The 72,089-nt window shown below is 42.1% G+C and overlaps 1 protein-coding gene and 2 pseudogenes across 1 annotated transcript; 2 read left to right on the top strand and 1 right to left on the bottom strand.

Moving 5' to 3' along the window:
* Positions 1 to 19,147: 19,147 nt before the first annotated feature.
* On the bottom strand, positions 19,148 to 24,101 carry LOC114080164 (olfactory receptor 13H1-like; annotated as a pseudogene).
* Positions 24,102 to 33,086: 8,985 nt separating this feature from the next.
* LOC114080139 (olfactory receptor 10V1-like) lies at positions 33,087 to 34,025 on the top strand. Its single transcript, XM_027921701.1, has one exon. It carries the CDS (start codon positions 33,087 to 33,089, stop codon positions 34,023 to 34,025), a length of 939 nt encoding a protein of 312 aa, XP_027777502.1.
* A 23,988-nt stretch (positions 34,026 to 58,013) lies between these two features.
* Positions 58,014 to 59,131, top strand: LOC139703198 (olfactory receptor 1N2-like; annotated as a pseudogene).
* The last annotated feature ends 12,958 nt before the right edge of the window (positions 59,132 to 72,089 follow it).

The raw sequence follows: 72,089 nt of genomic DNA, 5'->3' as shown, positions 1-72,089 counted from the left end.
GCTTTTCTTGATTCTGGGGAGGGTACACTGCCAAGACCCAACACTTGCAGCCTGATATGGAACCAGCTTTCCTCATCTGGTTTTAATACCACCCATGGGAATAATATGATTATCTTTTCACCCACCTTTAACCAGAAAGTTCCTTATAAGGTGCTCAGGAGCTTTCCTGGAGCCTTGATCCACAAGAGCAGGAGAGTAGAACCTGGAGGCAATAAGAGGAGGCCAGGAGCACTGTTAACAAGGATGAAAATAGAGAAGCTTCAGGGACTCCTAGTGCCTTGGGAGAAAAATTCCCATAAATGCTTGTTAATGAAAATGGTGTAATTGACCCTTTGGAAGGAGAAATGTTTCCATATTTTCTGATGTATTCCTCCGATCCCACTGGGAAAGTAGAGCTTCAAAATGAACTGTAACAGGCACTGGTTTAAAAAAAATAAAACACTAAACGGTCCCTTGGGGCAGCGCACTTCCACCATCCAACAAAGACAGAAAATGGTTGTCTTTCCTGTATACCCATTGCCTCAGTGATCACACTGAATAAAGAAGGAAAAGGGAGGCCGGTTGAATGAGTTTGCATCCTAATAGTTACACTATATTTTCTTTCTCACATTTTACCTCTAACCAGTGGTCCTCAAAGTGATGTCCACAGGCCAGCATTATAAGCATCATCAGCTAAATCTCTGGGAACAGTGAGCTTTGTGGCATTTTAATTGTCTTGTTCCTAACCCATTCTCCCAAGCTCTGCAATGGCCCTGAAAACTAGCAGCCTGATGTCATGGCAAAAACTAGAAATCTAGCCAGGCGTGGTGGCGTGGGCCTGTAATCCCAGCGGCTCAGGAGGCTGAGGCAGGAGGATTGTGAGTTCAAAGCCAGCCTAAGCAATGGTGAGGTGCTAGGCAACTCAATGAGACCCTGTCTGTAAATAAAATACTAAATAGGGCTGGAGATGTGGCTCAGTGGTTGAGTGCCCCTGAGTTCAATCCCCAGTATATAACAAAAAAAAATAGAAATCTAGGGACTGAGGTTGTGGCTCAGTGGTAGAGTGCTTACCTACCACATGTGAGGCCCTGGGTTTGACCATCAGCACCACATAAAAATAAATAAATAAAATAATGATATTGTGTCCAACTACAACTAAAAAGTAAATATGAAAAAAAAAATTGGGGGCTGGGGATGTGGCTCAAGCCGTAGCGCGCTCGTCTGGCATACGTGCGGCCCAGGTTCGATCCTCAGCACCACATACAAAGATGTTGTGTCCGCCGAAAACTAAAAAACAAAATATTAAAAAATTCTCTCTCACTCTCTCAAAAAAAATTTAAAAACTAGAAATCTAGCAACCACTGGAAGAAAAACTTCAGTTTGGAAATCCTTCAAATCCCCATTCTTTTTTTAAATTAACTTATTTATTTATTCATTTTACAGTAGAATGCATTTTGACACATTGTACACAAATGGAGCATAACTTCTCCTTCCTCTGGCTGTATGTAGTGCAGAGTCACTCCAGTAGTGTGATCATACGTGTATATAGGGTGATAATGTCTGTCTCTTTCTACAATCCTTCACAACCCCATAACCCCACCTATCCCCTGTGCACAATCCATAGTTCCTTCATTCTTCCATACCCCTCCACCCTGCCATGGATCAGCATCTACTTATCAGAGAAAACATTCAGCTTTTGTTTTGGGGGGATTTACTTATTTCACTTAGCATGATATTCTCTAGTGCCACCAACTAACTGCAAATGCCATAATTTCATTTTCTTTAAGGCTGAGTAATATTGCATTGTGCAGATGTACCACATTTTCTGTATCCATTAATCTCTTGAAGGGAATCTAGGTTGGTTCCATACTTTAGCTATTGTGAATTGAGCTGATATAAACATTGATGTGGCTGCATCACTATAGTATGCTGATTTTAAGTCCTTTGAGTATAAACTGAAGAGTGGGATAGCTGGGTCAAATGGTGGTTCCATTCCAAGTTTTCTGAGGAATATCCATACTGCTTTCCATAGGGGTTGCACCAATTTGCAGTCTCAACAGCAATGTATGAGTGAACCTTTTCCCCACATCTTCACCAACATTTATTATTACTTGTGTTCTTGATAATTGCCATCCTGACTGGAGTGAAATGGAATCATAGAGTAGTTTTGATTTGCATTTCTCTAATTCTAGAGATGATGAACATTTTTTCATATATTTGTTGATTGAATGTATATCTTCTTCTGAGAAGTGTCTGTTTGGCTCCTGAGCCCATTTATTGATTGGGTTGGGTTTTTGGTTGGGTTTTTTTTTTTTTTTTTTTGGTGTTAAGTTTTTTGAGTTCTTTATATATCCTGGAGTTTAGTGCTCTATTTGAGGTGCATGTGGTAAAGATTTTTTCCCATTCTATAAGCTCTCTCATCACATTGTTTGTTGTTTCCTTTGCTGAGAAGACTTTTAGTTTTAATTCATCCCATTTATTGATTCTTGATTTTATTTCTTGTGCTTTAGGAGTCTTATTAAGAAAGTTGGGGCCTAATCTGACATGATGGAGATTTGGGCCTACTTATTCTTCTAATAGGTGCAATGTCTCTGGTCTAATTCCTAGGTCTTTGATCCACTTTGAGTTGATTTTTGTGCAAGGTGAGAGATAGAGGTTCAATTTCATTCTGCAACATATGGATTTCCATTTTTTCCCAGCACCATTTGTTGAATAGGCTGTCTTTTCTACAATGTATGTTTTGGGCACCTTTGTCTAATAAGATAAGCATATTTATGCGGGTTTGTCTCTGTGTCTTCTATTTTGTACCATTGGTCTACATGTCTATTTTGGTGCCAATATCATGCCATTTTTGTAACTATTGCTCTGTATTATAGTTTAAGGTCTGGTATTGTGATGCTTCCTGCTTCACTCTTCTTACTAAGGACTGTCTTGGCTATTCTGGGTCTCTTATATTTCCAAATGAATTTCATGATTGCTTTTTCTAGTTCTATAAAGAACATCATTGGGATTTTTATAGGAATTTCATTAAATCTATGTATCAGTTTTGGTAGTATGGCCATCTTGACTATATTAATTCTGCCTAGCCAAAAGTTCAAAACCCCATTGTGAGATCATTGTCATTATTTGATTTTTCTGGTGGTTCCCTGGAAGACTCCACCTAATGCCAGACTTCATTTAACATAAGTTAGAGCTTACCCAGTACAAACAGTCCTTCCATAGGATGAGATGGGGGGAATCAAAAACAATCAGAGGCAATTGTTTCACATTGTGGGTTCCTGAAACAGTAGAAAACAATTGAGGCAAAGAATGGGCAACTCAAAAGGATTAAACACAGGGGTTCGGGCTCTAGCTCAGTTGGTAGAGTGCTCGCCTTACATGTACAAGGCCCTGGGTTCAATCCCCAGCACCACCACCAAAAAAAAAAAAAAGACTTAAAAAGAAAAGCTACAGAATGAGATGTCCATAAGGGGCTTTGAAAAGCTCGAACAGATTACTGAGAATCTAGAAAACCAAGGACATGCATAGACCTGAGAAAGCTTTGAGCTCTCAAAACTGGCTAAACTTGAAGCTCTACCCAAGCAGAAAGTGAAAACTAAGACTAAAGCAGAGGTATAAATTGCTTGGCTGAGTGGTAAACACACGCAGGGCTGATTTGCAAAGACTAGAAGATATACTTGTTCCAGAAATTGAAGTAAGGACTGGGGGTGTAGTTCAGGGGTACAGAACTTGCCTAGTATGCCTGAGGCTCTGGGTTCAAGTCCCAGGACTGCAGAAATTGAAGTAAATATTAGCTCAATCATTATCTTACCACTAAGCTAAACAGAGACTCCAGTTATCATATTTTTAAAATATTTTTAGTTGTAGATGGACACAATACCTTTATTTTATTTATTTATTTTTAAGTGGTGCTGAGGATCAAACCCAGTACCTCACATGTGGCAGGCAAGTGCTCTACCACCGAGCTTCCATTCAGCCTCTCCAGTAGCTATATTTAATAAAGAATTCGGACTACTTGATTGCTTGAGAAAACTCACAAAACAACCATCAATAATAACAAATCCTGTACCAGAGGTAGAATCATATTTCCAGGGTTACCCCATTATAATTTTTTAAATACCTAGTTTTCAGCAAAATACTGAGGCATGCAAAGATTTTTAAAAGTATGTAAAGGTAACTATAGAGGGGCTGGGGTTGTGGCTCAGCAGTAGAGCACTCACCTAGCACATGCGAGACACTGGGTTCAATCCTCAGCATCACATAAAAATAAATAAAATAAAGGTATTGGGTGTCCAACTACAACTAAACCAATTTTTTTTAAAAAGGTAACTACAGAAGTAAACATAAAAAACAATATAATTATATTTTTGTTTTTAACTCTTCTGATTGAAAAACCAATGCATAATAATTATTAAATTATTTGATGGACTTGTATAGATATGTAAAAGGCATAGGTTGGCATAATAAATTTTTTAATTGTGATCTGAGAAATACTTTAGATTCAAAGACACAATAGGTTGACAGTAAAGAAATGGAAAAAAAATAAATCGGGAAAAAGTAGCCAAAGAAAAATAAAGTGGATATATTAATATCAGACAAAATAAACTTTTAAAAAGTTGCTACTAGAGGCTGAAAAGAACAATTCATAATGATAAAATATTGAAAATATATATCTTCAATAAAACATTGTGTAAGTGTTTTGATGGCATTATTCATAATAGTAAAAAAAAAATTTCCATCAATGTGATGAATGGGTAACAAAGTGTGATATAGCCATACAATGGAATATAATATCATTTGCCATAAAAACAAAGTATGTTACATGCTACTAAATGAATGACCTTTAGAAACATATGCTAAGTTTAAAAAAGCCAGTCACATAAAGCAACAAATTTTGTGATACCATTCATATGTAATATCCAAAATACTCAAATTCACAGTACAGAAAACAGATTAGTGGGCTACACGGGCTGGAGGTGAGGAGATAGGGACACACTGGTAATGAATATGGCATTTCTTTGGGGGATGGTATAAATATTCTGGAACTAGATAGTGGTAATGTTGCATAACTCTGTGACTATACTAAAGATCCCTATATTGTGTAATTTATATGGTGAATTTTATGTTATGTAAATTATATTTATTTTTTAAACTTCAGGAGAAAAGTTCTATTGCTAAAAGGAAGAAGAAAAGAAGATGTACGGAAGATGACATGTTTGCCTATCCTGCCACTCTGGCTAATCAACTCTAGTTCCAAAACAGCTCCAGCTATTCTAGCTTTTCCAACAGTTCCAGTTATTACTATTTTCCCATCAGTAGTGGGCAAAGAGGGGTTAGGGGCAGATGAAGCAGACATAAAATAGAAACTAAGCATTTTCTTTTTTAGAAGATGCCGCAGTCTGGCTGGGCACAATCAGGAGCCACTTGTCAAAAGAAACTAACTTTATTTTTAGAACCACACACGCCAAACAAAACAGCCTCTCAGGAAAAACCCTCAGAGCCTCAACTGCCACCACCGGCTTTTTACAAGCCTCTCTCTCCCACACAAGCTTCTCTCCACCTCCCACAATCCTCCTGCTCTTGAGGCCGATTGGCTGGGTCACATGGGTGGAGCCAAAAAAGTCCCCCAATGAGCAGCTCCGTGGTCTGAAAGGGCAGGGAAACAGCCCAATGAGCATCACCGCAGAGGAGCCAATCAGCTAGATGTTGCTGGGGCCGCTGTGAGCCAATCATCAGCCGGCAGCTGGAAGTTTGCTGGCAGCTGGAAGTTTGCTGGGGCCCCTTCGGCTGTGGCTCTCAACATCTCCCCCTCTCTGTTTAAACAACAAGCATGTGGCTTAGGGACCGTGCCTGCCTTAGGTTGTCCAATAGTACATATGGTCCTTACCCATTAGGTTGGTACCATTGCAATTGGATCTTACCCGTCACTGACTACCGGTCCAGTATACAGCCACACCTGTGGAGAGGTCTTTGTACCAGCGGGGGGGTGAGGTTCTTTGCCTCACCTCTGTTGGCCCCCAAATTTTAGCTGGACGATCATGACAAGCAGAAGGGAGGAAGATACACAAAGCCAATTGACGGCTCCTTATGGAAAAATTGTACCACCAATGACATCATCAGCAAAAATACCCCAACACTACCACAAGTCGCTGCACCAACAGATAGTTCACAATGCATACAGGTGAGCTCACAATGTGTCCAGGCAAGTTCTGCAAGCAGTTCAGTGATGGCTATTGTAGAAGCTGTAGATTGGTTTTATCTTTGACTTCACCAGCACTGGGATAAAGATAGGAATTCTGGCAATAATGGCTAAAGAAAAAATTATGTAACATTCCAGAAGGCACTAAAAGAAAACAATTTTCTTAACAATTTACATTGTCTTCACCGGCACTGGGATGAAGATAGGAATTCTGGCAATAATGGCTAAAGAAAAAATTATGTAACATTACAGAAGGCACTAAAAGAAAACAATTTTCTTAACAATTTACATTGTCTTTAAGAGAATTATTAAATATAATGAAAAGGAAAGGTGAAAGTAAACAAACAGATCTGTTAACCTTCTTTTTTGTTTACATATTAAAACAATCCTCAACAGTTGTTTACCCAATTTAAATTAAACCATATAAATCACGTGAAAAAACAAAATATTTGGATCCATTTTATCATGAGCGCTCATCATATATGATATATGGACATACATACATTCAAACATATAACACAAAACACAAGTGTGCACACATAATATAATACATACAACACATAACATTATAGTAAAGGCCTTATAACTTTTTACAGGTGAAATCTCCATTGCAATGTTTAAAAACTCTATAGTCAAAAAATAGAACTGATCAACAAAACATTAACCTAGGTCTGTATGAGCTCAAAAAACAAAATAGAACTTCATGATATGGCAAAGGGCAATAATAAAATAGATATTGAAAAAAGCATCCTGGTTCTGTTGCAGATGTAAGAATAGCCAAACTGGAGTTTTGGATATCAGTTGTTATGGATTTGAGCCAAATCATCTTCTTTTTGGTCTGTAGAAATCGCTTTAGTTAATCTTTCTGGAATCCAAATCGGCTGCTGTTCTCCCTGTGGAAACACATAAACAGACCCCCGACTCCAGACAATCACTGGGTCAGGACCTCGGTTAATCTCTCTGGAATCCAAATCGGCTGCTGTTCTCCCTGTGGAAACACACAAACAGACCCTCGACTCCAGACAATTACTGGGTCAGGACCTTTCCATTGTCCTGTTAGAATATCCTTCCAAAGTACCTTGGGCTTATGCACATTTTTTGGACACATATGCCTTTCCGCAGCACTAAGTCCTGATGAATCCAAATTTAAAAAGTTTAGAGTAAAAAGGGTTATTTTAAGTTTATCTTTGGGGAATATATACCCCTTCCCAATTCCTTCTTTTTGCTTTAATAAGTACATTTTAATAGTTTGATGAGCTCTTTCAACTATGCCTTGTCCCTGTGGATTGTATGGGATTCCTGTTATATGAGTAATGCCAAATGTTGAGCAAAATTGTTTAAAAGAGGTAGAAGAATAACCAGGGGCATTATCTGTTTTTAACTGTTTTGGAACACCCACAGTGGCAAAATTTTGTAAGCAATGAGCTATAACATCTTTAGTTTTTTCTCCGGCATGAAGGGAGCCCATCAAAAATCCAGAAGAAGTATCAACTGTAACATGCAAATATTTTAATTTTCCAAATTCTGGCAAGTGTGTGACGTCCATCTGCCAAATATGGTTAGGTATCAATCCTCTAGGATTGACTCCAAGATTAACTTGTGGTAAAAAGGTCTTGTTTTTCTAATCTTTTTCCTTTCCTAAAACCTTGTCTAGTCATAATAGTGGGTGCATTTTGGTTGATGTTATTTGTTAATGTCAAACCTAATTGATCTAGGACATCTCGTCCCCATAAATTTACGGGAAGATGATCCAATACATATGGCTGTATAGTTCCTTCACATCCTTCAGGATCCTTCCAATCTAATACCATTGCACTTCTATGGGGATTAGTTGCCACTCCTAGGCCTCGAAGCGTTTGAGTGGCTTGTTGTAATGGCCAATGTTTTGGCCATTCTTGACGAGAGATGATGCTAAGGTCTGCACCTGTATCCAGTAGCCCATTAAATTCATGTCCTTGAATATTTAGTTTTAGCATGGGGCGAGAATCTAAATTTAAAGAAAGCATAGCCCAATCTACACCTGTGGAGCCTAATCCCTTGGAACCTCTTTCTACAGTACGACTGGAAAATTTATCATGTAGGCTGGGTATTATTAGTAACTGTGCTATTCTATCTCCTGGTGAAATTACTGATATACCCTTTGGAGAACTGGCTATAATTTTTATTTCACCTTCATAATCGGGATCAATTACCCCAGGACTTATCATAAGTCCTTTTAGAGTAGAAGAGCTGCGTCCCAAGGAACAAGAGACAGGTAAGTCAATACAAGAAAGTTTAGAGATGAAATAATTAGTTTATAAGAGGTTTGATCTAATCAGTGAATTAATACCCTTATAGAGATTAACTGAGTAATAACTGAAGGCCAGTAGTGTGTGGCTGGAGAAGGTGGGGCATTGAGGGTGTTACTTTGGGTATATATTTTGTATCTGACAAGTGGAGACTCTCTCCCCCCCTCCCTTTCCCTCTCTCCCTCTCCTGGTCTTTCCCTCTCCGTGGTGCCATCTCCCCAGCTGCTTTTCTTCTGCCATGATGTTCTGCCTCATTTTGAGTCCTGAAGAATGGAGCTGGCTGAATGTGGGCTGAGACCTCTGAAATCATGAACCTTCCAAATATATTCCAAGACAAGCATAAAGTAAAAGAATTCATGACTACTAAGCTTGCACTAGAGAAAATACTTAAAGAAATAATACATACAGAAGAAATCAAAATTAAACCCTAGAGTTCACAAATGGACAAATCTCATTTGAACAGTAGCTAAGCAAATAAAAAACAGAACCAAATCAAACATCAGAAATAAATCAAAATGGCAGAAATTAATAAATATCTCTCTATATAATAACACTGAGTGCAAACAGAATCAACTCTCCAATTAAAAGCCAGGGCTAAGGTTGTGGCTCAGGTGGTAGAGTGCTTGCCTATCATGCATGAGGCACTAGGTTCAATCCCCAGCACCACATAAAAATTGAACAAATAAAATAAAGATATTGTGTCCACCTACAACTAAAAAAAATTTTAAAAAAATAAGCCAACATAACAGGTTAAAACTCAAGACCCAACTTTATGTTGTTTGCAAGAGACTCGCCTTACAAGCAAAGACAGTCACACGTTGAAAATGAAAGGATGAAAATTTATATACCATGCAAATGGAGCCAAACAAATCAGTAATAACTACTCTCATATCTGACAAAGCAGACTTCAAGCTAAAATTAATCAGAAGAGACAGAAAAGATAATTTCATATTGGTAGAGGGAACAACCCAACAAGAAAATATAATGATAGTAAATATTTAAGCCCAAGATATTGGCTCACTAATTACATAAAACAGACATAACTCAAAGACTCAAATGTATCCTAGTACAATAATACTGGGTAATTTCAACACACCTCTGTCACCAATAGATAGGTCATCCAGACATAAATTCAGTAAAGATTCTTCAGACCTAAAAAATATTATAAATCAAATGAACTTAACAGGCATCTATGGAATATTTCATTCAACAACAGCCAAATAAACTTTCTTTTCATCTGCTCATGGAACCTTCTCCAAAATACATCATATTTCAGGCCAAAAAGCATCTCTTAACATATACAAAATATTGATATAATTCTGTGTACTTTATCTTATCATAATGGATGAAATTAGAAATCAACACCACAAAAGCCCTACAGAAACTATACAAACACATAGAGAATGAGCAATATACTTTTTAGTGATAAATGGGTGATAGAGGAAATCAAGGGATAAATTTTAAAATATCTTAGAATCAAATGAGAAGAATGATAGAACATACCAGATATGAAGATTATTCTAAGAGAAAACATTATTGATATGAATGCCTACATAATAAAATCAGAAAGATCCCAAATAAAAAACTTAATATATTAATCAGCATTAAAAGAGAATAAAATTATGGCATTTGTAGATAAATGGATGGAATTGGAGAATATCATGCTAAGCGAAGTAAGCCAACCCCAAAAAAACAAAGGCCAAATGTTCTCTCTGATAAGTGGATGCTGACCCATAATGGGGGGGGGGGTGCAGGGGGAAAACGGAGGAACTTTGGGCAAAGGTGAGGAAGGAGAGGAGAGGGGGCATGGGGTCAGGAAAGATGGTGGAATGAGATAGACTTCATATATATATATATATATATATATATATATATATATATATATATATATATATAACTGCACATATGGTGTGACACTACATTGTGTACAATCAGAGAAATGAAAAGTTGTGTTGCAATTGTATACAATGAATCAAAATGCATTCTGTTGTCTTATATACCTAATTAAAATAAACTGATTTAAAAAAAAACTAGTGATGCAACACAAGACCCTTGAGAAACAGAACAAACCAATTCCAAAACCAATAGAAGTAAGAAAATATTACTATCAGAGCTAAAAATCAATGAAATAGAGAATTTAAAAAGATGAATGAAATAAAGAGTTGGTTTCTTGAAAAGATGAAAAAGATTTATAAGTTCTTAACCAAAGTAACTAAAAGAAAAAGAAAGAAGACCCAAAATAATAAAATCAGAAATGTAAAAGGAGAAATCACCACAGACATCACAGAAATCCAGAGGATCATTGTGCCTTTTTTGAAAACTTATTGTCTAATAAGTTGAAAAGCCTAGAAGAACTTGATACATTTCTAGACACATAAAACCTGCCAAAACTTAATCAAGAAGTAGAAAATGTAAACAGATCAATAATCAGCAATGAAACAAAAGCAGTGATAGAAAGCCTTCCAATAAAGAAAAGTCCAAGATCAGATGGATTCTCAGATGAAATCTACCAGACTTTTAAAGAAGAACTATTGCCAATGTTCCTCAAATTATTCCATGAAATAGAAAGGAATGGAACACTTGGAAATTCATTTTTTGAAGCCAGTATCACCCTAATATCAATAAAGGAAAGAAAACTACACACCAATATCCCTGATGAATATAGATGCAAAAACCCTAGATAAGATATTAGCAAATTGTATTCAACAACATAATAAGAAGATTGTATATCATAACCAGTTGGTTTTATCCCTAGGATGCAAGTATGGTCTAACCTACACAAATCAATAAATGTAATTCATCACATAAAAAGAATTAAGGACAAAAATCACTTAGTTATCTCAATAGATGCAGAGAAAAACTTTAACAAAATCAACACTCATTTATGACAAAACACTGAAGAAACTAGGGATAAATACTCTTTATGATTAAAGATTATATATGAAAAACCCAAAGTCAACTTCATAGTAAATGGAGAAAAACTGAAAGCATTTCCTGTAAAATCTGGGACAAGACAAGGATGTCCATTGTCACCATTCCTATTTAATATAGTGCTAGAAATTCTATTCAGAGCAATTAGGCAAGAGAAGGAAATAAAAGGGATAAATAGGAAAGGAATAATTCAAATTATCACTGTTTACAAATGATATGATCCTATACTTAGAAGATCAAAAAAATTCCACCAAAACACTGCTAGAGCTAGTAAACAAATCTGGCAAAGGAGCATCTAACAAAATCAACATACAAAAATCAATATTTTCCTATATACCAACAATGAATCTGCTGAGGAAAAAATCAGGAAAACAATTCCATTCACAATAGCCTCAAAAAAATTCCCTAGGACTAAATCTAACCAAGGAGGTGAAAGACCTCTACAATGAAAACAGAACACTGAAGAAAGAAATTGAAGAAGACCTCAGAAGATGAAAAGACTTCCCATGTTCATGGACAGGCAGAATTAATATTGTTAAAATGGCCGTACTACCAAAAGCAATATACAGATTCAACACAAAGCCTATCCAAAGAACAATGACATTCTTCAGATAACTAGCAAAAAGGTCTCCTAAAATTCGTTTGGAAGAATAAAAGACCCAGAATAGCCAAAGCAATACTGAGCTAAGACAGCCATGCTGGAGGCATCACAATAACTGACTTTAAGTGATACTACAGAGCTATAGTAAGAACACTGCAGGGTACTGCCATAAAAACAGATACATAGACCAGTGGTACAGAACAGAAGACACAGAGACAAACCCACACAGAAACCGTCATCTGATCCTTGACAAAGGTGCCAAAAACATACACTGGAGAAAAGACAGCCTTTTAACAAATGGTGCTGGGAAAACTGGTTAGCCAGATGTTGAAGAATGAGACTAGACACTTACCTCTCACCCTGCATAAAAAAATCAACTCAAAGTGGATCACAGACCTAGGAATTAGACCACAAACTATGCAACTCCTTGAAGAAAATGTAGCGTCCACAGTCCAGCACAGGCAATGGCTTTCTCAACAGAACCCCCTATATCTCAGGAAATTATGCCAACAGTTAATAAATGGGCGACATCAAATTAAAAAGCTTCTGCACAGCAAAGGAAACAATTAGGGAAAAGAGAGAACCTACAGAATGGGAGTAAGTCTTTGCTAGCTACTCATCTGATAGCAAATTAATATCCAGAATATATAAAGAACTCAAAAAAACTTTATACCAAAAATCAAATAACCTAATTAATAAATGGAAGAATGAATTAAAGAGACATTTCTCAAAAGACAAAATACAAGTGGTCAATAAATATATGAAAAAAAATGTTCAACATCATTAGAAATTACGGAAATGCAAATTGAAACTACACTGAGATTTCATCTCACACCAGTCAGAATGGCAGCCATCGAGGATACAAATAATAATAAATCCTAGAAAGTATGTGGAGAAAAAGGAACCCCTTTACACTGTTGGTCGGATTGTAAGTTAGTACAACCACTATGGAAATCCATATGAATATTTCAAAAGACTAGGCATGGAACCACCATTGGACCCAGCTATGCTATTCCTTGTTATTTATCCTGAAGAATTAAAGTCATAATACTATAGTGATACATGCATATCCATGTTTATGTAGGCATAATTCACAATGGCCAAACTATAGAACCAGCATAGATGTCCATCAACAAATGAATGGATAAAAAATTTGGTATATATACACAATGGAGTTTTATTCAGCAATAAGGAAGAATTAAAATATGTCATTTGTAGGAAAATGGATGGAAGTAGAGACCATTATGTTAGGTGTTAAGTAAAATAATTCCAACTCAGAAGGTCAAGGTTCATGTATTTTCTCATATGTGAAAGCTAGAAAGGAGAAAGGAAAATAAAGGTAAAGGGGGAATCTCATGAAAATTGAAGGAAGATAAGTAGAGGAAAGATATCAGGGGGAGGGAGAAAAGGAGGGAGAGAAGATATACTGTGGAATGATATTATCCAAATTATATTGTTATACTGTGTGCATGTACAAATATGTAACAACAAATTCTACCTTTATGTACACCTATAATGCACCAATAAAAATATGGAAAACATTTAGAAAGAAGAAATGGGAAGTTGCATACCCTCAAATATCTCCCCTAAAATGTTTATTAATTACTCCAGGAGATGGAGTTTTATTTTCTTTCCTTTAAGGCTGAGCTAGATGTAGTTACTCCCTTCTAAGAGTTTATTGAAAGAGAAAATAGTAACTTTTTAATAGAGAAATTTGACAGTCAAATGATCAAAGATAACTTCACCAGTGATAGACTATGTTGATATTATGTTCCCCTGAAATATGATGAAAAGAGGATTTTTCCCTTTGTAACAGTCTTCCCAAAATTCCATAATCCAAATTTAGTCATGTGAAAAACATTTGACAAAGACAAATTAATGCCTGGTCAGTGCTCTTCAAAAGTGTCAAGAGGCTGAGGGTGTAGCTCAGTTATAGAGTACTTGTCTAGCATGTATGATGTCCTGGGTTCCATCCCCAACACCACAAGAAAAGCACCAAAGTCATGAAAGACCAGGCAAGAACAAGAAACTGACACAGAGAAGACTAAGGAGACATGTCCTTTTTGTTTGTTTTTAATAGTGCATCGCAGATATACATAACAGTGGGGTTGATTTTGACATAGTCAAACAAGCATGGAATATAATTTGCTCCATTTCAGTCCCTATAATTTCCTCTTTCCCTCCCCTCTTTCTCTCCCTGTTCCCTTTCCTCTACTCTATGGGCCTTTCTTCTATTTATATATTGTTTCTTAATTAGTGCTTTATAAATATACATAAAGGTGAAATTTGCAGTGGTATATTTATATATGTACATAGGATAGTTTGGTCAATTTCATTCCAGCATTTTTCCCTTTTCTTGTCCCTCCTCTCTCCCCCCTGTATCCCTTTCTCCTACTCCACTAACGTCCCTTCTATTTTCATGGATGAGTCCTTTATTTTGTTCTACTAATGCATATGAAAGAAAGCATTCCATACTTGACTGTCCAGCTTATTTCACATAGCATGATGTTCTCAAGTTCCATCCGTTTATCAGCAAATGCCATAATTTCATTCTTTTCATAGATGAGTAGAACTTCATTGTGTATATATACCATGTTTTCTTTATCATTCACCTGTTGATAGATACCTGCCCTGGTTTCACAGCTTAGCTATTGTGAGTTGTGCTGCTATAAACATAGATGGGGCTGTATCACTATACTATTCTGATTTTAGTTCTTTTGGATAAATATCAAGTAGTCAGATAGCTGGGTTGTATGGTTGCTCTATTCCTAATCTAAAAGCCTTTAACAAGCACTCATTCATGTTAAAAACACTGGAGAAACTAGGAATAGAAGGAACTTACCTCAACATTTTAAAGGCTATAAATGACAAACCCAAGGCCAAAGTCATACGGAATGGAGCAAAACTGAAGACAATGCCTCTAAAATCTCAAACAGGACAAGGATGTTCACTCTCACCATTCCAAATCAATATAGTTCTTGAAACTGTAGCCAGAGCAACAAGACAAGAGATGGAAATAAAAGGAATACAAATTGGAAAAGAAGTCAAATTATGTGTTTGCTGATGACATGAAGACCCAAAAAGTTCCACCAGAGGACTTGTAGAGCTGACAAAAAAATTCAGCAAAAATATCAAGATGTAAGATCAACATTTATAAATCAATAACTTTCCTATACTCCAACAGTGAATCTGCTGATAATGAAATCAGGAAAACTATTTCATTCACAATAACCTCAAAAAATACCTGGGAATTAATATAACCTAGAAGGTGAAAGACCTCTACAATGAAAACTATTAGAATACTGAAGAAAGAAATTGAAGAAGACCTCAGAAGATGGAAAAATCTTCTAAGTTTTTGGTTGGACAGAATTAATATCATGAAAATGGCCATGCTACCAAAAGCATTCTACAGATTCAATGCAATCCCCATCAAAATACCAATGATATTCTTCCCAGAATTAGAAAAGAAGTCCTAAAACTCACTTGGAAGAATAAAAGACCCAGAATAGCCAAAGCAATTCTAAGCTGAAACAGCAATGATGAAGGCATCACAATACATGACTTCAAATTATACTAGAGAGCTATAGTAAAAAAAAACTGCATGGTACTGACAACAAAATAGATATGAAGACCAACAGAAGGCACAGAGACAGACCTACATACTTAAAGTCATCTGATGCTTGACAAAGGAGCCAAAAATATAGTTGGAGAAAAGATAGACTTTTCAACAAATGATGCTGGGAAAACTGGATATCCACATGTATACAAGAATGAATCTCTCTCTCTCTCTCTCTCTCTCTCTCTCTCTATATATATATATATATATATATATATATATATTTTTTTTTTTCTCTCTCATCCTGTACAAAAGTAAACTTGAAGTGAATCTGATACTTGAGAAGACCAGAAATCTTGCAACTGCTAGAAGAAAGCATAGAGATAACACTCCAATAACAAGACCCTAAAGCTCAAGAAATAAAATCAATAATCAATAAGTGGGACAGCCATCAAATTAAAAAACTTCTGCACAGCAAAGAAATAATTAAGAGCATAAGAGAGACCCTGACAGAGAATGGGAGAAAACCTTTGCCAGCTTCTCCTGTGACAAGAAACTAATATCCAGAAATATAAAGAACTCAAAAAGATTAACACCAAAAAAAAAAAAACCTTAAACAATAAGTGGGAAAAAAACTAAACAGAAGAAGAAACATAATAACCAACAAGTATGTGAAAAAATGTTCAACATTCCTACCTATCAGGGAAATGCAAATCAAAACTGCATTAAGATTTCATCTCACTCCAGTTCAGTGTGGCAATTATTAAGAACATGAATAATAATTAATTCTGGAGAGGATGTGGGGGAAAAGGTATACTCATACATTGTTGATGGGATAGCAAATTAGTTCAACTGCTTTGGAAAGCAGGTTGGAGGTTCCTCAAAAAACTAAGAATGGAACCACCACACAACCCAGCTATCCCACTCCTCAGTATTTATCCAGAACTAAAATCAGCATAGTATACTGATGCAGCTACATCAGTGTTTATAGGAACACAACTCACAAAAGCCAAGTTTGGGAACCATCCTATGTGTCCATCAACAGATGAATGGATAAAGAGAGTGATATAGATAGATAGATAGATAGATAGATAGATAGATAGATAGATAGATAGATAGATAGATAGATATACAATGGAGGTTTACTCATCCATAAAAAGAATGAAATTTTCTCATTTGCCAGTAAATGGATGGATCTGGAGAACATCATGATAAGTAAAATAAACCAGACTCAGAAAGTCATGGATCAAATGTTTTCTCTCATATGGGGAAGCTAGAGCAAAATAAGGGGGGAAAGGAGATCAGATATCATAAAAATAGAGGGAAGGTCACTAGAGTCAAAAGGAGACAGGGGGAGGGAAAAGGGACAGAAAAGCAGAAGAAATGCAAAATAAATGTGATACAATTATGCCATGTATGTATAAATATACCACAGTTAATTCATATATATAATTCCTTTTTATGTATATTCATATATATGTATATATTTGTATTTATCCAATTAATAATAAATTAGTAGAAGTAAGACTAGTAGAGTAGAAGAAGGAGAATAGGGAGAAGGAGAAGGGAGAGAAGGGGAGGAACTGGAGCCTGAAATGGAGTAAATTATATCCCATGCATGTATGATTATGTAAAAACAAACCCAACTATCATGTACAATAATACAAGCAAAAAGTATATATGTAGGGACTGAAGTTGGGACTCAGTGGTAGAGCACTTGCCTAGCATGTGTGAGGTACTGGGTTTTATTCTCAGCACTGCATATAAATAAATGAATAAATAAAGATCCATCAACATATATTTATATTATTTATTTAAAAGTATATATATATATATATATATATATATATATATATATATATATATGTCTGTCAGTGGAACTGCAAATTAATAGAGCTTAATTTTTAAATTGAGTTAACTAGAGTGAGATTCAGATTGTGAATGATCTTGCTGGTGAACATCACAACAGACCATAGGATTGTGGAGTTGGTATGACCCCTCTCTACTTGGTAATTCATTTCTGGAAGATCAGCCTGAAGTTTACCTTTTCAGTTTTCTCCATGATCATATGAGCTTACTTAATATCACTCTCAATAAAACTTCTCTTTTCCCAAAGTAGCTAAAATACATATTTTTTTCCTCTGCAACTAAACGCAATCTTCACAGAAATTATGGTTCTTTACTTTCCTATTTTTCTTTAGTTACTTCACTACCATGATTGAAATGTGTTGTGTTACTCATGGTTTCTTCTGCAAAGTGGGTTTGGGTTACCAATTTTCAATTCTTCATGATTGCTTTTAAATTTTTATAGATGATTCTACATTCATTTGTGTTTTCCATAATTTTTTTCAAAACAAAATAGAAAATATAAGGTTTCTGGCCATAACCCCTGATATTTCTTTTGCTTCATTATTCTCATTCTCCTTGTCCTTTGTTCTCATCTAGGTATCTTTTTGAAACTGGCAACATGATTGCTGTAACCCTAGACTTTGAATCACAAGTCCTCAACCCCAAATCAATCTGACCATATTACCATATGTTCTCTCATTCTTGCTCATAAGAGGTTGACACAGTGAAAAATTTGAAGCCTCCAATCTAATGTGAATATTCCATGCTGCCCTCACTACACTCAGTTCTTTTTCTCTCCTGTGCCCAGGCAGTGTGAATAGATGGCCCACTTAGAAGCAGTTCCTTGTATTTGTATATTACATTCCCACTTACAAATCAAATACCCAGAAGTCTAACAGTATGTTTGCATGCTATAAGGGGATATTTATTGCCTAACAACAGAGTAGACAACTGAAAAGATTCACAATCATCCAGTGCCCATGCTATCCAGAGCCACCAGCTCTGTCCACATCCCAGAATGGTGGGATCGGCTACATACTTGGAGTTTTCATTTATGGACATATGCGTCTACCACAGGTAAAGCTACCAGCCTCTTTGCTCACACCCAAGCATGGCCTAACCCTCTGTAGTAGATTGCAATGTTTTTCCCAGTTCTGAGTGTGTGTGTGTGTGTCGTGTGTGTGTGTGTGTGTGTGTGTGTGTGTGTGTGTGTGTGGTTGGAAATAAACCAAGGGGTGCTCTGCCACTGAGCTACATCCTCAGCCCTTTTTATATATAGCAGTTTATACTTTATGTCACTGAATCCTTGTTCTTAGGCCAGGCATGGTGATACACACCTGTGATCTCAGTGTCTTAGGAAGCTGAGGCAGGAGGATTGCAGGTTTAAAGCCAGCCTCTACGACTTGGCAAGGCCCTGAGCAACTTAGTGAGACCCTGTATCTAAATAAAATATTTTAAAAAGGGATGGTGTTGCTCAGTGGTTCAGAACCCCTGGGTTCAATTCCAGGTAACAAAATTTTTTTAAAAAATAAAAATAAATCCTTGTTCTTGTGTGTTATTCAGATGCTTTGCAAGCCCTTTTTCATTTTGGAAGTGTCTCTCAAAGATTCAAAGTTGCTAGGACAGCTAAAGTCCTTGAGCTATACTATCACCGCTGGGTGATAGTCTAAAAAAGCTAAGATTGATATCTTGTTCCAACATGCCATTGTGTCCTTGAGGCATCAGGATGTGGCCCTACAAGTTACTGTCCTGAGAGCAGCTTTCACATCTTTATTTCTCAGAGTGCAAATTAAGGGATTTAGCATAGGGGTCACTACTGCATAAAATATAGAGACAATTTTATCTCCATCTTGGGACTTTTGGGTTTGGGGTCTCACATAAATATATATTAGTGTCCCAAAGTAGATGGTGACCACGATCAGGTGAGAACCACATGTGGAAAAGGCTTTAAGCCTGGCCTCCTGTGGTTGGATTCTTAAGACAGCCCTGAGGATACAAAAGTAAGAGATAAGAATAAAAATTAAAGGTACTGGCATTGAAATGACAGCACATGCCATCATCATAATCTCTAGGGAAATGGTATTAGAACAGAGCGGTTTAAAGATGGCTTGGACTTCACAGGAGAAGTAATTGACTGCATTATGCCCACAGAAACTGACAGGAAACAGCAAAATAGGTATAATAGTGATCAGGAGGACTCTTATCCAGGCAACCAAAGCCATTAAAATACACCCTCAAGGAGACATGACTAGCTTATACCTGAGTGGGTCTGAAATAGCCACAAATCGGTTGTAAGCCATAATGGCAAGAAGGGAAAAACTCAGCCAGTGCCAAGAAGGCTCGGATAGCAAGCTGGGCAAAACAAAAGCTGTAGGAGATGGTGGGGAAGTTCTGCAATGAGTTCACCATGATCAGAGGCACAGCACTGGTGGAGAACAGAAGATCCAGCACAGACAAGTTACCAAGGAAGAAATACATTGGGTTGTGCAGCTGAGAGTTGACTCCAACCAAGAAAATGATCATACTGTTTCCTGCCAAAGTTACTATGTAGAGAAACATCAGTGCCCAAAAGAGAACACTCTGGGATGTTGGGTGCCTGGACAGCCCCATGAGAATGAATTCAGTCACTTTGGTGTGGTTTCCAATTTCCTGGTAATTCATTTCCTCTATCCACAGCTATAGGAAGGGAGAAAAAGCATAGGAATCAATTCTTTGTAAACTACCAAATTGAATAAAGCACATCAACCCTTGACACAAGCTCATTTCTGAGATTTTCAGCCCTTAGGCCTCCAGCAGCTTTAGTAGACCACCCCCAATCCTCCATCAAAAAGAACACAGTATTTAAGGAAGAGAGACTGGAGGTTACAGCAAGTTTTGTGGCCAACAAGCGTCCCATGTGCTTCCACACCAAGTTAAATGAGACCTGATCACAGATAGAAAGGGACTGCCTCATCATTCAAGGACAGAAGGATAACAGTATAGTGGCACTGAGTCAAAAAGAGAGAAGGAGAAACAGACAGTTGGAAGGTCAGGATATTTAGGGGAGGGATCCTTTGCTCACCTTCCTTCAAAAAAAAAAAATTTGGAAAACTACTCACACACAGGCATTTTTAAGCTAGTATCTGAAATTTGTCATGTTTAAATACTTGAAAAGATATGATTTCCTCTTACTGTGAATATTCATAATTTAAAACTACACCTTCATGGATATTCCTTGGAAAGACTTTGTTTACCCTTAGCAGTATGCATACCTGGGTTTGAAGAGTGGGCACTAAGAACATATATTCTGTCAAGGGCCACTGAAAGGGCTTGTTCCATGGAGAGCTCCTGGTGAAAAGGCTGCTGCCATGTCCTTCATCCCAGAACAGGCTACTCATTTTGGAAGGTGGTCACTTCTTGTTGCCATTAGGGCCAATGTTAACTTCATGCACGTATGCTTGAGTGAAAATACTGACCCTCCTCTCCCAGAGACTCCATCTGGAGGTCTAAGAGAAGTGGCTTCTTTGCATTCAAAGAACCCTGCAACATTGAGATATTGTCAATACTATTCCCAAGGAAAAGGTACCAACAAGCTCTTCACCAAGAACTCCACGGGTTGCATGTATTTCCAAAAATGTCATTCTAGCACCTCCCTGCCAGGTGTAAGATGAAATCATCAACAAATTATATCTGTGAGATGGCCTGAGCAGGTGACTTAAACCAACTCAAACACTCAGTGACAGTGGGGAGAAATTCAGACCAAGAGTCCCTTCCTGCTCTTGGCACCAAACTTTATTTTATTAAGATTAATTCTCCTTTAGGATGAGCATGATGAGCTTTTTGTAAACAACTGTCAAATCGTGAGTGCTTGCCCAAATTCAATGATTCTTTGGACAACCACAAAGTGTTCACTTACCTAAAGTATTAACTTCCAGTTCTCCTGGAGGGTGGGAAGAACTGCGGTCTCTGTTCAGAAAATGGTTTCCTTTGGACAGAGGCCAACAGACCCATCATTGGTGATGTTAAGGACCTAAGACCTGTATACATCAATAGTTAATAAATTATTTCTAATTGCTTCTTCAGAGATAAGGTGCTTCTCTCCTATTTCTGTAAAAGCAAGCAGTGAGCTAGGAAATGAATATGTGGACAGAGATGGATATTTCTTTTTTCCCAAGGGTATGAGCTAAAATTCACTCTCTTTCCATAACTATCAATATTTCCCAACAACTTGATGCCCAGATTCTGAGTTCCTCATGGGACAGGCACAAGAGACATCTCTCTAGTCACAAGTTTGCCAAGGATATCAGAGGCTTAGGGGATACCAAGAAAGTCATCTAAATCTGAGTTAATCTGTAGCCCTCCCTTGCAACCCATTGCCTACAGTTCAGAGTTGCAGCAAAGCCAAAGTAAGTAATATGAAAGTCCAATCCTCTTGCTAGAGATAAACAAAAGCCAAGTGTAACTGGCACATCTCCTGCTAGACTCACACTCTAGAAAGAGAGAGACTTCCTAGTCACATGTCTCACAAAGTGGCTCTAGAAAGTAATCACAACAGTCCAATCTTGAGGAAACAGAAAAGAATCTTGGCAAGAAAGCCTCAGGAGAAACAATTAGAAGTTTATGCCAGCCATAATACTGAAGTTGTGAGTAGCCTCTGTGGGCAGCCACAGTAAATGTGGTCCCTGGTGAAGCAAACAAACTGACTCTTTGAGCCAAAGAATTATAACAAATAACAAGTTCATGCTGCAATGTCACAGCCCAATGCAAGGGCTTTCTCCACTCCTTGTCCAAAGTTATATCTTAGGAGTACTCTTTAGACTCCTTCAGGAACCAGTGATTCTTATCTAGACACCAATATCAAACACACTGCCATTATTTATTCTGCATATCTTCTATGTCAGGGTCTGTGCTGGCTGCTGGGAGGAAGGCAAAGTCAACAAGAGTTCACAGACTAATAAGAAACTAAACACAGACATATAAAGCAGACATTAAGAATTAAGCATTAAAGTAGGACATGGTAGTGCCTGTAATCTCAGCTCCTGAGGAGTCTGAGGTAGGAGGATCACAAATTTGAGGCTAGCCTGGCAACATAGTGAGACCTTGTCTCAAAAGAGAGACAGAGAGAATTAAGCCTTAATTAAGGCTTAGGATTAAGACACATGAAAGGAAAACTGGATGGGCTGGGGCTGTGGCTCAGTGGTAGAATGCTCGCCTAGCACGTGCGAGGCCCTGGGTTCGATCCTCAGCACCACATAAAAAAATAAAATAAAGATACTGTGTCCATCTACAACTAAAAAACATTTTAAAAAAAGGAAAACTGGAGGCAACACTTGACTGAGGGGTGCAATTGAGCTGCAGCCAGAAAGATCACCAGAGTTCCAACTTCAACCCCACCACTTCCTGGCTGTGTGATTTGGGGTGAACTATGATACTTAATCTGTCTCACCTTTACATTTTATCTCTTCGACATGGAATGAATAATAGTAATTACCCTATTTCATTGTTTATAGGAATAACTAAAAGAATATATGTATAACTAATCCACAAGTACATGTTATGGTTTCGATATGAGGTGTCCCCCAAAAGCTCATGAATGAGACAATGCAAGAAGGTTCAGAGGAGAAATGATTGGATGATGAGAGTCTCAACCCAATCAGTGAATTAATCCCCAATAGGGATTAACTGGGTGGTAACTGTACGTGCATAGGGTATGGCTGGAGGAGGTGGGTGTTGGGGTGTGGCTTTAGGGTACATATATTTCATACCTGGAGAGTGGAGTATCTCTTTCCTTCCTGATCGCCATGATATGAGCTGTTTCCCTGCCACACTCTTGTACCATAATGTCCTGCCTCACCTTGAGCCCTGAGGAATGGAGCCGGCTGTCTGTGGACTAAGAGCTCTGAAACCATGAGGAGCCCTCAAATAAATCTTTTCTCCTCTACAGTTGTGCTGGTCAGGTCCTTTAGTCATAGCAGTGAAAAAGCTGACTAAAACAGCACAAGCATCCATTCAAGAAAAAGCCCAACACTGACCCACTCCTATAAGGGAGCTATGGCAATTCATACAGGGTTAGTCTATCATTAGCAACAACATGCAGAGTATCAACAGTCTACACCAGTACAGTTTCTTTGTCTCTCCTTTAATGCAGTTATTTAGCCCTACCATGTTCCCCATAGATGTTTAATATAAGTAGGTGGAATAAATTCTGGGAAATGTGAACTAGATCTAGTTCACATTTCCCAGAATTTATTCCACCTGCTCATTCCAGAAGTGAGAGTTCAGAGGTTAGAGAAGAAACACAGAAAAACGAAGTAGAAGAAAGATGCTGTGTGTTTAGTGTTCAACTTTGAGTAACTCATTTCCTTACTCTTAGGCTGATTTTCCATATCATTTCCCTACCTTCTGGACCTAGGATGCAACCTGGCATCAGGGCATGGTGGCAATGAGGCAGCTTTTACTAGTGAGAAAACGGCATAAGAGAAGGTGGAGAAAGGAGCCAAATAGAACAAAATCTCCATTGAATACTCCTTCTAGATATTCCCAATATCTCCCAAGTTCTCTCATGGGCCAGCAGTGCATGTAGACCGCATCCAGCAGGTGCATCTATCTCTTAATGGGTATTTGAGACACAGAAAGAAATCTAGAGGATGTTTTATAGCAGGAGGGTTTCAAATGATCCCACACCTGGACTGTCACCTGTAATTGGGAGCTATTGGTCATGTTTGTCACTATTCCAATAGAACATGCAGAAGAAATTGTCTTCAGAGAAAAAGAAGAATGAAATGGATGCAGAGTGATGAAAGACACAAAAAAGTAGAGAGTTCTGATGGTGTCTGGGTCTGGAAGCCCAGCTATAGTTCTGTCATACACTATCCCCAATCTGGTAGTCATAGAAATTCTCATGGTTTCCTGGGCTATTTGGAATTGGTTTCTGCTACTTTTGACCAATAAAATCCTAACTAGTGCATCTGTTAACTCTTCCTTAGAGAACAAGGTATTGGGAGATAAAAGGACTACAGCAGACACCATTCATTCTAGTCTTTCAGGCAAAATTAAGAGAGTCAAAAAATAGAGTCTCTGGGTTCTACTTTGCCAGCTAAGAAATCTGGTTAAATGTGAACAGCCCAGGACACTGAAAGAAGAGAAGTACTTTTAAAGACCCCTATGAACTTGTCCTGGGAAGAACTTACCATGTCTCTTCCTTGCTGGCTATGATTCATTGAATTGTGTCCACCAAAAGATCTTTCCACACCCTAACTCCTAGAACCTGTGAATACAATTTTATTTGGAAACAGAATCTTTGCACATGTAATCAAATTAATATGAGATCATTATCATGGGCCCTAATCCAATATGACTGGTTGGACTATAAAAAGAGGAAAGTTAGAGATAGACTCATTCAGGGAGGCAGCCATGCAACAACAGAGATAAAGATTGGAATGATCTGTCTAACATCTAAAAGCCAAAGAACACCAAAGAATGACAGCAACCACCAGAACCTAGGAGAAACAAGGAAGGACTGTTTTTACTATAAGCCTATGGAGAGAGTATGGCCCTTCCAATTCCTCGTTTTGGGATTTTTTTTTTTTTCAGTGACCAAAATACCTGACCAGAAAACTTAGAGGAGGAAAAGTATTTTGGACTCACAGAGAATTGAGAGCACCACATAACATAGCTAGCAGAAAATCCTCAGAGTTTCTGGTAAGAAACAGCCGCTGTTTTCTAGTTTGCTGCTGAACCTACTTTCTCTATAACTTATATTTCACTTGTAGTTTTAGGAGAAGGCTAGGAAGAGGACTTAGATTCATACTATCAAGTCACTGTCTTGTCCAAAACTTGTAAGTACTTATTGTGCTATTGTACCAAAGTTAAAATGCCCTTATTAATTAGGATGATACACAAGTGCTATGTTTTATAGATTCAGATAAGGTAAGAGCAGTGGTGGTAACATTTTTTAATATTCATAACTCCTACGCCCCCCAAAAAAGAAAGAGAATAGAATAACAAAACCAAAAACCCAGGGCAATGTCCACCATACAACTAGATAACAAGGTATTCTCATGAATGCCAAAGGCTGGGATGGCTGGGACCAAGCCTGGCACAAGCCTCTGTAGAATCTTAGCATCGGAGGAAAGGAAGCAAGGAAGCACCTGGTGGATCTAGAACTCCAATACTGACCTACCTTAAGGCAATTCTAACTATGGTTGCCACAAATAAAAGATTAGAAATGAAAAGAACCTACTGATACGTAGCTAACATTTTTAAAACACAAAGAGACTGTAATTTGTAAGCTCAACTGAGAAAAAAATAATAACCAGATTGTTTCATCACATTTTAACCCAATACATAGAGATGGTTTTATTGAGGAGAACGTAGTGTCCAGGTCATGCAATTGCTATGGCTTCCTCACTCCCTCCAGGGGCAGCGGAGTTTTTCTCCAGAAAGCACAAGTATTAGCTAAGAGGGAAAAGGAATGATGAGATCCCCAATTGGGAAAACATTCTTGCATATTGGGCACTCCTATTTATAAACAATTTGGAAGTTGAGAATTTGGGGAAATCTGGAGGGTCAATAAATGGCACAACTCTTCCCTGCCAGAGTGAGTTCTCAGGCCACTGAGAAAAACCATAGTCATGCCAGCTCCACATTGGGAAAGGCTGGTTGGTGGATGCAGCCTGCTATGGGAACTAAATAGGTTTGTTAATTACCTACATGTCCCCTTGTCTGGGCTTGAAACAACCCATTGCAGGAAGATGTTGGGTCCACACTGCAAGTTCACGTCCCCAGTACTGTTACTTCTTCCAAGCTGGATGAAAAGGAAAGGAAAAAAAACAATCACCTGTATTCAGAACTTTTGAAAAATTAACCACTTGATCAAGAAATGTGGACCCACTGCATACTTCACTGCATGTCCATAGGGCATGTGTTGTACCTGTGGCCAAAAGTTTATTCATTTTTTCCTCCACATTTTTACTGGTGCATTAAAGTTTTACATAATGTGGAATTTGTTGTTACATATTAGTATATGCATACCATATAACAATATGATTTGATCAGTATCTCTCCCTAGCACCTCCACTCTTCTCATCCCCTAGTAAAAGTTTACACTTTATTCTATTTTCCAAACCCAAATTATTTCTAGCCACCATTGCCCAACATATCTCATGAGAGGTCCTGCAACAAGATCAAATGACAAGTATTGCATTCTGTAATAATAAAAATCCAGAGTTGGGGTTATGGCTCAGTGGTAGAGTGCTTGCTTGGCATGTGTGAGGCACTGGTTCGATTCTCAGCACTGCATATAACTAAATGAATAAAAATAAAGGTCCATACATCTAAAAATACATATGAATTTTTTTAAAAAATACAAAAGAAAAATCCAACCTACAAGATATCCCACAATTAATTTTCCTGGGGAAACAATAAACTTTAAGATTCTCCTCACAGAAAAGCAAAGCAGGAGGCATCACAATACCAGACCTCAAATTATAGTAAAGAGCTATAGTTAAAAAAAAAAAAAAAAAAAAGCATGCCATTGGCACCAAAATAGGTATGAAGACCAATGCAATAGAATAGAAGACATAGAGGGAATCACACATGAATATAGTTATCTGATACTAGACAAAGTTGGCAAAAATGTACCTTGGAGAAAAAAATAGCTTTTTTAACAAATGGTGCTGGAAATTTTTGAAATCCGTATGTTGTGGAATGAAATTTAACCCCTATCTTTTACCCTGTGCAACATTCAACTCAAAGTGGATCAAAGACCTAGGAATTACACCAGAAACCCTGCAACTTCTAGAAGAAAATGTAGGCCCAACACTGCAATATGTCAGCACATGAACCAATTTCCTCAATAAGACTCCTAAATCACAAGAAATAAAATTAAAAAATCAATGTGGGATGGCATCAAATTAAAAATCTTCTTCACAGCAAAGGAAACAAGACTGTGAAGAGGGAACCTACAGAATGAGAGAAAATATTTGCCATCTACATCTCAGATAGAGCATTAGTCTCCAGAATACATAAAGAACTCAAAAACAGGGGCTGGGGATGTGGCTCAAGCGGTAGCGCACTCGCCTGGCATGCGTGCGGCCCAGGTTCGATCCTCAGCACCACATACAAACAAAGATGTTGTGTCTGCCAAAAATAAATATTAAAAAAAAGAACTCAAAAACAACACCAAAAAAAATAACCCAATGAATAAATGAGCAAAGGAACTGAACAGGCACTTCACAGAAGAAATACAGTCAATAAATAAATATATTTATTTATATATCAATTAGAGAAATGCAAATTAAAACTACACTGAGATTCCATCTCACTCCAGTCAGGATGTCAATTATCAAGAACACAAGTAACAATAAATGTTGATGAGGATGTGGGGAAAGAGGCACACTCATACATTGTTGGTGGGACTGCAAATTGATGCAGCCAATATGGAAAGCAGTATGGAGATTCCTTGCAAAACTGGGAATGGAACCACCATTTGACCCAGTTATCCCAGTCCTCAGTACATACCCATAGGACTTAAAATCAGCATACTACAGTGACACAGTGACACAGTGTCACAGCCATATAAATGTTTATAGCAGCTCAATTTCCAATATCTCAACTATGCAACCAGCCCAGTGCTGTTCAACAGGTGAATGGAAAAAGAAAATGGTATATATACACAAGAAGAATAACACTATGGCATTTGCTGGTAAATAGATGGAGCTGAAAACTATCACGCTGTGAAACAAGCTAGGCCTAAAAAGTCAAAGGTCAAAATGTTTTCTCTGATATGCAGAAACTAATCCAAAATAAGGCGGGGAGGCAGTTAAAAAAAAAAGAGAGAAAGGGAAAAAGAGTGGGTAATTTCATCAAACTAGAGGAAAAATCAGTAAAATAGACAATGAGGGTTGAGGAGGAGGAGGAAAGAATGGGAAAGAAAACAACAGTGGAATGAATATGACCAAACTTTCATGGTGGGTCCCAGTCACACACAAAAATAGACTATCATGGATTAAAGACGGATCAGTGGAGTAGGTGGAGGGGAGCAGGGAGGAGGAAGTGCTGGTGACTGAATCAGAGTGAATTAGGTTCCATGCTTTTGTGATTATGTGAAGGTGTATCCTGGTGTTATATCATAACTAAAAAGAATTCAAAAATTCTTAAAATTTTATAAAAGATTCTCCTCACAAATTCAAGTTCAAAGACATTAGAGAAAAGCCTAAATTTTTTGAGTTAAAGTAGAAAGAAATTGAAGTCCTAATTCATTCTCTCAAATGTCCCCTCTTGTCAGACTCAAACAGAGGTTCTGAGTGGTTTGTGGAGCCAGAGATTTGCATTTTGAGCCACTATCCACAGGAATGGGTGCTATGCATTCAGTGCCAATTCACTGTTACTCATTATCACTGCTTCAGAATGTCTAGGAATTACTCCAAGACAGAAGCCCCAGTTAAATTAGGTCTCATTTGAGGCACTTTTCTTTTAAAGCGTTAAGTTTATATTTGATACCTCTTCCTTTCCATTCCCTGCTTCAGGCCTCATGGCAAGGTATCGATGATACTAGAGCTGCCTGCTACAAGAGCCCCATATTTCCATGAGCAGGCACTGTCAGCTTCCAAGTGCACATGGTTTTCTGCTGTTTGCCAGCTTAGCTCAGGAAGGATCAGTGACTTTGTAACCAGTCCACATTTCCCACGTATAGGGCAAGACCACATCATGGAGCTTTTCCCAAAGCCTGTTCTGTGGGTGCTTAGAACAATAAGGTTTCCATGGCCTTTGTTGCTATTAAAAGCAGTAGGCCTTTAGTTTTAGAAACTGTGACCAAGAGAAGAGAGAGATCAGAGAGGAGGATGGAAGAAGAGGAACGTGATAGAGCTAGGAAAGTGCCACATGCCCAACTTGGAGTGTTGGAAGCCCCTTGTTGGGTGGACGCAATGACAGAAAGTACCAGAATGATTCAAGGTAGATTTGTGTGATTGTAAGCTCAAACCGGGCTGTTTGGAATCTCTGTTTTGGGATATGTAAAGGGGCTAGGAAGGAAGCCACCTCACTGTTGCTGCCTAGAACCCAGCAGTGTTGCTGGCCCTCCAAGGAAGTAAAAGCTTCCAAGACATGAGAATGGCTTTGGCTGATTATTACACAGAAGATTAGGCAGCTTGGTAGTGTTACTCTTGAGGTTCCATAATTCATTCCCCATGTCACTCACTCAATGGAGTAAGCCACTTTGATGACCATGAGTTTGAAGACTACAATGGAGACCTTGAGATCCCCACCCATACCATCTCGTAGTTATGACACAAATGCACAGAATCTCAGCAGGGGGGAGGGTGGTACCTAAGAGGCCGCCAGTCTCAGGTTCCACTCCTCTAGCATGGCTTGATCACTGAATTGCACCCAAGCCAAACTCATAAGTTTTCTGCCTCTCAACTCAGCCTGGCAGCCTCTTCACACAGTGGTAACTGCATAATTGGAACTACAATTGTGGCAGATTTGACTTAAACAACATTGTCAAGACCTGCAGCATATGCAAGATTTACAAATAAAATAGTAGCCATTAGGGTTTAGGTTTGAATTCAGATGTGTGACCTAAGGAGACGGTACCCTCTGTGTCCTCACCTCTCCTAGGACTTCCTGAGTCCTGCTTTCACTGCTATTAAATGCAAGTTACAGACTGGGGCAACTCCTCTAAGGATACTTCCCATCCTAACAGTCATCAGCAATACTTCAGAGGGCTGTTCCCTGTGGTCCATACGGGCTGGAAAGCCACCATCTGGGCTCTGGGAAGCTGTGTTGCCAGGTTCTAGCCATTCAGTCATGCCACTACTCCCCTAAGGATGGGCTCTTCATCCTTCTTAGGATTGCCAACAGCAGCAAGATCTCTAGCAGGATTGTTCCCCAGGTTTCTACTTCAGGCATCAATCTGGCTCTCCAAGGTAACCCTAGGCCTCTTCTCTAGGACTATTCAGTGACATGAAAAAGGAGCAGAAAAGGACACCCTAGCAGCCTTCACAGTCTGGCCGCTGCTCTGTGCTCTATGCTGGGATATGCTTTATACCATGGAGTATAATAAGAAAAAATAGCAAACTGTTTCAATGTCAAAGTAGTAATGGTGATTAAATTATGATTACCTTCAGTATTTTTTATTTGATTTCATTTATATATTATTAATATATATGTGCTATTAATATTTTATTTTATCACAATAAATCAAATTGTAATGCATCCATCCTATGCAATGCAGCAGTTAAAAAGAATGAAGTAAATCACTATGTGCTTTTTGAGAACCTGTACCAGACATATTAATACATGGCTTATTCCAAGAATAAGAGCAGTGTGTATATTATGATCTCATTCATATTTTAATGTGTGAGTGTGCTGATTATATATGTTTATATGAGTGTGCCTGTTTGTGCATGTGTGAGTATGTGCAGGTGTGTGTCTTTACGTGTCTGTATACATATGATTGTGTGACTATGTGTACATATGTGTGTGGTGCATATGAGTCCATTAGTGTGCATTTCTTTGCGCAAGACAGATGGAAAGGAAATGCTGCTTACTGCTAAGAATGGTTCTCTCTGAAGAGTAGGGGAAAGGACTGAAGGAGCAGAAACTTTGACATTGATTTTCACTTCTTACTTGTGTTTGGATCATATGTAACTTTTACTAACATCTTTGTACTTTTCAGTATTTTTAAGGTTTAGGGTGCAATAAAACAAAGCAATCCCCACATCTCTGCAGCACACTGACATGCAAGAAAAGGGTGAAAGTGATGGGGTGTAGCAAAGCTAAAGCCAAGACAGACACAAAAAAAAAAACAAGAAGCATATTTTTCACTCATAGAGTTTTCAAGGGAGGATGAAGGGGGTCTTGAGAAGGTTGAGCATGTGCAGAGTGGGAAGCTGAGCTTGGTCACAGAAGGAGTGTGATCTCAGGCTGGGTTGGCCTCTATCAGGACAGAGGACTTCAGACAGGAACTTATTGTGGGTTTTAGGACAGGGCCAGCAAGTGGGGAGAGGACCAAGGGGTGGGTCACCAGGGAAAGGTTTTGTGACCATCTACTTTGAAGTGAAGAGTGGACACATTGTTCTCTAGGGATCTGTCCATCTCAAAGACTTCAAGTGCAACTGACTGGGAAACAAAAACCGCAACCACCATCTATACCAAGCAAAGCTATCATCAAAATTGGTTTTGTGGTTTCATTGGCCCCACACTGAGCCTCAGAGTTTCCAGTAGAAACACTGTGTCCTGAAGAAGTAAGCTCATTTAGGTGGCAACACCATCCCCACAGGGCCCTTAACCCTTATTAATTCTTGATTTGCTAAATCTCTAAAATCTTTAGAAACTTTTTTCTATTTATCTGTGAAAATGGATGCACAAGAATAAATTAGAGGCTGAAAATAAGGTTTCCTGTTTGTAACTTAGGTCTTTTCAAGGCAAGGAGGAAGTGAATGTCCCTGAAATCTGGGAAGCAAATCAACCAGAGGTATGTCACATTCCACTCCCCATTGTCCCTGACCTCTCTTGACTCTGTCCTGGTCATTCCTACCCTGCAACCCGGCCCAGCCCTTTGCTCTCTGTTCTTCTCTATGCCTGACCTGGAACTAATCGTGGAAGATGCAGAAATGAGCAACAAATATTAATTCAACATTTATTTATACTTCTAACAGGTGCTAGCCTCTATGTGAGAGGCAGAATAAGACCATTCTTGCCATCCTGAAGCTCACAAACTACTGAAGTGGACAGAAAAATAAAGAATTACAGAATTTTCTCAGCACAGTAGCACATGCCTATAATCCCAGCAGTTCAGGGTGCTGCAGCAAGAGGATCTTGGGTTCAAGGCAAGCCTCAGCAATTTAGCAAGGCCCTAAGTAACTTAGCGAGACCCCATCTGAAAATTAAAAGGGCTGGAGATGAAATTCAGTGGTTAAGTACCTCTGGGCTCAAACCCAATACAAAAAAAATTATAGAACTTAGTGATAAACAACATGATTGGGGAAGCCCAGAGTACTATGGGAACATAGGGAAGGGACCAACCCATCTGAGCAACTGAAGAGGCCAGGGAAGGTGTCTAGAAGGAGGTACCACATAAAACTAAGGCTTCCCTGCAATTGAGGAGCCCAAACAGTGGAAAGGTGGCAGTTACTGCAGGTTATGTGTCCTTCCTTTCTACTGTACTGTTCACAGCCTGTCAGCTGCAGGAATCTTGGGAGTTTGGTAGTGGTAGTAAGGATAATATAACTAATGCACAGAGTCAAAAGTGTGTAAGATGAACTAACCAAACCTTCCTTCCTACAGGAATTTCCTACAGCAATGTCAGTGACCCTGCAGGCCCAGTCTCCATTTCAACCTACTGATTTCATCAACCTTAGCCTCTCACTCCCACCGCACACAATTCTTCAAAATGTAGGACAGTTCGGATAGAAACAGTGTCATTTGGTCTATGAAAAATAACTTCATATTAGAATTCCCTCATCTTGGTTCATCTTTGTAATAACTCAGCAGGTGAACCAAAGTGACCTCATGTCAGCAGTTCTTCATTCTCCATGAAGAGTGGGCAGAACTGGAAAGCTAATAGAATGAAAGCAAAGGCTAAGCCTAAAAACGCTGGCTGCACTCCCATCTGTGGAAAGAGCTCCATAGCGTCCCACAGCTTGGAGAATTGCTAGCAAGCTGTTCTTTTCAGCCCAGGAATTCTATAAAGGAGAATATAGGATGGACACATTGCAGAAAAACCACACCTTAAGCTCTGAGTTTATTATCTTGGGCTTTGGGGACTTGGAAGAACTGAAAATCTTCTTTTTTGTACTCTTTCTAGCCATGCACCTCATCACCCTAGCAGGACACACAACTATTGTGCTCATCACCCTCATTAACACCTGTCTCCAGACCCCCATGTATTTCTTTCTCCGGAATCTGTCCACCATTGAAATTTGCTATATATTAGTCATTGTCCCCAACATGCTTGCCAATTTCCTGTCCAGGAACCAGCGGATTCCCTTCCTGGGCTGTGCCTTGCAAATGCACCTCTTCATCGCCCTGGGTGGAGCTGAGTGTTTCCTGCTGGCTGCTATGGCCTATGACCGCTTTGTGGCCATCTGCAACCCCCTGCGCTACACACTCATCATCACGAGGGCCCTCTGCCTGCAGATGCTGGTTCTTGCATGCATCAGTGGCTTTGCACTCTCACTCACCCTTACCACACTCATATTCCTCCTGCCCTTTTGTCAGTCCCATGAGATTAATCATTTCTTCTGTGACATTCCTGCCGTGCTATTCCTGGCCTGCTCTGACACACGAGCCAATGAGATTGCAGTCTTTCTTGTCTGCATGCTCATCCTGCTGATTCCCTTCTTGCTGATCCTGCTCTCCTATGGATTCATTATTGCTGCCATCCTCAGAATCCACTCTGCTGAAGGCAGGAGCAAAGCCTTCTCCACCTGTGCTGGCCACCTGTTGGTGTCTCTTCTACACTATGGTTGTGCAATATTCATTTACATTCGCCCCAAATCCTGCTACACCCCAGAACAAGACAAAATTGTGTCCTTAATCTACACCAATGTAACCCCCATGCTCTACCCTATGATCTATAGTCTGAGGAACAAGGAAGTAAAGGGTGCCCTGAAGAGACTCCTGGAGAGCCCCAACCGATGAAGCAATAGCCCATCAAGTAGAAGGGGATGATGTGGCCCACCAGGAATGACCTGACCTCTTTCAAGAATCCAGTCATCTCACTATGCACCTTGTGGACCCATGCCTCCCTATGAGGACTTCTCCATGGTTCTCACTGCCCCCTTTTCTGGGTGGTCAGAAACATGGAACAGATCCTAAGGTTTTCTGGGACATGGCAGTCCTGCAGTGTTTGTAGATGTTTTTTGCCCCCTCATGGGGGATTCCATTTGTCATCTGGAGCACTGTCAGAAATGTGGACACTGGCAAGCAGAAGGTCACTAGAGGACCCAAACAAAACTTCTTTGGCCACAGAGCCAGGAGGGATAGAAATAGAAGGAGTTCCCAGAACCAAATAAGGTAAAGTAAAGCAGAAAGGCAAAGCCAGCTCAGTCATAGAATTCCTGCACCACCAGAAAATAACCTAAACATTACCTGATATACAGCAGTGCAAACTGAAGCAGTGGCACTAGCATTAATAGTAGCCTATGATGTCACTTCTACTTCTTGGCCAACTGATGCCCCTTCGTCCTTCAAATCTCAATCAAAGACTTAGTTGTTCCCCAAAGCCCATGAAACCTGCTCCTTCCTGACCCACCCAGCATACCCAGCTGCCCCTCCCCTGTGACCTCATGTATATCATTTAATGCTGAAATGGCTTTTCTGCCTCCCTTACTGTTCCTAGAAGCCCCTTGAAAGTGAGAACTATGATTAATCTGTGTCATCCCAGTGTATGGCACATAATCAATACTCATTAAAGATCGTTGAACTTAACTATGCATCCCCATGAGTGATTCAGGGACAAAGGTCAGGTGTACTAATCCCAAGAAAGGGCTTGTTGTCTCCAATCCACCCCACAGATTGGACTAGATGCCTTGAATTCCTGTGTTTCCCTCCACTATAGTACTTAGCAGGAAATATTTCTTGAATAAATTAATGAGCACCTCGAGTATACCAGGTACTGGGTTTGATGATGGGTATACAAAGAATTTTAAGACAAGGTCTCTGTTCTCAAGGAGCTCACAAATTAATCTGAGTTACTAGGCACTAAAACAATTCATTTTAATACAATAATTACTTTTTATTTCTTCACAAAAAGGGATGAATCATCCATACCATCAAATCTAGGAACACCTACATGCTGTTAAAAGGGTCAAGAAACAGGGAGCCTAGGTCCTTGATGGGTCTTTCACTGAGCAAATAAAACACTACCAAGACACCTTCCTCTGGACTCTGTTCAATCAACAATATATTTCTTTATGGATTGAATGAAAAAGAATTCCCACATGAGGCATGAAACAGAAATCCTATAAACATCAACTGTAACTTCCTACTGTTTCCACCATCATGCCTAGGTGATGACCCTGCCCTCGGGGCCACAGCTCAGGACACAACTGGGCCCTTCCACATTGCCCGTCCTCCTTCAAGCTACACTCTCCCCTTCAGAGCAGGGCAATGCTGCAGCTTGGAATGGACAGGGTAGCAAAAGGGGCACTAGCATGAGGTGCTTTCAGAGAAATTTAATGACAATTTCAGGTTGCTCAAAGGAAGTTGAAGTGGTAGCTGAATTAAATCTGTGTGACTTTGGAGAGAGAAAAATAAAATGAGAGCAGAAAAAAGAAATATAAGAACAAGATAGACAGAGATGGAAATAGTTACTGTCTGAGCAAGTTTAGGTAGGTGTTCCTCCTTCTCTCACTTCAAGAAACATTAGGTCCCTCTGGTCACATCTGTAAATCCTCCCCTAATTTTAAAATAAACCAGTAAAATTTTGACAACTATTGAAGATTTATGAAGCGTAATTTTTTTTTCTCTTGGTGTTGGGGATTTAACCCTGGGGTAGGGGACATTTAACCACTGAACCACATCGCCAGCCCTTTGTTATATTTTATTTAGAGACAGGGTCTCGTTGAGTAACTTAGAGTCTTGCTAAGTTGCTGGGACTGGCTTTGAACTCACAATCCTCCTGCATCAGCTCCCAAGCCACTAGGATTACAGGTGTGTGCCACAATATCCACTAAGGATAGATGTTTTAATATTATTTTCTCTACTTTTGATTAGATATCGGATCTTCATTTTTAAAAATGTTTTAAAAGCTAAACACTATTGACTAGTCACTTTTTAAAATATTTTTTAACTTGTAAATGGACACAATGTTTTGTTTATTTATTTTTATGTGGTGCTGAGGATGAAATCCAGTGCCTCACATGTGTGAGGCAAACCCTCTACCACTGAGCCACAACCCAAGCCCTTGACTAGGGCTTTTGTCTACTTGCATAGAATACCCTTGCCTTCAATCTCTCTCTCTCTCTCTCTCTCTCTCTCTCTCTCTCTCTCTCTCTCACACACACACACACACACACACACACACACACACACACTCAGATGCACATAGTCTTTTGAAAAGGATAGACTGGTAATTAGGCAGTCTGGCAGCAGTTAGTAGGAAGAGGTCCCTTCCACTCAGAAGCACTGCATAGATTGGGCTCTGGGGTGAAAAGGGAATGAACACCATCAAAAGGGCCATCTCACGCCAGTCAGCATGGCAGTTATCAAGCATACAGACAACAGTAAATGTTGGCAAGAATGTGGGGGGAAAGGCACACTTACACATTGCTGGTGGGACTGCAAATTGGTGCAGCCAATATGGAAAGCAGTATGAAGATTCCTCAGAAAACTTGGAGTGGAACCACTATTTGACCCAGCTAACCCACTCCTTGGTCTATACCCAAAGGACTTAAAATCAGCATACCACAGTGACACAGCCACATCAATGTACATAGCAGCTCAATTCACAATAGCTAAAGTATGGAACCAACCTAGATGCCCCTTAAGTAGATGAATGGATAAAGAAACTGTGGTATATACACAATGGAATATTATTCAGCATTAAAAGAGAATAAAATCATGGCATTTGCAGGTAAATGGATGGAGTTAGAGAATATCATGCTAAGCAAAGTAAGCCAATCCCAAAAAACCAAAGGCCAAATGTTCTCTCTGATAAGTGGATGCTGATCCATAATGGGGGGGCATGGGAAAAATGGAGGAACTTTGATTGGGCAAACGGGAGGGAGGAAAGGGGAGGGGGCTTTGGGGTAGGAAAGACGGTGGAATGAGATGGACATTGTTACCCTAGGTAAGTGTATGATTGCACATATGGTGCTACACTACATCATGTACAACCAGAGAAATGAAAAGTTGTGCTGCAATTGTGTACAATGAATCAAAATGCATTCTGCTGTCTTATATACCTAATTAGAATAAATAAAAATTTACCAAAAACAGAGCCATCAATGGCAGGTGGCTTGTCAATCTGGATGAAAGTACCTGCAACACCAGCTGAGCTTCTCAAAGCAGAGTACCCCCACCCCTGCTGTTCCCAGATGGTCCTGACCCCTCAGAGTTATCTTTTACTGTCCCCAAATTGTAGGAGGAGGGATCAGAGAAAACCAAGGATGCAAGGCGCAGAGTAGTGGGGGACTTCCTGGGTCCAGCACAAGAGCCCTCAGGGGGCTGGAGGCCTTTAGTGGCCTCCAACAGGAAGGGCAAGGCCAGGCCCACCAGCCCTCACAGGTAGGGCCAGACCCTCCCATGGTCCTCATCAAGTGGGCCAATGCCACCACCCCCTCCCCCTCCCCAGAGGGATAGCTCCACTCAGGCATTATTTCTAAGAAAGGGACCCAGGAATCAGGCCAAAGAAAGGAAACAGTCTTCTCAACACACAGGTAAGAAATAGTGCCAACCTGACCTCAGGTGGACTAGGGAGAGTGATTAGATGGAAGTTGAGATAAGAGATGAGGATGCTGTGGAAATGCCTCTCACCAAGACAGAGAAAGGAGAAAGAAACATTTGGAGAGTGGGGTAAACACAGTGAGTTTGGTTAGCGGTTGGTTGGTTTTAAGTTGCCCATGGGGCATCCACGTTCACATAACATACCGTCAACCCTCTAGGTATGCAGATGCAACGAACCTCAGGTCAAAAGTACTCAAAAAATTATATCTGTACTAAACATGTACAGACTTTTTTATTATTCCTTAAGCAACACAGCCTAAAAACTGTTTCTATAGTATTTTTATTGTATTCAAAATCGTAAGTTGGGCTGGGGATATAGCTCAGTTGGTAGAGTACTTGCCTCCTGGAGCACAAGGGCCTGGATTCAATCCCCACCACCACCAAAAAACCATAAATACTCTAGAGATCATTTAAAATATACAGAAGGATATGCACAGAATACGGTCAAATATGATATAATTTTACATGAGGATTTTAGTATCTTGGGGGGTCCTAGAACCCATCCCCTATAGAAATCAAGGAACGGTTACACTGGTTTGAAGCTCAGAAATTTAAGATCTTGAGGATCTAGCAAAAAGCTATATGTTTAGTAATCATTGTCCTTGAATTTATATATCCTGACTCTGCTACCTCTTAGGCTTAATCATTAAAGACTCTGCCTAATGTGTCTTAAAATATACTTATTATGTTCTGAACAAGTCATCTCTAATTTCAAAACACAAAAGATGTGATTGCCAGAGTGTTTGGGCTAGGACTTGTGCTGTGGCGAGGAGGGGCCATCTTTTGCCGAGCATTTCCTGTGTGTCTATATGTGTTTATTCAAACAAAAGTGTACATGAGTAATTGGAATGGATGGAAGGAAAACATCTCATTGTGTAATGTTGATGAAAGCTGATGAAGCAAGCTATCAGTTGCTCTCTAGAGGAATGACTTTCAAGATACGATGAGAACTATGTGTAGAATTTAGAAAGGGTTACCTTTAGGAAGCAACTCAAAGCCACAGAGACAGAATTGTGCAGCATTGGCCCCGTGATGTCTAACCTGGCCCCAAGCTTCAAGTGACTTCAGAGACTTCATCATAGCACAGTATTCCTCATTGCATTAAAAAGAGGTGCCAATTAGAAAAACTTTCAGAGTAAAAATTCAGCCCCAAATGAATTGTACAGGATAATTAAAACTTCAGCCAAGTATTTCACTTGGGAACTAATTAGAAGTTTTTCTCACCAATTGAATAACTTTCTGGACGTGTTTTTTTGTTTGTTTGTTTGTTTGCTTGCATGCAAATGTAACACATTACAGTCACTGTTCTGCACACTAAACAGGAATCAGCTTATTTTCCCAGAAATATGCCACCTTTTCATCTTTAATGGTAAGATTGGTTGATATTTATTTTCTTTTCCAAAGTTGCCTATATTTTCTATGATATAATAAAATATACATATTTGAAACCCTATATCTAATAAAAGGCATAGTAGAGATACAATGGAATTCTAAAAAAAAAAAAAAAAAGAGGTCATGAAATGATGGATAGATGGATGATAAAGAACAAAAGGGGAAAATAGGAAATAATAAGCAGTATAGTAGATTCAAACTTGACAATATTACCAATTGCATGAATAGTAAATTCAAATGTTTTAATTAAAAAGCAAATTGTAGGGCTGAGGTTGTGGCTCAGCTGCGGAGTTCAATCCTCAGCACCACATAAAAATAAATAAATAAAATAAAGGTATTATGTCCATCTACAACTAAAAAACAAAATATTTTTTATAAAAAAGCAAATTGTCAGATTGAATGAAAAAGCAAAACAAAACTATGTACTAAGCATCAGAAATTCACTTTAAAGGGCTGGGAATATAGCTCAGTGGTAGAGTCCTTGCCTAGCCATACAAGGCCCTGTGTTCCATCCCCAGGACTGCAAACAAAAATAGAAAGGAAGAAAAAAAGAAAAGAAATTCACTCTAAATATGAAGACATAGGTATGGTAAAAGGAAAGAGATGAACTATGCAAACTTTAATCATAAGAAAGCTTGACTGGCCATATTAATAGTCAAAGTACATTTCAGAACAAGAAATATGATAGGATGGAGGACATTTGCTAAAGATAAAGCAGTCAATACATGAAGAAACATAGTAACTTTAAATATGTATGCACTATATATAACAGAGTTTCAAAATACATGGAGTAAAACTCACAGAAAAGAAAGGAGAAATAGATAAATACACAATCACAGATGAATATTTTAACACTCTTCATTTAGCAACAAAATTGATAGAATAATATTGCAGAAAATCAGAGACAGAAGACCAAATTAAAATTTACATATGTAATAGGAAAGAAGTAATTTGAACTAAATGAATAAAATGTAAAATAGATAAAGAATACAGAAAAAATCCATGAATCTGAAAGCTTTTTTAAATATTTTTTGTAGTTGTAGATGGACAGCATACCTTTATTTTATTTGTTTATTTTTATGTGGTGCTGAGGATTGAGCCCAGTGCCTCACTAGGCAAGCACTCTGCCACTGAGCTACAACCCCAGCCCCGAAACCTTTTTGAATGCCAACAAAACCGATATAAAGAATAATCAGGGGCTGAGGATGTGGCTCAAGTGGTAGTGCGCTCGCCTGGCATGCGTGCGACCTGGGTTCGATCCTCAGCACCACATACAAACAAAGATGTTATTTCTGCCGAAAATAAATAAATAAATAAATAAAGAATAATCAGTGAATATTAGAAATAATATTTATAAATAAGTTTACCAATTTAAGATGAAATGAACAAATTCCTTGAATGACACAAATGGCTAAAACTGATCTGTGAAGAAGTAAAAAACCTGAGTAGTCCTAAATCTATGAAAGATGTTGAGCATGCTTAGGTCCACATGACTTTGCTGATCAATACTATGTACTATTTAAAGGAGAAATAGTATCAATTGTCAGGAGCTGTCCTGGATGCAGACACCTTTAAGTCCTGATGTACCAGGTTTTGACCAATTATTGCCTTCAGTCTGGCACGGCAGTGCCAGGTCACAATAACTTGGGGTTACCCCACTCAGATAATGAGGTGTGGCTCCAGGTGTAGGCATCATCCGCGGGGGGTTGACATACACTCACCTGTTCCTTTGTAAACCTGACCCCTTGCCTGATTTGAATGGCTTCTCCCTAATAAAAGGGTTCAGCACGTGCTCCTCTCTCTCTCTCTCTTGCCTGCCTTGCCCCCCTTGTGGGAACTGCAGTCGAGGAGCAGTCACTGAACCCAAAGAAAAGGTAATCTCTGTGTCTGTGTCTTTATTCCCTATAATTCACTTGGAGTAACCCTGATCTGTTTAGTCATGTGACATGACAATCAATCCTATACAAATTCTTTCAGAAAGTACAGGAGGGGGAAGCACTTCCCAAATCATTTTATGAGGCCAGCATTACATAATACAAGAAAAGAAGATCACAGACCATCTGGGGATGTAGTTCAGCGGGAGAACACTTGTCTAGCATACCCAAGGCAATGGGTTCAATCCCCAGCACCACAAAAAAGGCTACAAACCAAGATCCCTCATGAAATCATAGTGTATGCAAAAAAACTTGATAAATTTAACAACCTGAATCCAGCAATTTATAAATAGGTTGATGTATCAATACCAAGTGTAATTTATCCCAAAAATTAAGGATCAATTTTGTTTTTAAAAACCAAGCCAGGCATGGTGGCACACGCCTTTAATCCCAGTGGCTTGGGAGGCTTAGTTAGGAAAATCGTGAATTCAAAGCCAGCCTCAGCAACTTAGAACTTAGCAAGACCCTGTCTCTAAATAAAATATAAAAAAGGGCTGAGGATGTGAGTCAGGGCTGAGGATGTGGCTCAGTGGGGTTACTGGGTTCAATCCCAATACCCAAAAAGAAAAAAAAATCAATCAATAACATGAATAATAAATAGAGGAAAAAAATACAATCATTTCAATACATGTAGAAAAATCATTTGACAACATTCTATCAATATTCATGATTTTTTAAAAAATTCTTAGAAAACAAGGCATAGGAGGGACCTTTCTGGACCTAATAAAGGGAATCTGCAAAAATCCCATAATTAACTACACACCTAGTTAAAGGCAGAATTTCCTCCCCAAATTTGGGAACAAAGCCTGTATGGTCACTTCCACCCCTTGTATTCAATGTTGTTCTGGATACCTGTAATGATTAATTTGAATTGTCAACGTGATTGGATTAAGAGATGCCAAGGATTGAGAGGTTTATGGTGTATTGATGAGGGTGTGTGTAGGAATGACTGGCAAGTGGGAGAGCCAACTGAAATGGAGACTCTCCCTAAGAGTGGGCAGAACCATCCAATAGGATGATGGCTTGGATGGAATAAAGGTTGAAAGAATAAGGAAACAGCAGCATAAGCCAGCTTGATTGCTGCTGAGATCCTCTGAAGATGTCAGACACTCATTCCTTCACTCTTCCAGAGCAGACTCTCTCAGTGATTCCCCAGAAGCCTTTGTTCTTGGACTAGGGTAGCACCATTAATCCCTCTTGTTGTGAGGCTTCAGCCTCTTGGACTGTGTAGCTACTGGTTCCTCCAGCTCTCCAGCCTGCAGACAGCCATGGTGGACTATCCAGCTTCTGGTCGCTTGAGCCAACCTAATAAGTCCCCGTTTTATATTCATACCTCCTGTCGATTCTGTTCCTCTAGAGAACCCTGACTAATACAGGATCCTAGATGATAAACTAGGTTAAAGAGGAAACTAAACGTTGCACAGGTTAGAAAAAAGAAATAGAACCATCTTTTTTCTGACATGTTTGCATATTTAAAATTAGTAGTAGTAGTAGTAGTAGTAGTAGTACCGGGGATTAAACCCAGGATTAAACCACCGAGCCACATCTCCAGACCTTTTTATTAGTGATAGGGTCTCACTGAGTTGTTTAGAGCCTTGTTAAGTTGCTGAGGCTGAATCCCAAAGAAACAAATGCCGAATGTTTTCTGATTTAATGGGGGTGACTCATAGTGGGGTAGGGAGGAAGAGCATGGGAGGAATAGATGAATTCTAGATAGGGAAGAGGGGTGAGAGGGGAAGGGAGGGGGCAGGGGATTAGGAAGGATGATGGGATGTGATGGTCATCATTATACAAAGTACATGTATGAAGACATGAATTGGGTGTCAACATACCTTATATACAAACAGAGATATGAAAAAATCATGGTATATATGTGTAGTAAGAATTGTAATGCAAAAAAAACAAAGTACATGTATAATGGCATAAATTGGCATGAACATACTTTATACACAGAGATACAAAAAATCATACTCTATATGTGTAATAAGAATTGTAATGCATTCCACTGTTGTTGTGTATTTAAAAAAAATAATAAAATCAATTAAAAAAAAGTTGTTGAGACTGGCTTTGAACTCATGATCCTCCTGCCTCAGCCTCCCAAACTGCTGGGATTGCAGTCATGTGCCACCATGCCCACACATATGTGAAATTCTTAAGTAATGTGCAAAAGAAGAAAAAAGTGAAATTTTAAAAACCAGTATCACTTACAATAGTATTCCCAAACATGAACCACATAGTGAAGCATTTGATAAAATATGTGCAAACTACAGACTGTTGAAAAGAGAAACTGAAGAACACTTACAGAAATGGAGAAAAATATACTTTGCATAGATTGAAAGACCCAATCTTAAAGTGCTCATACTCACCACATTATCTATAGTGCAATCCCTCAAATCTTAATCATGTAGAAATTAAAACTGATTCCAAAATTGGTATAGAAAGGCAAAGGATCATGGATAGGAAAACCACACTTGAAAATAAAGAATAAGGGCTGTGGTTGTGGCTCAGAAGTAGAGTGCTTGCCTACCATGCGTGAGGCACTGGGTTCAATCCTCAGCAGCACATAAAAATAAAAAAATTAAAAATGAAGTTATTGTGTCCACCTATAACTAAAAAATAAATACTTAAATAAAAAAAGAGAATGAAAAATAAAACTTGCAAAATTGGAAAACTCATACATGACTAGCAGAAATGTAGATTGGTATAAACACTGGAAAACAGTTTGTTGGTTTCTCTTATGAAGTTAAATTTACACTTACCGTATTACCCAGCAATCCTATTTTGTCATTTACTCAAGAGAATTTAAAAAGACCTGTGAATAAAATTCCATATCAGATTTATTGATAAGAACTGCAACTTGGAGACAACCCAAATTTCCATCAACTGGTGAATGATGATGGACATATAAGTACAAATGCAAGTAGCACTGATTCTCCCTCAGGGCCATGTTCTGTCCCTTCTCTCTCTCCATCTCAGAGACTCATCTTTCTTGTTGTCTGCATGGGGTCCTCATTTGTTGCCCCTCCTCATGACTCTGGTGCCCTGTGAACAGCCCTGTTTTGTGTTAAATGGGAGCACCTTTCAAGAGAAGGCAGGAGAATCTGCAGGCTTCCTCCCCCTGACCCCAGGGAGATCTCCTCCCTTTTGCCTTCCTCTAGGATTCTGTGCATGAATTTAGGGAGTAAACAAGCACCACAATGAAGAAAAGAAACACCTTTGGGAGGGATGATGCAAGAGATAAGCCAAACAAAGGAGGATACTCTGGGAACCTTGGGGAATGAAGCCTCAGATGAGAGATGAGTACAGTGGGTAGAGGGGGGGGGGGTTCAGGTCCCAGGTGATTTAAATATCTCAGACAAATGGTTATTTAGAGGCAGCTCAAGTTAAGAAAGGCTCACCCTCTGGACACAAGCCCTTGAGTCACTCTGAGGGTCCCCATGAAGCACCTATAACATTTCTAGGCAACTGATGAGCAGATCTACCCGACAGTTGCTGTTTTGGTTCTTGATATTTGCTGCCTGGATTTTATACTTCAGTGCCCATAAACTTGAGTGCACAATGTCAGTTGCTCAGACTTTGATTTAAATTGTCTGGATTCAGTTCCAGCTGTAATGCAGCTGGATTTCTGAACCAGCCCAGCAGAGGGTCAGGTCTTGGGGCATGGTGAACACACTGGGTGTTATTTCCTGGGGTGGGAACATGCTGGACTTGTGAACAGTTTTGTCTGAGCCTCCTCATTTTACCATGAGTCCCATTCCTCTAACCCTGTGACAACCACTGTGCAAATTTGAGAGAACAGAAGCAAAGTTGACTCATAAGTACTTAATTTAGAATTATAGAATATGAAAGTTTGAAGGAACCATTAGGAACATTGTGTTAGTCACCTTTTCATTGCTGGAAAAAAAACCTGAGAAAAACAACTTAGGATGAAAGATTTTTGGATTACATTTTCAGAGATTTCAGTCCATGGTTGGCTGGTTCCAAGACAGAAACATCGTGGTTGAAGGACATGGCAGAAGAAAGTTGCTCAGTCCATGGCAGCTATGAAAAAGAGAAAGAGAGAGAAAGAAAGGGGCTGGGGACAAGAAATACCCTTCCAGGGCACCCCCTACCCCATGACTTAATTTCTCCAACCATGCCCTACTGCATATAGTTTCCACCACTTCCAAGAAGTTCATTCAGCTACCAGTATGTTCACAAGGTATGTTGATAGCCACATGGTTCATTATACCAGCTGGGTGAGTGACTTTTCTGTCACTGTGACAAATGCCTAAGAAAAACAACTTAGAGGAGGAAAGATTTATACTGGCTCACAGTTTCAGAGTTTTCAGTCTATAGGCAGCTGACTCCAATGCTGAGGTGAGGCACAGCACCTTGGAGGAAGGACATGATGGAACAAAGCTTCTCAGCTCACAGGAGCCAGGAAGCACAAGGGGCAGGGGGGACAAGATATAACCTTCCAAGTTATGCCACTACTGACCTACTTTCTTCAACTAGGTCCCATCTCCTATAGTTTCCACCAACTTCTGACAATCCATTCAAATTATTAATCCATCAATTGATCAATCTGCTGATGAGGATTAATCATAAGTCCTCATGATCCAGTCACTGCCCAAAAGCCCCACCTCTGAACATTGTTGCACTGGGGACCAAAGCTTCAGAATATTAGCTCTTAAGGGACATTCCAGATCCAAACATTTTTCACCTGAGGCTTGAATTTCTTCTATACCAAAGAATCAAGCTGGCACAACAGAAAGGCCTTGGTGACATTGCTCTTTCTCTTTCAGTGTTCATTTGTGCACCTCAGGCTAAAACAGCAAGTCTAATTTCTACCCTTTCTACAACAAGCCCCCACTCCAGCTCAGCACCTTGTCTCAGCTTTCATCTATTTCTGGCCCTGACTGAACCTCAGGTGTCTCCTAGGACACCATTGGTCCACCAAAAAAGGAAGCTGCTCATATCCTTCAGCTTAGGGAAGTTGGGTTGGCATTCCCTCTGCTTCCACTGGGACTTCCAGACCAAGTCCCACTTCTAAGGAGACTCTTTCTCCTCTGAGATAGGACTGACTTCAGCACTGCCTGGTTCTGATACCCTCTCACTCTCTCTTCTCCAAGCTCTTTCACATGAGAACTAGATACCTATAAAAATAGCTCAACTAAAGAGCAAAGAGGAGACAGGCAACCACATAGACATTGATGTCAGACAACTAAGCAGACTATAGAGCTAATACCCTCTTGCCAGCCTCCCCTGCAGCTGGAGGTAACCATGTGACATGGTTCTAGTATGGGTTTTGTTTGTTTTGTTTTTTGGCACTGGGGATTGAATCCAGAGCTTTATCACTAAGCCACATCCCCACCCTATTTTTATTTTGAGTCAAGGTCTTGCTAAGTTGCTTAGAATCTCACTAAGTTGCTGAGGATAGCCTCAAACTTCTGAACCTCCTGCCTCAGCCTCCCAAGGTACTAGGATTACAAGCTTGCACCACCTCCAACACCATTACAGTGGGAATCAAATTTCAACATGAGGATAAGGGAGCCAGATCACATCCAAAACATAGCAGCAACCCAAGCATGCTATAACAATGTTTTGATTTTTTTTCCTCATTAAAAAAATCTTTATTTTAATTCCATTATGGTCATAGAACATACTGTGTATAATTTCAATCCTTTTAAATTAGTTAACACATGTTCTATGGTCCTGAATATATATAGTCCACCATGATGAAGAGTGCATATGCACCTGAAAAGAATGTGTATTGTGTTGCTGTTGTTCTTGTTGCTGTTGAGTGGAGTGTTCTACAAAGTGTGAATTGGTCGAATTGATTCATGGTGCTGGACATGGTGGCATGCAGCTATAATCCCAAAGACTCAGAAGCCTGACGTAGGAGAATCACAAGTTCAAGGCCAGCCTCAGCAACTTAGTGATACCCTGTCTCAAAAAATAAAAATGTATCCCAGTCATATAGCACCCATAGGTTCAATATTCAGCACCAGGAAAAAAAAAGTTGATTGATGGTGTTGCTCAAATCATCTGCATCTTTATTTTCTGTCTACTTGTCTCATCAGTTAGAGAAAAGTGTTGACAATTCATTAGGACATTATGAGCAAATGTTTCAGGAAGAATTCAATCCCTCTGGCTACTGTGTGGAGTCTAGACTGTGGGGATGAGCAGAAAAGAAGCAGGGTGATCAATGAGGAGCCTGTCATAATGACTTGTGCAAGTATTGATGGTGGCTTGGATCAGACCTGTGGTAGTATTCAGGGCATTATGAACTGGATGACTATGCATATATTTTGAAGATAGAACAAATAGGATTGAGGAATTGGGAGTTGAGACAATACCAAGGATTTTGGCCTGAGCAACTGGAAGGATGGAGTGATCTCAGATGTGATGGAAAAGATAATAATGTAAAGCATGTTTGGGTGGGTGGAAATAAAAGCAGATCATGTTTTGAGAGATTGCATGAATATTTTATTTATTTATTTATTTAGAGTGGTAGTTAGATACAATACCTTTATTTCACTTATTCATTTTTATGTGGTGCTGAGGATCAAACCCAGGGTCTCACACATGCAAGGCGAGCGCTCTACCGTTGAGCCACAACCCCAGCCCCTGAATGAATATTTTCACTGAAAAAAAATAAGAGAAGACACACAAACAAGTTGCCTAAAAGCATTTTTTTTTTTTTGGTACTGGGAGTAAATCCAGGAGCACTTAACCACTGAGTGACATCCCAAGCTTGTTTTTGTATTTCATTTAGAGACAGGGTCTCACTGAGTTACGTAGGGCCTCACTAAATTGCTGAGGCTAGCTTTGAACACATGATCCTCCTTGCCCCAGCCTCCTGAGCCACTGGCATTACAGGCATGCACCACCATGCCTGGCTGAACATCCAATGTTGATGGAGATTTCTCTCAATCTCAGGGTCTGCTCTTAGCACAGCAGAGTCCACTAATGCTACTAGAGTTAAAATGTATCCCCACGACATACACTGTAATGACCTATGGGGCATTTTGCATTTTAGAGGGAGTCTCTTGGGCTAATCTCAATTTCATGTTGTCATCAGCTCTTTGTTTACCAGGTTTTTATCTGACAGTGGCAGTATGTTTTCCAAATACTATGTGCCCTGGGTGGTGCAGCTTAGGATAAGTGAGTAGGGAACAAGGACCCTCCAATGATATTCTGCTAACATCACTCCTTACCTTAAACCACTCCTGGCAAGGCTCATGTCTTAGGGATTATATATTTATATGCAACTAAAATACTAAGAAAATACTCCAAAATCTTGACAGTAGTTAAAACTGAATGATAGGACCCAATTGACTATTTTTCTTCTATTTCCTAAATTGTCTTCAATTACCTTGTACTGCTAGAATAACTGAATCTCAGAACCTCCCTTAAAACCTGACAACAATGGCAAGAATATTTGGAGGTTCTGGATCTTAAAAGAAACAAAGACACTGGAATAGCATCTCAGATTTATTTTCTGGAGTAACAAACATTTGATTACGAAACAAAACAAATAGATCCTAAAGCCTAGGAGCCAAATTATAAAAAAAAAAAAAAATTAGGCTCCCCCAAAGCAAAGTAGGATATCCTACAGTATTTACTGTAGGAATCATCAGCCAAGGGAAGGATTTACTGCCTAAAATGGTGCTCAAGGTAAAGCTTAGTCCTATTCTCCCTGCTGAGGCTTAGTGAAAACTGGGGGCACGAAGCGCTGCAGGATCCGCACCACCAGGGAAAGCCAGTCAAGACAGAAGGAAATGGAAGTTTGGAGTTGGCCAGGATCTTCAGCAGTTAATCATCTAAAAGGGAAAGAGAATATCAAGTAAGGGGGCAGGAGGGGCACTTTCCTTGTTTTGCCTCCTCACACAGGTGCAGAGCACCCCCCTTATTCAGACTTCATTATAGTGCTTCCTTGGACTAAGACTAGCCCTGGCCACTTGCTGTCATCTTCTACCAAGCCCACTGTATAACTGACACAGCAAAGATGGGACCATTCACATTGAGCTCCTTCTGAACTGGCCCTCAGAGATCAGCATGTGCATCCACAGGCTATGGGAAAGGCTGGCAGTGTGCAGGTACAGATACTGGTTAAGACATCACCCACACTATTGATTTTACCTGTGCTCAAGGTGTTCTTCTCACTCTGAGGCTTGCCTCTGTTGTCTGCCACCTCCCATCCGATACCCTTAGGCTACCCTGGACAGCATCATCCATTGTCCCCTGACTCCCTTTGGGCTGGTTTTCCCCATCACTTCCCCCATCCTTCTGCCCTGGCTATGCCCTGCCCAAACCCTACAGTTACAATTCTTTCCTGCTCCTCTCTCAGTCGTCACCTGCCTGAGGAAAACCCCTCCAACCATCCCTGGTCTGTCCCCTAGCTGCCCAGACCACTGGGAGGATCCTGAAATAGGATACAACTGAAACAATCAGTTACCTGGACCTCCAGCGGCTGGCGCAGCATCTCCACCAGGCCCTGGCGAGTGTGGAAGGACACCAACTGCAGCATCTGCCTCTCCTGCGACACCAGGGCCTCCAGGATCACCTGCGCCACCAGGATCACCAGGGTCATCAGGATCACCAGGATTCTCGGGACCTCCTGGGCCACCAGGACCTCCTGGGCCACCAGGACCGCCAGGGACACCAGGACCGCCAGGGACACCAGGACCACCAGGACCGGCAGGACCTCCAGGATCTTCAGGACCTTCAGGACCCTCAGGACCCCCAGGACCGCCAGGGCCAACCAGCCCGACGTGGCCGGCGGCACCACCCGCTGCAACCACTGCGACACCTGCACCTTCTTCTGCTGCCTGCATGGCTCCTCCTTCATCAGCCTCAGGGAGCCCAAACACTCCCGCCTTTTCCACCGGAAGCTGTGTGACCTACTACTCCCAACACGAAGCTCCGTTTCTTAGTGCAATGTAATGCGGGATATCCAGAGCGCCTGCGCAAACACATCCGCTGACAAGGCCTCCTGTCCTGTAATTGGTTCACACCAACATGACCCGGAAGAACCCCTATATTTTCTAACCAATGATCACTCCCTCATAAAGCTCCACCCTCTAGAGTAGGAGGCCGGGCAGATCTAGTGCGACTGCGCAAACAGATCCCCGTAGGCTGCTTCTGAAAAGTGGGCACTACCTGGAGTCTGACACTAGTAGGCCGTATAATGAGTGGATTTCCCAGTGTTGCTACGTACAGCCAGTTTCCCAGTGCACATGCCCAAACACTAACCCCTGAGACTGTTTAGCATATGACTGGTTCCCTTCAATCCCACCCCACTCCAAGCATGCCAGGGAGTCCTAGAAGATGCCTGATGCCCCTGCTGACTGGTCCCATGTCTTTCTGTTATGTGAGGGAGGCAGGCTTCTCTGGGCCAAACTGGTCCTGTCTCCCACATGTGGTCCAGTCCTGGGGACACATGGCCAGGGATGCAGAGCAGCCACTCCTGGGTTCTACCTGTCCCCATCCTCAGGGAGCACCTAGGCAAGTTCTTGGAGCTAGGGTGAGCCTTACTCCTTCAGCTAGACCAGGGGCTGTAGGGAGAAGCTACTACCCCTTGGGCACTGGTCTATTTCTGTGTGTGGAAGTGGGCCAAATCAACAGGAAAGGTACAGGTGGAGGTGGGCAGAGTGGGGCCAGCATTGCCTCTGAGGCATGTGTCTGCAAGGGACACTATTATATTAGAAGGTAACTGGACCAGGACTAGTGTGGGGCAGGAGTAGTTCCTAAAATACAAGGCTGTTGTGTATGTCTGCCCTGCCTCCTTGTCTAGATGTTCAATGACCAAAAAAAAAAAAAAAAAAAAAAAAGGTAAAAATGAAAAATCCCCCAAAGTCTTGAAATCTCTGTTCTCTAAAAGTTTTGAGACTGGTAATGGGCAAGATAAATAGCTTAAAGAAAAGACAGCTTTTACCAACAACCTGCTTGACAAAATCCTCATTGTCATCCTTGTCCTCAGACTCATCATTTCTGCATCTGTATCCTCATCATCTTTTCTTTTCTTGTTTTTTTTCAGCCATAACAGTTCCATTATTTTTACATCACTTTTCTGTTGGCTGCTTATAGGACAACATTGTTCTAGGTTTTTCTCCATCTCTCTCTCTCATTGGCTCATTGTTCCAAGTTTCTGTGTAGCATCTCAATGGAGAGGGCAGGATGCTGTCCTGGGCTATAGTGTGGTGCTCAGAACAAAGGAAATGGTCAAGGGCTATTGAAATCAGTGCTATAGTGGGGAATATTCATTGCTGAAGACAAAGATAAAAGGGGCTCCCAATTGCAGAGGATCAGGCATGGATCTTGATTTGTAATTAGCATTCTTCTCTAAAGAAAACACAACTCATTAGACAAATGACCAATTCCAGAGTAAGGCAAAGAAAGCACAAGATGAACTGGAATATCTGTCCCAGAAGAATAAGGAAGTGTTCTACAAACAACAGGGACACATTTAATAGGACTAAGGGGGAAAAAAGAGAGAGAACACAAATCAAACAGAGGCACATTACTAATGACCTTATATAAATAGCAAGTATGCATGGAAACCAGGAACCATATAGGATTTCCTTTATTTCCCTAACCTTCTGTACTTCTGAGTCAATCAAGAATTAGGAGCAAGGGCTGGGGTTGTGTTGAGAGCCACAGCGGAAGGGGCCCCAGCAAACTTCCAGCTGCCAGCTGATTGGCTCCTCTGCTGTGATGCTCATTGGGCTGTTTCCCCACCCTTTCAGACCACGGAGCTGCTCATTGGGGGACTCTTTTGGCTGTGGCTCTCAACATCTCCAGCTGGAAGTTTGCAGGGGCCCCTTCGGCTGTGGCTCTCAACAGGGTTGTGGCTCAGTGGTAGATCACTTGCCTAGCACACTGGGTTCGATCCTTAGCACCACATAAAAATGAAATAAAGATATTTTGTCCACCTACAACTAAAAAATAAATATTAGAAAAAGGAATTAGGAGCAAGCCAGACTTAGTGGCATATGCTAACTCGTGGTGCCTGTGAATGTGAGTTTATTTGGAATTTGGGTTTTTGTAAGCATCATCAGGTTAAGATGAGGTCATACTAAAGTAGCATGGGCCCTAAATGCAATACAACTGATACCCTTGTTTTTTAAAAGAAGGAAAAAGGCAGAGAGAGATAAGAAGTCCATATGAAGATGAATGCAAAAATGGAGTAATATGTCTATCAGACAAGAATTCCAAGGATGGCCAGCAACCACCTGAAACAAGGAGAAAGTCATGCAACAACTTCCCTACAACTTTCAGAGAAAGCATGACATGGTGACACCTTAATATCAGGCTTTTGGCCTGCTGTACTATAAGAGAATAAATTTCTATTCTTTTAAGCCACCCAGTTTGTGACACTTTGTAGCAACAGCCCTAGAAAACTTATGCATCTTCCAAGTTTCCAGTTTACCACTTCAGCTCCACTTGACACCTAAAACTCTGATTTCTCAATCCCCTAACAGCCAGCCTCAACATCTACCTGCACATATAAGAGAAAATGTATGGGCACTACAGCTGTAACAGGCATAGGGCCACAGGGCTGGTCTTAGGGAGCTTACCTGGAAGTAGAAGAAGGACTATTAAGAAAGGAGAAGGAGATGTGGGGTGGAGGACAAGAGAAGGGAGAAGGGAGTGGGGATCGAGGTGTGATGTGTGCATGTATGGAAAGGGCACAGTAAAATCATTAATTTGTACAATTAGCATGTTGATTACAATAAAACTAAGTATATAAAATACAAAAAAAGTATCTTATTGATTGTATTAAAAATAAAACATTTTACCTGGGCATGGTGGTGCACACCTGTAATCCCAGCAACTCAGGAGGCTGAGACAGGAGAATCACAAGTTCAAAGCCAGCCTCAGCAATTTAGCAAGGCCCAAAGCAACCTAATGAGACCCTGTCTCAAAATAAAAAAAATAAAAAGGGCTAGGATTGTGCTCAATGGATATGGTAAAGATACTGGGGATGTGGTAAAGTGCTCCTGGGTTCTAATCCCTAGTACCAAAATAAAATATTTTGTTTCATCCATAATACAGAAAAAGAAGGTATATCTGATATATACAGAAGAACATCAATATTTCTTTATTATAATTAGTTTTATCCCAACATCCTAAAGATAATTTATAACTTTATGTCTACATTAAACTCACCATGCACAGCTTCACAGGTTGTATGCTAATCTCAGTACCATTCACTTGCCTTATCTCACCTCATGATCAATCATTGCTACCACATTCAAGAGTATTTCATGCCTCCTAATCTTGCACCAAATATAGTTTAGTAATACATAATGTTTAAGTAATACTGGCATAATTTTTTAAAAAATCTTCACATAATGGCCACACTCCACTTTTTTTTTAAAAAAAGGTATAAAATCTGTGACAATTACACAATGAGATATGGTAGATTATCATATTTATGGTAAGTATCAGTAGCTCCCTGTTCATAAATATGAATAGCTCTCTTGGAATAAAGTAGTATACCTATTAAGTTAATCTATGTACATACAGTTATACTGATTTAGTTTAAATAAGACAAAAACAAAAGGAAATAAAACTAAAAACCAAGCTGTCTACAAGTGTGATATAGGAATATAGGGAACTTTATATATTAAAAAAAAAAATTGGTACTGGGAATTTAACCCAGCAGTGCTTAACCACTGAGCCACATCCCCAACTTCTTCTGTTTTTGTTTTGAGATTGGGTCTTGCTAAATCCTTGGGGTCCCACTAAGCTGCTGAGGCTGGTCTTGAATTTGCAATCATCCTGAGTTGCTAGGATTACAGGCATGTACCATCGTGCCTGACTATAAGATGTTTTATAAGTATTAAGAACCCTGGCAGGGCTGAGGATGTAGCTCAGTGGTAGAGCACTTGCCTAGCATTTGCAAGGCCCTGGGTTCAATCCCCAGGACTGAAAAAAAAAAAAAAAAAAACAAACCCTTGGCAGACACAATTCTCAATTATTCTCAATTTTGTCATTCTGTTATCAAACATTTTTTAAGTTTTTGGTAATAGATGGACACAGGGCCTCGCACAGGCTAGGCAAGCACTTTATCACTGAGCCACAACCCCAGCCCCTGTCATTGGTATTTTTTTAAAAGGCATTTCTTTTTTTTATCCTTTATTTTATTGATTTTTAGGCAGTGCTGAGAATTGAACCCAGTGCCTCTCACACAGTAGGCAAGCGCTGTACCACTGAGCTACAAACCCAGCCCTGTCATTGGTATTTTCACGGGGATTGCATTGAATCTTTTGGTAGTATGGCCATTTTTTTTTTTTTTAAAAAAGGTTATAGGTTGACACAATCTTTTTATTTATTTATTTATTTACTTAATATGGTGCTGAGGATTGGATACAGTGCCTCATGCCATGCATGCTAGGTGAGCGCTTTACCTCTGAGCCACAACCCCAGCCCAGTATGGCCATTTTAACAATATTAATTCTGCCTATCCATGAACATGGGAAGTCTTTCCATCTTCTGAGCTCCTCTTCAAATTTTTTCTTCAGTGTTCTACAATTTTTATTGTCGAGGTCCTTTGCCTATCTTGTTAGGTTAAATGCCAAGTTTTCTTTAAAGGCTGTTGTGAATGGGACCATTTTCCTGATTTCTTTCTCAGCACCTTTATTACTGGCGTATAGGAAAGTAATTGATTCATGAAGATTGCTCTTGTATCCTGATAGTTTTCTGAATCTGCTTGCTGATTCTAGAAGTCTTCTGGTGGAGTTTGGGGGCCTTCTAAATATGGGATCATGTCTTCAGCACATAGCTAATTTGACTTCTGCTTTTCCTATTTGTATCCGTTTATTTTCCTGAAGGATAGCTTTGCTGGGTCTGCCCATCCAGGTTGGTGGTTATTTTCTTTGGGGGCTTGAAACACATTCTTCTGAGCTTTTCTGGCCTCAATGCTTCCTTCTGAGAAATTGCTGTTTTTGTGATTCATTTTCCTTTATCGGTGACCTGGAATTTCTCTTGCAGCTTTAACAACAATTATTTCCCTTTGTTCTGGATTTTCAGCATCTTAACTATAATGTGTCGTGGGAAGGTTCTTTCCGGGTCTTGTCTATTTGAGGTTCTAAGTGTCTCCAGTACCTGGATGCCCATCTCATTCCCAAGGTTTGCAAATTTTACTGCTATTGTTTCACTGACTAGGTTATCAGTGCCATTGGCCTGTGTCTCTGCTTCTTCCTCAAAACCTGCGAACCTTAAGTCAGGACTCTTAATTTCGTTCCAGATTTGTGCGTATTCTGATCATAGTTTCTCATTTTTTCCTTTAAGAGCATGTGAATATTCATGTCTGCCCACTTTGTCCTTGTGCTCCGAAATTCTGTCCTGTCCTGGATCTAATCTGTTGGGCAGACTTTCAACTGAGTTTTCACTTGACTTAATTGTGCCTTTCATTTCCAAGATTTCCTCTTGGTTCTCTTTCAGAATCTGTCTCTCGCTATTGACGTACCTTTCATATCCCATATTGTCTCCCTCTGTTCCTTCCTTAGTTCTTCTTTCAATGCATTGATCATTTGAATGGCCAAGTTTTGTATTCTTTGCATTTCATCCACCTCAGTATCATTGGTTCAGTTTTGGGGGAGATGTGAACTTTTTCAGGCATCATGGTTCCTTGTGTGATTCTGTACTGCTTGTGAATCTGTTGGAGTGGATTCCTCTTCGTCTGGTATATGAGGGTCTTTTCAGTAGGAATTTGTCTCTCTACAATGTGCCCTGTGCTGGAGGTGATTCTCTGCATCAAAACAAACAACCAGTGGGATCAAGTGTTAGGGTTTGGTCAGCAGCACAACTTGGAGAGGAGAGAGTAGTCACCAGTGGAACTGTGGCATTGGTCACTTGAGGGCACACTGTGTCTCAAAAAATAAGAGATAACTTATCAATAAGGACCTATAAACTCCACTGACAAGTAAGAAAAGTGGGTGAGAAATAATATAGAATAAGTGGATAAATTAAGTAATACTAATTAGAATAAATTTTTAAAGATAAAAATAAAATTAAGTAATCATAATGGAATACTTACAATACAATCTTCCTTCTCAGGTGGCCCATGGAGCCCTGCAGGTGGCAACACCCCCAGTGTTCTCAGAGCCTCAGTCCATGTGCTGCAAGGGGTGTGGGGAGAAGGGCCCAGGTCTCAGTAGTAGATCCTCCAAACACCTCTGAGCATGGGGGAGGGGTGTAGGCCCCCACAGCCTGCCCTGGGCAGCAGCTTCCACCAGACCCAGACCCAGACCCATCCCACTTCCACTCTTTGCCAACCTTCCACCTTGTCACAGAGTTCAGACACCAATTTCAAAAGAAAGAAAGCACCCTCTGCCTTCCTGCATTGCTGACAGGCAGCGGCACCTCCCACCGCCTCCTGGAGCTTCCCGCCCTTCCATGTCACAGTCTCTTTCCTAGCCTAGATGGACTTAAGGCTCCGGTGTCCACCAGTCCAGTGACAAGTGAGGCATAGGTGGCTGTTGGATCGTGGGTATGCATGTGCCAGCGGGTGCACACACACCCAGAGCACATCAAATGCACAGAAAGTGGGGGCGGGGTGGGGGGGATTTCAGGGATTTCCAATGTCCCAAACAAACAGTTTAAACACTTAGGTGCTCTCGAACTGGACTCCCCTGCTTTCACTGCATCTGCTGGGAAGTGCCCCGGAGCTTTCTCCTCCTGCAGTGCTTCTCCTTGCAGCATCAGAGCCTTTGTGTGTGTGTGTGTGTGTGTGTGTGTGTGCTCAGGTGGCAGTTTTTGTTAACAGCATAGGCTGCATATCTTAAATTCACTGGGAAAGTCTCTTTGAGCCAGTCATATGCCACTCGTGGTGCTGTGCATTTCTTTTTGTTAAATCTTCTACTATTCTCCCTAAAGTGATATTCCTGGGTTGCCTCTGGTTACTGACTCTCTGGATGGAACCCCAGGCCTTTCCCATGCCATTGCTGCCTCGGCATGCAGCCCCAGGAACTGCTTTGATACAACTCCTGGGACAACTACTATGTGGAGATGCTTCCAGTGTGCCATTTCTCCATTCGTAGGACACAAATGCTTATTGTCACTGGGCGGCACAGGATCCCACTTGGGGAAGAAAGTGGCTAGGCCAGAAAGCTCGCTGTTCAGAAACGTTCAGCATGGGGAAGGGAGTATTCTCAAATCCAGTGGGCTTCATGATACACCCTTTTGTATGACACTGTTTGCGTATGAGCCCCTAATTGTGCTTTTGTGTGAGAGTTGCCCTTCACAGAATCCTCCTGGAAGACTTGTCGACATCAATACAGCACAGTGGGAAAACCGATACGTGCTTATTGTATTAAGAAAGATGCAGGGGCTGGGGTTGTGGCTCAGCGGTAAAAGCACTCACCTAGCACGTGTAAGGCCCTGGGTTCGATCCTCAGCACCACATATAAATAAATAAAATAAAGGTAGTGTGTCCAACTACAACTAAAAATATAAATATAAAAAAAGAAAGATGCAAGTTACAATCACATCCCAGAGATAACCCCTGTTAACATTTTGATGAATATCTTCTTCAAGTATATAATGTGCCTGTGTTTGAGCACACACTCTCTCTCTGTCTCTCACACACATGCACACAGACACACAGACACACACACACACAATTTTAACTTAATCGTCATCTCTCACACCTCTACATGGACAAGCAGAATGGTTCATGGAGGTCAACCTTGGTCCTTTTTGAGAGTTCCTACTGAGACAAGTCTTACACAGTTGCCTCTACCCATTCCCCACCCCCCAAAAAACCCCCAACTTTCCTTCAGTTCTCTTTATCTTCTCTGCCTGGATCTTTCCTCCCCAGGAAGCAGGAGGGGGGTTGACTAAGGTCAGTCCCACGGAGAACCTCAGCCCTCAGCAGCACCCTCAAGACACTTGGTGGCCTGTAGGGTCCCCATACTCTCTTGTGCTGACTACCCCAGGCTGGAGATCCTTCCACAAGTATGATTTCCATCAGTGACATGGGTGTCGTGCGGGCTTCCCCAAACTGCCTCTGGTCGTGTTGACGGATGTATTTCCAATGTGAATTTGTAGAAACTGGAAGCCATGGTGAGAAGTAATGTAACCATCGTCTCAGAATTCCTCCTCCTGGGACTGTCAGCGGTGCCTGGACATCAGCCCCTCCTCTTCAGCCTGTTCCTATCCATGTACCTGGTCGCGGTGGTGGGGAACCTGCTCATCATCCTGGCTATCGGCTCCACCCCCACCCTCCACACGCCCACGTACTTCTTTATAGCCAGTCTATCCTGTGTGGACATCTGCTTCACCTCTGTCACTGTACCAAAGATGCTGCTGAACATCCAGACTCAGAGCCAGTCCATCCCTTAGGTTGGGTGCCTCATTCAGATGTATTTTCTGATTTTATTTCTAGAACTGGACAATGTCCTCTTGGCGATGATGGCCTATGACCGATTCGTAGCCATATGTCACCCTCTTCACTATGCCGCAACCATGAGCCCCGAATTCTGTGTCACCTCCTTGTCTGTGGCTCTGATTGTCACAAACATCTATCCCTTGGTCCACACCCTGCTTATGGATACACTGTCATTCTGTGCAAGTGTCAGAATTCAACACATTTTCTGTGAACTCTATGCATTGCTAAAGCTCTCCTGCTCAGATATCCATGTCAATGAGTTGGTTGTTTATACCCTGGGGAGCCTTCTTTTTGTGACCCCCTTCCTCCTGATTTCTCTTTCCTACATGCGCATTTTCTCAGCCATCCTAAGACTGCATTCTTCTCAGAGCAAGATGAAAGCTTTTTCCACTTGTAGTTCTCACCTTGCGGTGGTGTCCTTGTTCTATGGGACCCTGCTTGGGATTTATCTGTGGCCTTCCTCGTCTTACACAGTTGAGGATTCCGTGGCCGCCGTCCTATATGCAGTGGTGGCTCCCATGCTCAACCCCTTCATATACAGCCTAAGGAATGAGGACATGAAGGGGGCCCTGAGGGGCCTCTTCAGTTGAAGCAATGTCTGGTTTTGGTGACACCAACTTCTGCTTCTGAGCCAGGATGCCTTGTCTTTTCCTCCCCTTCACTGGGAGGGGACTGTCCCTCTCTCAAGACCCATCTCCCAAGCGTCTGGCTGTGTCCCACATTTCTGCTGTCTTCCACCTTCATCTGCTCAGTGAACCAGCACTCCCAGATTGACTTTGGTGTTCCTGGCCCTGGGGATGTAATTCCCGGGCATTCTGTATGTCCCACGTCCCTCGCCACCCGTCTGGAGCCCTGCCTGTCCCTTGAATTTGTATATGTACCGACTTAGGCCCTGTGTGGTCCCCAGAGGTAGGCAAATGGAGGCTCAGAGAAGGGTTCCCCTTCTGCAGCCCCCAGGGGTAGGAACTGTTTGGATGGAGCCCAAGAGGTTCCTTTCACTTCTCAAGAACAACAGGCACAATGAGGTGCTCCTGTCCCTGGGCAGCAATAGACGCATGGGCTCTGACCTCATGGCCCAACCACTAGACTTGTGAGCCAAGTGGAGGAAAGTACAGGTGCCCCTTCTGTACTCCTGGGCTGAACATGGCTGTCTTCCCCATGTCCAAGCCACGCCCTGGACTTGTTGACTTTGCAAAGGACAGTCCTAGATGAAATGACATTCACGCCCCTCTAAACACGTGCATATGATAATGATAACTGTGTGGCCGAGTGTCTTTCCAGGGATGGACAGGATGAGGGTCCATCTCATGTGTTCTACACCTTGGCCTTGACAGCCTCCTTTTGAGACATGGGGTCTGTGTCCCTCCCTTCCCCTGCCCCCTTGAATGTGAGCAGGTCTGGTACTGCTTCCACTGCTGGAGGACAGCGGGGTCGATGCTGCTTGACATGATAGTAGTGTGAAGCTTCTCGACTGTTCCCTGGAACACGGGCTCTGGGAGCACTGAGCTGCCTGAAAGCAGTTGGGTTGCCCTGGGGCTGCCGCCACGGTGGAGAGGACTTGAGGGCATCTCTGGTGCACAGGGCCTGCCTTGGAGTCTCCCGCACACAGACGGAAGACCTGTGAGGGAAGGACCCTCGGATGATTTGGCTTCCACCTGCTTCAGATGTCTCGGCTGATCCTGCAGATGTCCCAGAGCAGAGGCCACGAGTGCCTGCTGGGCCCTCTGGGAGTTGCTGGCCCAGTGCATCTCTGGGCACAATGAAATGGGTGTCTGATTAGGATCAGTTGATTTAACAAAAAGCAGATACAATCACGCAGGAGAGAAGGGACGGAAACTAAATGTTGAAATTGCAAAACTACCTTGAATGCAGATGAAACGGGCAGTTCTGTAGAAATAGATCAATTTCCCAGGTTGACACCAGGGGATCTAGGACAAGGCCATTCCCTGTAGCCAATATTGTAAGACAGTCTGCATCTCACAACGCCATCACGACTCCTTTCCTTGCCTGCTGGTGTCTAGGCATGTGGTATCCGAAGGGAGCAGATGGCCGTCGGCACTTCACGCTCAGTGAGACGCTTCCTGTGCACCATGTTGGAAGTGTGCCCCTCTGTGAACCAGAGCTCCTTGACCTGCAGAGCCTAAATTTCCAGGTTCCTGGCCAAAAAGCCAGGCCGTTTACCCCTGCTCCTGAGTTACGGTGTATTCTAAGTTCCATACGCGGTATATGTGCAGGTGCAACACCTAAAACTCTGTCCGTCAGGAGGATGGTTTCCTGTCACAGCTGGGTTTGACAGCCATCCCTGAGGGGACTGTAGTGCATCAAAAGTCATTTTTTGGCTTGTCCCCACCCCCCCCGCCCCGTACCGGTTGACTAGGAAACAAGCTTGTCTTTTGGTTACCTCTGCCAGCTCACAAAAGCTTTCCCTCCCTTGCTAAAGTCTTCCCTGTCTCATCTGCCTTCACCGGGCACCATGATAATTTCCCTCCATCACGACTCCTCTGTGAGGCCTTCACAAACTCTTCATAAGGCACTAATACCCCTCGCTTCCCTTTGCTGAGACCTTCTGTCACTCACTTCCTCTCACAAAGGTGTTGCCCTCTGACACTAATGGCTGCCTTGCCTCTATATCCCCAACAGATCCTCCTGTCACAGGAGGAGAGATGTCCCCAAAGAAGGGTCTGAGGAGTTCCCGGAGAGAAGGGTAGACTTGACGCAGGACCAGTGGGGTTCTTGGCATACCTGACGGAAAAGAATTTCAGCCTGTGGCCGACAAAGGCATAGACAGAGGCTTATTTAGAAAAGTAGGTACATGTTCAGGGGAGGATGGGGGCAATCTCAAGAGAGAGATGCCTTGGGGGTAAAGCAAGGAATATTTGGATGCGGACCATCCCCAGAGGGAAAGTGAGCGGCCTGTTGGTGTGGTGTGTTAACATTTAGAGGACGACAGTTTGTAGGGGCTGGGCTAGAGGTGGTGGTGCCGGGCTAGAGTTCTGCAGTTCCCAACTAGTTTTCCCTACCCTTTGTGTTCCTCAGGAGTTGCAACTGTTCACCAGTGCTTTTTGCCTTTCAGTGGATCATGGGTGTTTCCTGCGTTTTCATGGTTCTTGGGTGACTTCCTCTGAGACTCAACAACTCTCCCTTTCTCCCCAAATTCCTATGTCACTTCCCTGGTCGCAGAGTCCTTCTTTGCCTTCCCTCCCCATCTCTTAGGCTTCCTCCTGAGCTTCCTTCAAACATGTCTTCCCTGAACCACCTCCCCTGACAAAAGCCTTCCCTGTCACTGCTCTCCTCACAAAAGATTTCCCTCCTCCATTCCAGCCACAAAGCAGTGATATCGCTTCCCTCCCCTCAAAGTGTCCTTCCACCCCTCACGTCACCTCACTAAATCCTTCATTCCGCCAACTGCCCTCAGAAAGGCCTTCTCTCAGACCGTACTGCCTCTAGCAAAGCACTAATGTCCCTCCCCTCCTCTTGAAAACTACTGACTTCCCTCACCTTCAAGACCTTCCCTCCCCCATCTCTTCTCACCATCTCTTCCCTCTTGGCTCCTGAAGTTATCGCACCCCATTCACTGCTCAGAGAATTCTCTGCTCCTTCCCTTTCCTTCACGAGTGCCGAGCTTATCAAGGGCTTCCACCCACACCTTGCCTCAGAACATAATGACCTGGCTCTCCCCTGTCATCAAGACCCTCCCTCCCTTACCTGCCTTCACAAAGTCCTTCTCTTCCTCAACTCCACTTTCAAAGACCTTTGGTCCCGCACCTTTGCAAACTTTGAAACAAACAGGCTTCTCCCAGCTTCCTTCAGAGCCTGTTCTGAATAAAACCAATTTTCCTCCCAATTTAACGCCAGATAATTCTGGAGCAGCGAGCGAGCGTGTGGAGCCTAGCCTTTTCCCTCCCGGGAGGTATTGTTACCAAAAGCTGGCACCTTGTCCCCTACGCCAACCCGATAATGGGGGCACTGTTTTGACAAAAAGGAAAAACAAGTTTGATTGCTTTGCCAGCAACAGAGAAACACAGGGACTCCTCCTTCAGAGACCGTGATTCTGCCCAAGGGTGGGGGGCAGGGAGTTTTTAAAGAGGTGATTCAGAGGAATTCATTCAGTTTCCCTGAGATTAGAAAGCAGACATTAGGGAGGAGAGGATCAGGGAGAAGGTCATGGAGGAGGAGGTCATGGAGGACCAGGTCACGGAGGACCAGGTCATGGAGGACAAGATTGGGAAGAGTTAAAGAAAAATTGTGAGTTGTAGAACAACAAGGGATACAGTCAAAGCATAAAGTGAACCACGGTGACAAGGAAAGGGCTCAGGACTGACACACTCTCCCAACTTGCCGGACCTGTACTTGGAACCACAAGAAAGGTCCTGCAGCTGCCTGGAGATATTAAATCCCAGGGCAGTTGCCCTTTTCCTTCCTGTTGCAACTGTGGCTACTTAAAACTTGCTTCATAGGTGAGGAAAATGAGGTCACTGGAAATGGTCGATGGGCCATTGTTGGTAGTCCCACCAGGGTGCACACCAAGGATTTTATCTGCACCAGTTGAGGTTCTGGACCTTGAGAGGATCATTTTGCAGTCTACATAGGGCTTGAGTGAGCCATTTGGAGCTTAAGCTGTGTGGAGAGCAGGCTATGCCCCGCTCAGGGTGACTCCACAATGTATAGAACAGCCGTTTTCAGGCTGTGTCTAAACCTGAGTTGCTCCATTTTTTAAAGCAGTGGTGTGCCATGAGCTACTCCATTTTGAGTATAAGGCAGAATGAGTCTGGCCCTTGCTTGTACAAGTGAACCACCACCATCTGCCCAGCGCAACCATGAGGCACAAACTGATAAACAACCTATATGTGGCAAGTTACCAAACTGAATCAAGGTGCACCTGGATACGTGGACACCCCAAATCATATCAGGAACACCAGACGTGGTAGCTTATCAACCTTACCAGTCGTAACCCCCTCACCTAAGACCCGCAAAAGGAGGAACACCCCCCACTTCCCACTCCCTGCTGAGACTGAACATGGTGGCACCCCGACCTCATCACTGCTCACGAGGCTTGCCCAGGAAAACCGCCACAGTGACGAACCTTCAATTTCCAGCCCCACGGATTTTCAGTGCAGCATGGCTTCCCGTGCCCATGACAACCACACACGATCCACTCCGGCTGACACCTCGAGCTTCTACTCCAACAAGACTCTGAAAATAACGACCTCCAGGACCCTCTGCTTCAACAGCTCTGTGGAAATGGTTCATAAAAATCCCTAGCTGACCCCTACGGTGCTACCTCTTCTCTCTCTGCAACGCGCAAGGATTCACATTTCCACGGCAGTGTTAGCAGAGATTCCTACTGTGGGGTAAGGCTGGTGCCAGCAGTGGTGTGTCGGAGCCAGCCCCTATCTGCTGGTGACAGGCAGCCCATGGGGACCATCTCTTGTCACCTGTGCCCCCAGTGAGCTCCTATTGATAGCTTGAAGTTGGCCAAGCTGGGAGCGCATGCAGGACGTGGTTTCCGGCAAGCGCCAGAAATCAGGGCTCCTCCCCACCTCACAAGGGCCCATTGCTAGACGTTTACTAACTCAGGAGGGGATCTAGGGCCTCGTTTCTTACGTGCTGTTCAGATGTAGCAGAGTGGCTGTGGGACTCGCAGTTAGAGAGAGAGAGAGGAACCTTCCTGATACAGTACTTGGACGATAGCAGGGGGGGGGGGGGTGTATTCCCAGAAGCAATGGTAGGGTCAGCAGGTTCCTGATCTCGCTACCACCCTCTTGTGGTAGGGTTCTGGCTCCCCAGGCAGGTCATTCTGTGGTATTTTGGGAGTCATTGTCAGAGTCTTGGCCTACATGCCATGGTTCTGGCTCCTCAAATGATTTCGTCAGCAACTGGATCTCTGTGTTAAAGTCCCTGTGCAAAAGCTGGCCAGTGAGGCTTATGTTACCTGCAGATGCATGCCGACTGATGCACGCAGACGTCCCCATGTAGCTGCCGGATGCCTGCATCTACCCTTGCAGCAGTATGCAGAGCACAGCAGGGAACAGACGGCACATTCTAATCTAACATACGCAGCCGAGAAGCAGTTAATGAAAGGGCCATGTAGAGAGGTGGGAGTAGGAGACTGGTGTGCCGTGGCTTAGCTCCTCTGGGCTGCTGAGGGCTGGTTGTTATAATGCCCCATTTGGGGGGAGGAGGTTGTTAACTGTGGGCATCTCTCAGATGTTAGTTGCATATGCTACATTTTTTTAAAGCTATAAAAATGTCTTCCTACTACACTGTAGTGTCGTTTTTGCTCTGGAGATTGTATGCATCTATTGTATCTGTTACGAAGGTGCAAGGTGCGTGGCATTGACAGACTGATGGAGAAACCCTACCTCCACACTGAAAGGGCTGTAATATGACCATGGTCATTAGTCCTCCCTGAGGGCGATGAACTTGCAATGGCTCGCCACATCTGCATCACCCGGACTGATGTCCTCAGGCTGTCCCTCTGGCCTGGGAGAACTGGCCACCAGCAGCTTCTCCTGTCACGATCCTATCCGTCTTGCCCAGACACTGTCCTCTCAGCCCGAGAGCCAAGGGTGTCTAACAGGTCCTAGGTCCTGTCCCCAGCGTGGCTGCCTGTGCCTGCTCTGTCGTTGCCGCCGCTGAGGAGAGACCCAAGTTCCACCCCAGCCCCTGCTTCCCCCAGTTTTCTGTATGGTCCACAGGCGCTCCAGGCTCTCACTCGAGACTGGGGGTGGGGGCCCGCAGCAGTGTAGGCCTCATGCCCAGGACAGGGGAATTCAGGGCAGGCGGTAATATGAGTGGTTGTCCACGCTGGCCAAAGTAGAGCCTCGCGACCCCTTAAAATGGCGGGAACTGAGACGGGCACAGGCAGCCTCATTAGGGGCCTGCATGCGCGGGTCCTCTAGGAGGGCCTGAGGTGCCTACAGTCAAGGGGCGGGGCCTTGTGAGGGAGCGGGCCGACGGGGCCGCCCAAGGGCCCAGGGGCAGCAGGGCAGGTTTGGTCCAAACCCACCGCACGGCTGGTGCCTCAGCACATGGGGGCCTTCGGGCGCAGGCGCAGTGCGCCTCACGGGGTGCATTGTGGGGGAAGGGGTGGGACTTCGTGTGGGGGAAGGGGTGGGACTTCGTGTGGGCACCTCATTCCTTCAGCACAGCGGGAAGTGGAGGTTGTGTTCGAGGTGTGCTCTGAGGGGGCACGTGGAGCAGCCATGCAGGCCCCAGATGGTGGCGATGGCGGGGGTCGTGATGGGGCAGAGGGCAGTGCCAGTGGGTCCAGTGGCCCTGGGCGCTCTGGAAACCCCGGGATGTGGGAAGGCGGAGGAACAGAGGGTGCTGCTGCCGGGGAAGCGCCCCCGGTCGACGGGGCGTTGCCCGGTTCAGGGCGGGGTGCAGAAGCTTCTGCAGAGGGCTTGGGAAACCAACCGCTGGAATTGTATCCTTCCCAAGGGTCGGGGCAGGGCTGAGGGCCAGGCTGGGAGTGGCCTGGGATGGGCAGAGAGAGGTTTGGGGGTCTGGCGGGGAGGAACATCCTCGGGGCCGAAGGACGAGTGAGGAACCGAGGCGGCTAGAGGAAGCGGACTTAGGGGACCAGCCTGACGGATGGGGGCTATGCTGTGGGCTGGAGTCGGCGGAAGGGGTCGTGGGTGGCCCGCGTCTCCAAGTTGCCTTAACTGGTTCTCCACCAGCGGCCTCACGGTGCCTTTCCTGTCCTTCATGGATGCGGAGATTGCCCGCAGGTACCTGGCCCCGGGCATCGAGGCCCTCGGAGGGGCGGTTCACAGGGAATTCGCCGTGATCGGCAGTGACCTGGTTATGTAAGTTCACAAGGGGCCTGGCTGAGCGGGAGCAGGCGGCAGCAGATGGCTGACCCGTCTCGCCCTGCGGGGGCACTCTGTGAGACGCATGGAGACACCCAAGGGTTGGTCAGAGGAGGGCCGCGGTGCAGGGGGCGCTCTAGGTGAGATACTGAAGGATTAGCTGCATGGCCCGGCGGGGCGGGGCGGGGCGGGGACCAAGGGAGAGGAGTTGGCATCTTGGATGTGATTTTCTTTTCCCCTTACTTTTAGCCGATTGACTGCTGAAAACTCCAGCCTCCTGCAGATATCCGTCGCCTCCTTGCTCAACCAGCTTTCCATGTTGGTGCAGGCCATGCAGCGCTCTGTGCCCCCCTATTTCCTGAAGCTTCAACCAGGAAAAGGAGGTTGAGTTAGTTCTCTTCCAGCCCTAGGGCACTGATTCCTGCGGTGATCACCCGTGTATGGGCGGGGATGCGGGAGCGGTTTGTTTCTCTGGACTGGCGCTAGGGTGCATAAATGTTTGTTAATGCTGGAAATAAAACTGAACTACTGTGCTGTGCTTGAGTGTCTTTTCACCTATTGCTTGTCCGGCTTTTCTCACCCTTGTCCTTGCCTTGGGGGAGCAATTCTGAGATTCAGAGAGTCAAATATCATAAGATAATCGAAGATGCTTTAGAAACGGAAGGTGAAAGTCGATTGGGCATCAACTATACCGTCAGGAGTTGGAAATATATCTGTACTTACTCTCTTTTGGGGATTGGGGGACTGAGAATAGAACCCAGCGGCGCTCAAACAAGGAGCAACATCCACAGCCCTGTTTTTCTTTTGTTTGGAGACAGGGTCTCGCCAAGTTGCTGACATTGGTCTCCAACTTGCAATCGTCCTGCCTCAGCCTCCCAACTTGCTGGGATTACAGGCTTGTGCCACCGCACCTGGCATATTTGTACTTTAAAGTCGTAGTTATACACGAAACGGATACCAGCCACAGAAACATAAACTCTTTTGCTTGCAAGTTTAACATTAGTGTTTTTTCCATGTAATCTCCCAAGTTTTTAAAAACTCTTCCAAACCATGTTAATGCCAAAAAAAAAAAATACACAGCAATGTGATCATTGAGCATTTAAATTGCACTTGATCTCCTCACCTCATCTTTTTTTTTTTTTTTTTTTTTAAAGAGAGAGAGAGAATTTTTCAATATTTATTTTTTAGTTTTCGGGGGACACAACATCTTGATTTTATTTTTATGTGGTGCTGAGGATGGAACCCAGCTCCCCGCGCATGCCAGGCGAGTACGCTACCGCTGGAGCCACATCCCCAGCCCTCTTCACCTCATCTTGAATGAGGATTGCTAGGGATTCCTGTACACATGCCCCTGAGTGAATGGTGGATTGTATAACAAGGAATACATGACAATGCATTACTTTCATTTACTTTTCTACTTATTTCAGGTTCTGGAATATGTTCATACAAAATTGTTCTGACCTCCAGGAATTGTGCCCTTCCACCAGAATGGTGGCTTCCTCACATCTCTTGTCACTGCTGGATCTAGTTCTTGCTAGGATTTTTTTTTTTTTTAATTACTTAGTTTGCACCACAAGAGCAAGCAGACTAGAAACACCAGAACAAAAATTTAATGCCTTACTATGCCTGTTTCAGATCAGCAAAGAACAAAAGTGTCAGGGCAATGAGTTGAGTGTTTTCAGGGTGAGAGGGCTGTAGCATTGGTAAAATACAATTAGAAAGAAAATTGTCTGCCAGCCCAGGCAGAGACCATCCGCACAAAGGTAGAAAATGATTTCATTATTGAATAAGCAGTGCACCAGAATGTGATGCACATTAAAGCCAATCCATTGAGACTGCAAAGGGGCAGAAAGGCATCACCCTCTCATGTAGCCAAGCAGATCTAACTCATTCCATCCTTGCTCGGTGGGGTGGGGGGTGGACAATAACTAGTCATTGGGAAGGATGACTTGCCCGTGCCATCTCTCACACACAGTACACACTAAATTAGCGTGGCATTCAGGGCGACCGTATGTATTAGTTTATTGCTGTTGGGGACTGACTGTGCGTTCTCCCAGATTCATGTGTTGAAGTCCTAACCAATCACCAGTGTGGCTGTATGTGGAAATGGGGCCTCTAGGGGAGTAATTAAGGTTAAACGAGGTCCCAAGTGTGGGGCTCTGATCCAACATGGCCTTCTCAGAAAAGGCGAGGGCTCTGGTGCCCATTTAGGGCACATATGCTGGGGAAAGACCAAGTGAGCACATAGCCAGAAGGTGGCCAACTACAAGCCAGGAGGAGAGCCCTTGCCAGAAACTGAATTTACCATCACCTTCATCATGGACTTCACAACTGTGAGAAAATAAATTTCTGTTGTTTCAGCCCACTGGTCTGTAGAACTTTGTTATGGCTGCCTGAGCAGACTAATATAACTGTCTTTATCCAAGGGAAAAATAAGTAAACTTCTCACATTCTTATGACAGGATCTCGTTTTCACACTTGGAGCAAGGAGCCCACTGAAGTAAGACTCCTAGTATTTCCTCTCCCCCCACCCCACGCTCCCTTTCTCTCACAGGAACTGGGAAGTGGGGGAAATATCATCCCAGCTGTTTACTTTTCATAGAGACCAGACGGTTCCTAGGTCCTTGAACACACTTCCTGGGTCATAAAGCTGGCAAGAGGCTCTTTCTTTTGTACCTTTGAAAAGGGATTTACATCCTTTTCAGAGATGGAGAAAGAACTTACAAGTTCTCCTAAGTCAATGCTTTAACAAAGGGGGAGGAGGGAGGAGTCTCTCCAACAGTGAGAATTAAACCTGTTATTTTATTTTATTTTTGTGGTGCTGGGGATCAAACCCAGGGCCCTGTGCATGCAAAGCAAGCACTGTACCAACTGAGCTGTGTCCCTAGCCCCCCCCCCAAAACCTCTTATATTTAATTTGCATCTGTCCTTATAGTAGCTGTCTCTAAAACATATTGTGTCCTGCAAACACGCCAAGCTCACTAATTAAGTAGCTCTTTTGTAAATGGTCTCAGGTTTCATGCATAGATGATCATGAGTGCAAATGAAGGCAAGGTTTTTTGTTTTTTTCTTTACCTTCCTTTCTAATCTGGATGCCTTTCATTCATTGGTTTCTCTCCTCTCTATGAGTTGCATTTTCCTGCTGCTTTGTATCCCTGGTATCAGACGTCCCGTTCCACCTTCTTCCTGGACCGCTGGGTATTTCTGTATTCCTAGACAGAGCCCTGAGCTGTGTGCTGGGATGCTGTTAGAGTGACTTGGAAAAGGTTTTTTTCCCTCTGGGTCTTGCTTTGAGGACGAAGGACATGAGACCAGGGCAGCTCAGTTGTAGGAGACATATTTCTGCGCTGACAGGGCACGGCCCTCGTGAGTGCCCTGCCTGATGCCTCCCTGACAATGTGACCTTCCCCACCTGGTGGGTGGGGAAAGCTGCTGGTCTCTTTCCTCCCTGAGTGCTGTGCAGTTACTTGCATCCTCTTGAGGGGCAGAGCCTTTCCCAGGCCTCAGGTAGTTTCCTCACGTGCTTGTGCTCCCCTGTGGTCTGCTGAATACTCAAATGGGACACACTGGGGATGTAGGGTTCTCTCCCTCTGCAGTTCCCTTCGCTCTGGTTCTCTGCCCTGGAAAGCTCCACCTGTCTAGACTCTGTGGCTCAGACTTCCATGTCCCGAACTCTGGGTATCTGCTGGGCCCTGGCCATCAACCCTCCTTCTCTCCTTCCATCCCTCTCTCCCTCACCCCACTGCATGCCTTACAGACATTAAGTATTGATGAACGGGTGAGAATGATGTCTTTCACTACACTATCCACTCTGCTTCCCTTCACTCTCTCATTGTGGTTCTAGTAGATTCTATCCATTTCTCAGGGACTTTCCACCCCCAAAGGAGAAAACTGCTTTGTCTCTCCCTTTGGCTTAGTTTCTGTAGTCCTGTAAGGGTTAGCATTTTAAACCATCTCTCTTGTCCTCCATTCTCTGTTGGGCTGGTTCTTTCTAGGTGCACTGAATACACAGGTGATGTCCTGGGACATCCCTTTGCCCTGAGTTGGAATCCCAGTCCTGCTTCACAGGTATCCCTTTACCATCGTACTCCTTTTGTTCCGTTTAGTTGTATTTTTTTTTTTTGTCAAAAGGTTTATTGAGGCACAACTTACAGACCATAAATTTCACCTCTTTCCAGCGTGCTGTTCTGTGAATTTTAACAGGTACATATGGTTGGTTTCCACCACCACCACAATTGAGATACAGAACGTTTGTCATCACCCTCGATGTTCCCTCATGCCTCTTTGTAGTCAAGCCGTCTCCTGGTTCCTGGCCTGGGGAGCTCCAAGAACCAGGCAAAGCAGATGACTGCCCTCTTGCTGTCCCTTCAGGCAGCCAACTATCCAACAGGTCGAAACAGAAACCACAATCCTTTGGGAAGAAAGTCCACATTCCTGCTGTTGGGACAGCTTACATTGGTCAGGTATGCTGGCTGCATTCCTCACGCCACTGCTGATCTGGGTGTTGGGGATGCTAGGTGGGCAATGAAAGATGTGGCAGGTTTCCCTTAGCTGCCAGCCAGCACCTTCTTTCTTCCATTTTCTTTTCTTTTCTTTTTTTTTCCTTCCTTTTTGGTGCTGGGGATGGAACCCAGAGCCACGGCACATGCTAGGCAATCCCACTACCTCTGAGCTACATCACCAGAACCACCTTCTTTCCTCTCCAAGTCTTTCCCTGGTGATTATACATCGTTGTCTACATTCCAGCCCTCTGTAAAAGTTGATACTGACAGTTTTTGCCTGCTCATTCCTTGCTTTGGTGGAGAACTTGAGCCCTGGAGTTCTCTACTATTCCATGTTCAGGGATGTCACCCAGAAAATCCTTGCATTGTATTTTAATCAATACACAACAGTTCTACAACCAAACAAAAAGAATGAAGAAGGAAAGAAAGGAACAGAGAAAAGAGGGAAAAGGAAGAAAGGCAGGCAGGCAGGAAGGAAGGACGATCAAGGGTGTGAGAAAGACAACAGCAAGCCATCATCGTGGGCTCTGAGGTAAATAAGGTCCAGACCACCTTCAGAGGTCTTATTGTATGACTGTGGACAATTAGTAAACCAATTTAATTTTGCTGCCCCATGAAGAGTGCCAAAATGACTGAGTTGTTCTCAGAAACTGCAGTAATGTTAGAGACTGCATGTTTTATGTTTCATCACTAGAGTCATTAACAGAGATGTGTTATTCTTACATCGGTTGGATACAAATGATTGTCCTACTTGAACAAATACTTGAAGCTTTTATTTAACACAAATAAAGGTATTTCAAAGCAGCAGAAACTTTGCCTGCACTCCAGTTGTCGTTTATCATCTTCCCAATTTATTCCCAGTATTTCTTGCAACAATATAAGGAGAATGGCAATTCCTTATTCTGCTATATTCATGATTTTACATTTGTGAAAAAAAAAAAGAAACGATGTCATCAATAAGCGATGCAGCAATGTCTCTTGCCAACGAAAATGCAGATGGCATTGCTGTGCCAGAAAAAAAGAACATGTAGCTGTGCATGGTGGCACATGCCGGTAATCCTTGCAACTCGAGAGGCTGAGGCAGGAGGACAAGTTTGAGGGCAGTATCAGAATGTTAGTGAGACCCTGTCTCAAAATTTTAAAAATTGGTAAAATGGACCGGGGTTGTAGCTCAGTGGTAAATTGCCCTGGGTTCTATCTCCAGCATGTATATATATATATATATATATATA

This window comes from Marmota flaviventris, chromosome X (assembly GCF_047511675.1).
Source record: "Marmota flaviventris isolate mMarFla1 chromosome X, mMarFla1.hap1, whole genome shotgun sequence".
NCBI lineage: Eukaryota > Metazoa > Chordata > Mammalia > Rodentia > Sciuridae > Marmota > Marmota flaviventris.
This window is presented reverse-complemented; position numbering and strand designations above follow the sequence as displayed.

Excerpts from the sequence above, each read along its gene's own strand:
- LOC114080139 (XM_027921701.1), top strand. The coding sequence starts at position 33,087 with ATGGACACATTGCAGAAAAACCACACCTTAAGCTCTGAGTTTATTATC.